Consider the following 72,089-nt stretch of genomic DNA (forward strand, 5'->3'; position numbering starts at 1 on the left):
GCGCCCGGAGCGCTCCCTGGTGCGCGCACCGGTGCGCTGCTATAGATATATATATTTTTTGTAACCTAAATTACTCAAAATCCACTGCAGCACATATCTTGAGACATAGCAAAGGCACATCAGGCTACCAATCCCTACAATTTTGCCAAATTTGGTGGAAATCCATTCAGCCGTTCGGGTTAAAAGTGAAATCGACCGCCCTATGGAAATTAACATGGGGAAAACGCGTTTTGGGACCCCCTTTTATCTCGGCCCCCGCTTGACGTATCCCCCCCAAACTTTCAAGGAAGGACCGGAGCTCGACGAGGCCATTTTCAGGAAATTTTCAGGCAGATTCGTCAACCGGTGCCAAAGTTATTCCAAATAGAATTTTGAGATTTAACATTGAAAAAAATCCTAACTATAACTACCTACTGGCGACCGCCAGTAGGTAATATATATATATATATATATATATATATAGATAGCAGTAGGTAATTATAGTTACGACCTAGTTTCCATACGAAAAGCCTTTTTTCATTATCCAATATCTTTGGCGCCGTTGGACAATTCTTCGCAAAATTTTCAAAACTAATGGGGAGCTCTGGTCAGTCCCTATCTTGATAGTTTCCTGGTGATTCAGTAAGAGGAGACTGAGAAGAAAGGAGGGTCCCAAAACGCCTTTTCTCCATGTTATTTTCCATAGAAAACTATAGACAAAGCTACAGCCTGAACTGCTGAATGGAATTACACCAAATTTTGCAAAAAAGTCAAACCTGGCCCAGAAAGCATTCTTTTTTTTGTCAATGGTGTAGGTCAGTCCAGTAGTTTCTGAGAAATACATACATAAAAAAATTCCAAAATAGCGATATCTGATGACCGCGGTAAATCCGCGATTCCTCCGGAGCACAAACTTGATTCTGAATGGCTGTCAACACTTCAAACCACAAACTGTTGGCAGCCATCTTGTGACTTGGTTGAACCGAGTCACAAGAAAAAACGTGCAAAATAAGATAAGGGGGCAGGGTAGAAACCCCCTGACCCCCTAGGCCTGCCACAGGGACTCCCAGGGAGAAAACAATATTTATTTAAAATCAATTCTGCGGGATTCACATAGGGTCTGCGCATCCAGCAGAAAAGTAAAAAAAAATAATGAAGGCCGCTTCAGTTGTTTTAAGCGCCTGGGTGGGGCAGGTCCCGGGGTCAAATCCATAATTGTTTAGCGGGGGACCACGGGGGCACCCACAGTCCCAGGGACCGCCACCTCCCTGGGGCTTCTTGAAAAAATGCATAGGGGGCTCCTCCCGCCCATGATGCCCCGGGGACCACACCTACTCAGGGCTTTTATATTTAAATGCGGGGGTCCTCATGCCCCCCAGCCCTGGGGACCACCACCTCCCTGGGGCTTTCCTTTACTTTGGGCAGGGGGGCTTCACGAGCCCCCCCCCCACACTGCCTCAGAGACCCAACCTCGCCAGGGCAGAAATTTTTCTAATATGGGGTCCGTAGCAGACCCTGGCCCCAGGGACCACTACCACCTCCCCAGAGCTACAGACTGCTTGGAGTGGGGCCACGAGGCCCCTCATGGATCTCTCCTTGGCCCTGGGGACCGCCAACACCCAGGGCCAGCTCCAGCAATTTCCTGGGGCGCCCTGCCATAGCAAACACTGCTTTGCTTCATGGAAGTGAGAGCAGGAAACTTGCTCTCACTTCCATGAAGCAAAGCAGAATTGCTTTTGGGCACGGGAGCTCCATGTTAGCAGCTCCTTCTGCCCAAAAAGCAATGCCGGCTCCTGCAGGAGGAGGAGAGCCTGCAGGGACCGCTGGAGCCTTGGGTCTTCCACCGTGGTCCCTACAAGGAGGCCAAGCCCCAGGAGATTGGATCTTCAGGGCCAAAAATGGCCCATGAAGAGTAATAAAAGATTGGCCATGCCCCGGGGGATAGAGTCCACAGGGCTAAAAGTGGTCCAGGGGAGGGGGGCCACGCAGACCCCCTCCTATATTATAAAAATATATATTTTTTAAAAGAGGCAAAGGCCTGGGTATTGGCTCGCTGGGGCCAAAGTGGCCCAGGGAAGGGGGGCCAGGTGACCCCCCCTCCAATAAAATAAAAAGAGGCAAAGCCCCAGGGGATGGGATCCCCTGGGGCAAAATTGGCCTCGGGGGCCCCCTTGCCATTTATTTTATTTTTATTTTTAAAAAATATGGCTCAGGTCCTGGGGGTTGGGTCTCCAGGGCCCAAAAAGTATTAAGGAAAGGAGGCCACACAGCGCCCTTCCAAAAAGAACGCAGAAAAGAGTAGCCCGCATCTCACCAGAGGCCCCTTTCCCTCCCTGCACCACTCTGCAAATGCGCCTCCTGGAGGATTCTAGGTTGAGGGATGAGGTCCCCTTGAATCCTAAGGCTCCTTAGGGGCCAACTAACCTACCAGGTACCTCCAGTAAGCCCCACACAGTGGGATGGCTAAGAAGTATTCAGAGGAACGCCCCTTTTTACACCACTCTGCAAACGCATCTCTTGGTGCACTGCTGGTAAGATGAGGAGGTCCTCTTGTGTCCTGAGGACCTCAGGACTAAAGTGGACTTCATCCCTCAAGCAGCAGTGCACCAGGAGGTGCGTTTGCAGAGTACTGTAAAAAGGGGGCCTGACCTCTAACCACTCTCAGCAATACAGCTGTGTGGGGCTTACTGGAGGTAACAGGAGGGCTGGTTGGCCCCTAGGGACCCTCAGGAGGCAAGGGGACTTCCTTCCCCAACCAAGAATGCACCAGGAGGCGCGTTTGCATAGTGGTGGAGAAAGGGGGCATGGCCTGTGTGCACCTCTCAGCAATCCCACTATCTGGGGCTTACTGAAGTTATCAGGCAGGCTAGTTGGCCCCTAAGGATCCCCAGCAGCGAAGGGTGCTTTAATCCCAATCCAAGAACGTGCCAGGGAGCGCGTTTGTAGAGTGGTGGGCAAAGAGGGTGTGGCCTGCTATGAGAACTTACTAATCCTGCTGTGTGGGATGTACTGGAGGTAATAGAAGAGTTAGTTGGCCCACAAGGTTTTCCTTGTGGGTCAACTACCTCTCCTGTTACCTCTAGTAAGTCCCACATAGTGAGATTACTAAGCGGTCTTGAGAGGCCACACACCCTTTCTCCATCACTCAGCAGACGCATGCCCTGGCAAACTACTGGCTGGGCGATGAAATCCACTTTACTCCTGAGGGACTTTGGTGGCCTAGAAGCGCTCCTGGTACCTCCTGTAAACCTATGCAGTGGAATTCCTGAGCGCTGCTCGGAGGCCCAGCACCCTTTCTCCACCACTCTGCAAATGCGGTTACTAGTTAAAGAAGCATTTGCAAGGTAATAGGTCTTGCATTTGCTAGAGTTAGAGCTATTGGTGTTGTAAATGTAAAGGATTTTTACTAATGTTTTTTAGAGTGGAATGGATGAATGTTGTGTGTAGTGGAATTATGTGGTATGTTGTGCAGTGAAATGTGGATAGGGAGTATTTAGTATTTAGTGTATAGGAATTAAAGAGAGTGGGGTTATGTGTTATGGTAGTCTGTGTTGTGGAGTGGTAACCTAAGGTTTAGTCTTCCTCGTTTTCATTGAAGCTAAACTATAAACTAAATGAGGCAACAAATTGAAAAAAACACTGAGGAGCACTTCTGGACCTAGTCAGAGCTATAAGCATGGCCAATGGAATTATGCGACTGTTTGCTTGCACCGATTTTTGCATAACTAGACATTTTCCACATTTGCCACATAATCCATCATCTGCTGCATAATCTTCAGATTTGAACCAAAAAAACTTGTTTCTAGCTGAAACAGCTCAAACATTACCAGAAATGCAGCAACAAGTGTTCTAGCATGGTGGAAGGCACTTTGCAAAGCTGGATTGGCCACCTGTTAATTATTGCTAAATGTGGGTTTTAAATCGGTACTAATGGTGTGCACACCAATCTTGCTTCTTTCTGTGCCTCTCTGGCCTCTTTCTGCATTTCTCTTGCCTCTTTCTACAAATCTCTTCTGTTTTCTGCACCCCCCCTTCTTCCTACACATCTCGTGCGTCTTTCTTCTGCATCTCTCTTACCTCTTTCTGCACCTCTGTTGGTTCTTTCTGCACTGCTCATGCTTCTTACTGCCCCCTCTTCCAAATTTCTGCACCCTCCTGTCTCTTTCTACACCCCTCTTCCCTCTTTCTGCACCTCTCTTGCCTCTGTCTGCACCCCTGTTCTCTCTTTCTGTACCTGTTTTTCCTGTTTCTGCATTTATTTTGCCTCTTTCTACACTTCTGTTGTTTCTTTCTATACTACTGTTGCCTCTTTCTGCACCCCTCTTGCCTCTTTCTGCAGTTCTCTTTCCACCTTCTGCACCTCTGTTGCTTCTTTCTGTACTTCTCTTGCCTGTTTCTGCACCCCTCTAGCCTGTTTCTGTACCTCACGTGCCTCTTTCTGGACCTCTCTTGCCTCTTTCTGCATCCCTTTTGCCTCTTTCTGCACCTCACATGCCTGTTTCTGCACCTCACTTGCCTCTTTCTGCACTACTCTTGTACCTTTCTGTACCTCACTTGCCTCTTCCTGCACTTTTTCTGCACCTCACTTGCCTCTTCCTGCACTTTTCTTGCTTTTTTCTGCACCTCTCTTGTTTCTTTCAGCAACTCTGTTATCTGTTTCATCACTTCTCTTGTTTCTTTCTACACCTCTGTTACTTCTTTCAGCACTTCTCTTGCCTCTTTCTACACTTCTCTTGCCTGCTTCTGCACCTGTCTTGCCTCTTTCTGTACCACTTCTGCCTCTTTCTGCACCTCACTTGCTTTTTTCGACACCCCTCTTGTCTCTTTCTGCACCCATCTTCCCTCTTTCTGTACCTCTCTTGCCTCTTTCTGCACCCCTGTTAATTCTGTCTGCACTTCTCTTGCATCTTTCTGCACTCCTCTTGCCTGTTCCTGCACCTCACATGCCTGTTTCTGCACCTCTCTTGCCTCTTTATGAACTTCTTTAGTCTCTTTCTGTACCCTGCTTGCCTCGTTCTGCAACTCTCTTGCCTGTTTTGGCACTTCTCTTGACTCTTTCTGAACCTGAACCTCACTTGCCTCTTTCAGCACTTTTTTGCTTTTTTCTGCACCTCTCTTGTTTCTTTCTGCAACTAGTTTGTCTCTTTTATCACTTCTCTTGCTTCTTTCTACACCTCTGTTGCTCCTTTGAGCACTTCTCTTTCCTCTTTCTGCACTTCTCATGCCTCCTTTTGTACCTCACTGGCTTCTTTCTGCATCCCTCTTTTCTCTTTCTGCACCCTCTTACCTCTTTCTGTACCTCACTTGCCTCTTTGTGCACCACTGTCAGGGCCGGCCCTAGGCATGTACAAAGTGTGCACCTGCACAGGGCCGCCAAACCCCAGGGGCCGCCACGATGAGGATCGGATCAGGATCACTGGTACTGGCGGCCCCATGGCACACTCATTTCAAGAGACATCGAAAACCGGGAATCTAAAATGGGCAAAATTGAAAATATACCTAGAAGGCCTCTTGGGAAGAAAAGCTGTAGCCTGGTTGGTTGCACTATAATGAGACAATGGTTAACATGTGCACAAAAACGGTTCAAACGAAATCGCTGCAAAAACCAGCAGGTGGAAACAGTTCCCAACAAAGATGGACGCCTTGGAATCCTACGCAGTGCTTTGTGCGATATATACTGAAAGATATCCCGCCTCCCAAAAATATCTTCATTTATTTCCGTCTCTCTTAAATAGTTACGCAGGAGCCCCCGAGCTATAAACGGACACTCTGTGAACACCCATCATGCGTTTGCCTAAGAGAAATGTAACCAAAAGCCATATTTTCTCTGTGGGCCTCTGCGCAGACCAAGGCGCCTAGAAGCCTGCCACAGAGCCGATCACTGCGCTATAAAGGTGTATTCACAGGTTAGTTCAAAAGCCTTGCGCAAGTTTACAAGGGCAGAGAGGCCGGGCAGTTTTCGTAGGGGCGTTGGGAGGAAAGCCACCAAGAGGAGGGCGGACGGGCTGTATACCTCTGCAAAGCCGGCAGGGCTGGGCCGAGTCAGTGACGTGTTCGATCTGTCACCTGACACAGGACAGGCACGGCCAGCAAGGAGAGTGATTGGCAGGATATGGCGGCCTCCGCTCCGGCTCCGACCCCGGTCCGCAAATTTCTGCAAGGGATAGGTCACACACCACTCAGCCAGGTTGAATTCCCGAAGCCGGCGGCCCGACCCAGTTATTATGCATACCCACCAAGCAATGGGACTGCAGCGACGCGTTGTTGTTTTAATTTCAGTTTCACTTACTTGCCCAGCCTGGCAGCCAGCCAGCAGTTTGGGTCCCAGGGCTGTCAATCTTAGCCCTACTACCAATGACATGTCGTGACTGTCCTGGGACAGTCAGCCTCCGCGCGCTGTGCGCAGTGCGCAACTCTGACGAGTCACGTGGTCACGCTCCAGTATGTGTTTAAAGTACTTACACATATGCTGCCATATTTATCACGTCTGAATTGGAACACATTTTTTGCTAAGCTAGGAAAGGCGGCCGGTTCGGTTGCTTCCAGGTAAGGCGAAACCCGTACAGAAAGAGGGGTGCCTGGTGGTTACTGAAAGACCCACCCCTCTGAGCATCAGGTTTGGAACGTGTAATGTTTGCACAGTTTTATATAATCCGAACTACCCGAAGGATTTGGGGTGCTTTACATGAGAACGTTAAATTACACAACTTCACTTCCGGGGCCCCCACCTACGCTCCCTGCACAGGGCCACCATGAGCCTAGAGCCGGCCCTGAGAGGGGTGCCGGGTGGTTACTGAAAGACCCACCCCTCTGAGCATCAGGTTTGGAACGTGTAATGTTTGCACAGTTTTATATAATCCGAACTACCCGAAGGATTTGGGGTGCTTTACATGAGAACGTTAAATTACACAAGTTCACTTCCGGGGCCCGCACCTACGCTCCCTGCACAAGGCCACCATGAGCCTAGAGCCGGCCTTGCCACTGTTCCCTCTTTCTGTACCTCTCCTGCCTATTTATGCATATCTATTGCCTGTTTCTGTACTTCTCTTGCCTTTTTATGTACCACTGTTAATTCTGTCTGCACTTCTCTGTACAGCTCTTCCTTCTTTCTGCACCTCTGTTGCTTCTTTCAGCTCTTCTATTGCATCTTTCTGCACCTCTCTTGCTTCTTTCTGAACCAGTATTGCCTCTTTATGTACCCTCCTTCCCTCTTTGTGCACCTCTCTTGCCTCTTTCGCCACCTCTCTTTCCTCTTTCTGCTGTTCTCCTGCCTCTTTCCGCACCTCTTTTGCTTCTTTCTGCTGCCCTCTTGCCCCTTTCTGCCCCCTGTTACTTTATTCTGCACTTCTCTTGCTTCTTTTTGCACCTCTCTTGCTTCTGTCCGTATCCTCTTGCCCATTTCTGAACCCTTCTTCCCTCTCTGTGCACATCTCTTGCATCTTAATATACCCCTCTTGCCTCTTTCTGTACCTCTTTTGCTTTTTCTGCTCTTCTCTAGCATCTTTCTTCACCCTTCTCGCCTCTTTCTGCATCTCTTGCTTCTTTATGCGCCCCTATTGTCTCTGTCTGCACCCCTATTGCTTCATTCAACACTTCTCTTGTGTCTCAATGCCAGTATGCAGTCGGGTGAGGATCGAATAGGTAATACCGAGCGGGTTTACCAATAGGAACAATGTTTTCACGAGGTGATCCTGCCCTCGCCTGAGACCATGAAGTGCAAATTAGCACCTTTACATATGCAACAATAAGATACAAAATCGTATGTATGCAATACGCATGTTTATTAATTAGCAGCGTAAAGATATTATATTGAGACAAATTCATTTATTTATTTAAATATAGGAGTGGAATATACAGGGCTGGACCCTGTATGGTCCTGATGAAAAGCTTGGGGGAGCTTGAAACATGTCGACCACTGAACACTGATCTAGCCCTAACTTAAGGCCAGATAACAGTGTCACCCTTTTTTAATATACCAAACTAGGAGCAGAATAAATTATTGAGGCCCACTAGCACGGTATTTTTAATCACACACCCACTCCACCATCACCACACTTTGCACCACACATAGCCCGTCACTATAACAGTGCTCCTGCGTAGTCCGCCTAGTCGCAGCACGCCCCTTTTCGTAGAGAACTGGGAAGCCCCAATGATGAAGCATGTCACCGTGGGGAAACCCCGGTGAGTGAGGGGACTATAGAAAGAAATTTTTCTTTCTCATTTTTGGCAAACACTGTTAAAATTTAGCAGTTACCATACACATAAACTAGGTCTCTGAACCCCTTACAGGAGTTCCTTTTTTTCTGACCTAACCCACTTGCACATGACAAAGCCTCTGCCTGAACACATTCAGAAAGGGTTATACACAACCCTTTTGTGACACCTGACAAATGAAATGAAATAAATTTGTACTTGTAAAGCGCAATTATACCCAAGTCGGGATTTCCTGGCGCTGTACGCATACCGCTGTGGAGCCCTTCCTGGCTTTCCCCTGTGAAATGTCCACTCCTGGGCACCCCCAAGGTGAAGCCAGGCATCCCAGCGCTGTTGGGGCCGTTGTGGAGATTAAGCAAGCTATTGCCCAGAGTTGCAGAGTGGGACCCATGATTAGAATAGGCACCGAGGCGAGAACTATCAGGTCAGAGGAAATTGAGCCGGGACCCACCGAGGCGGGAATTGACCCTGGTCCCGGGCCAAACCTCTGCATTAGGGTCTGCCGCTCTAACCATTGAGCTACACTTCTCCACAAGACAAGCTGAGACCAGGGCAGGACGGAGGAAATTCTAAGTCCTTTAAGGGTGGAAACCACCAGAACCTTCTACTACTTCAAAGTGGGCACCAGCTATAAATAATGGAACTTAGTTTAAAACACTATGGAGGTTACTCTTCCTGTATTCATCCACATGATTGTTGCATGGCTTAATGTATATCTTATCAAATTGCAACATCTACACCAAAGTAAATCAGTATCTGTACAGCTTTTAGGACCTCACCCACAGGTTCCACCCATGACTTCCTTCATCATTGGACCCACGTCCTACTCACCTAATGCGGGTGGGTGGGATCGAAGCGTTTGTAAGAGAAGAACTTGATCTATTGTGTTGGGATTATGTTTAAGATTAAAATTGCTGGATCCAGGATTACGGGAAGCCAACGAGGTGAGGACGCGGACGCAGTCCTTTGACGAAAGTGTGACTTCAAGGACGGTCCCACCTGATCTTTTTATGAAGCCTCACTGATATGTAGGCCATTTTAGACCATAACAAAGGAAATAGTCCAAATCAATGGTCTCTATAAGTTGTGATCATGATTTCTACTACTTAATTTACGAAAGCGTGCCTTTATGGCTGCAAAAGCAACCATAAGATTAGGGATAAGAGCAAATAACGGTCCAGAGAAATCCGAATGATGCATATGGGCATTTGAAATGGCTGAAACATGTCGACCACAGATGTATGGGGTTATTACACCCGTGCGACTCTGCACTGCCAAAGGACCAACCGATAGATCAAGCACCCCACTTGAAAATGTTTTGAGCAAGCCTACCCACACTATGACTAGGACGTGAGTCCGATGAAAAAGCAAGCAATGGGTGGTACCTGTGGGTGAGAACCCAACAAATATATCCTAAAAGCTGAATATACACAAAGCTAACAGCGGCCGACCATGGGTTTTGCACCTCAATCCCGTCAAGTTGAATTTAATTTTCTGTGCATCCTCTTCCGGCACTTGCCACCGTTTGGTGCCACTGGAGGCCTGAAAACAGGATACACTACAAATGGAAGGTGCACCGTAAAATACATTCAATGTGGCAAATTTCAGTCCATCATCTTCTTTTTTTTTTTTAATTGTTGCACATGAATTAAAATCAGCCAACGCGTTTTGTTCCTGTCACACTAGGAACTTTATCAGGGCTTAATGTAAATAATGGTGTGTTCACAACGCTTTCCAGTGTTAACAGCTGTATCATCACGAGCTAGTCACTAGATATATGGGTTTAAATTCATCCCGTCCATGGAGTGTATATCGGGATCATATCAAGCCCCAGTTTGAGATCCGAATCCTTCGCAATTGCGGCGTGTGTAGCCTGCGGTCTGGTTGACAGACAAGACAAAAAGTAAGGGGGTGAATTATACTGTGCTATACAAATTTGAATTGTTTGATTTGTGTAGCAACTAGAAACTCTCTGCAGTCTTCCGGCACATACTATGGCCGTGCTTCTTAATTCTTTGCACACTCCACAAAAGAGGTAGTCTATAGCGAGAACACCCACCAGTAAGTCCTGTGTATCCTAGAGTGTGTCCGTAGGGTTATCTTTTGTAAGATTTCAGAAATGCAGACTCTTCCAGATTGTGGTGTAGACACGTTTCCACTCCTTTAAGATTCAGAGCCTCTTTAGGACAGTGGAAGAACAAACAGCATAGGAAGGATAATGCATCTTTACACATATGATACGGTGCGATGTACATTAAGATTCCCCCATCAAGACAGGGTAAAAGAAACACACATGGGTCCGATTTATATCAGGTTTCAAAGTAGAATATGCAGAGCCTTAAAACGATATATACATTAATGAAACAAACTAAGAAAATTAAGAAAAACATTGAAAATGTAGACATCTGTCCGTCAAAATGCACCATCTAGTTAACAGTTCCATGCTTCCTGTCGAATACCATAAAACCGCATTATAGAGTTGGTGCCAGTGTCGGTGGTTGGCATATTATTAGTGTGGCATTCTTGAAGGTGCCTTGTGCATGCCGCGGAAGGGAAAGAGATATAGAGGCATCGTGAGTGTCCCATGTGCTGAAGAAACATGCATGAATAGCGCAAAAGCAATTGCAAAGTGCAAAGAAGTTGCTAATGAATGTGCATATACCAGAAAGGGTCTGGAAAGGCACGCAGCTTCAGGAAAGGGTGCCCCTAATGCCCAATGGAACGCTGAACTAGAATTTTAGTGTACTTTGCAAAGTAAAAAATAAAGGCAACAGTATAATGCTGGTGCTTTCACTTATAACATGGCATGATATATATTCACTGTATATGAAACTGCAAATATTTTTTACAAATCAGACTTATTGTAGAAGACTACACAATATCTCTCCTCTCCACCTCCCCACAGCACCAGGTAAGAGAAAATGGATCGATTAAGACATTTTGAGACCTGATCGCTCAATAAGAGGTATTATGGAGAACGCTCTCACATTTAAAAACTGCTTGTTACCCTTTCTCCACAGAGAAAAAGAAGTAGTGATGTAACACGAAATGATTGGACCCTTTGCAGAAAGTGATGAGGGGCTCCTGAGTGTCACATATCTCACAGACATTCATTGGCCTTCGGCGGAATGGGGGCCCCCTCAAGAAGGGAAGCGGCCCTCCTGAACTGCCTTATACCCCTGAACAAACGTGTTCACCTGTTTATTTTTTAATCAAGTGCATGAAGGGTTCCAGGTGCACAATAATTGCTATCATTTATTTCGTCTGAGTTTCTGAACTACATAAGTAGTCTCTCAGAGAGCCAGGATTAATAAACTCATTCCTGTCCGTTTTCATTATCTTCCGTTTTGGCCTTTTTTCAGTTTAACATTTGCTACGTGCCTCATGTTTAATAGATAAAACATTGCAAAACCAGTGTTATAAAGATAAACATAATGTTATTGATTTACATTATACTTAAGAGAATTTATCCTATTTCTAAGCACTCTTAATGGTGGCAAATACGGGAACTGAGGTCCGGGATGATTCAATGAATGGGATGTCAAAACATCGGAGGAAGTAGAACAAAATCTTGAAATGTCTCATTGTATAATTAGCTTCAGTGATGCAGGAATGGCAGGGGCCCTCTCCCCCTTATCAGACCTCAAGAAATGTCAAAGCAAAAGGAGGCGTGGCTCACTGATGCCCATTTTTTTTGCGTACCCCCACGGCCCCCACAATGCGTTAAGGATGCCTGGCCTGGCCTGGCCTCCACCTTGGGGGTGCCCAGGAGTGAACGCCTCACAGGGAAAGCCAGGATGGGTTCCACAGCGGTATTCGTACAAGCGCCTTGAGACCCTTGCGGGTGAGTAGTGCGCTATACTAGTATCAATTTACATTTACCATATCTGAATTTGTTTACTGTTCAGCAGAGGGTCGGCCCATCATAAATACCATAGAAGGCACTGCAGATAAAATAATATTAGCAATAAAACGTTAGTAGAGATGGAGTAAGAAGTCGGAAAACCTTAATCGGTCATTGATAACTTAGTCCCAGGGCCACACATTAAGGGGCCGATTAGGATGGAGGATTTTCCGCCTCCTCCGGGCCGGCGGAAGCCACCTCCGGCCCGGAGGAGGCGGAAAATCCTCTGCGGAGTCACCAAAGACCCACCGCCAAATTAGGATGGCTGGTGGGTCTGGAATTCCGTCCGCCGCTTTTCCGCCGCGGTCGGCTTCCGACCGCGGCGGAAAAGCTATAACATGGCAGGCGGTGTCTATGAGACACCGTCCGCCATATTATGATGTATGTGTAAAACTGCTTTTCCAAGGCGGCTTTTCCGCCATGGAAAAGCATACGGACATTCACTTTGGGGGCCCGTTGCGGGCCCCCTGGGTGAATGGGGGGTGGGGGGTGCACATGGGGGGTACCTATGGTACCCCCCTGCATTTGCGTGCACAAAGCGGCAGGCACCGTGCGGTCCCTGCCGCTTTGTGCATGTAAATGTAACACATGCTTTTTTAACATTGCGGCGGGTGCAGCTTGAAGCTGCACCCGCCGCAATGTTAAATATGGAGGATGTGACCGCCACCCTGGCGGTCACATCCTCATCAGGACGGAGGGAACGCCGCAGCCCCTGCGGACGTTCCCTCCTCCTCAAGGGTTGCGGACGGACGCAAGTCCGTCCGCCATCCTAATCGGCCCCATAATACGGAATTTGCTTGGAAACGGGAATAGGGCAACAAAATTGAAAGATCAAGAATCAAACCACTGGGTGCTCACACCCGCAATACCATGGCTCCCTCTGATGGCAAAAAAGTGCACATGCATGTTTTTTCAAAAGCAGATGATACAGTTTAACCCGATTTCACATATTTTAATTAAAAACAACAAGCATTGGCATAGCCAATAGGTTTTGCCTTTGGAACCTTATAAGTGTTTAGCAATACAGCATATTATCCTGGGTGCTACAACATCTGCTGTTACTTCACGTGCAACTCGTAAATGGCCACACACTCAAGGTCAGGCTTTCGTGCTATTTAATGATAACTGAAAATGCAATTCATGCCCTCATAGGGCAAATCTGCAACCTAAAAGAATTTAACACCTTCGGTGCTCATGACGAGCTGAGCTCGTCATGAGGCACAGTGGCGCTGTGCTCATGACGATCTGAGCTCGTCATGACCGCCGCGGCGCTCCCACGTGGGGATAATTCCCCTGCTGAGCGTTCTAAGAAACGGGTGTGGTCATGACAAGCTCAGCTCGTCATGAGCACAGCGCCACCATTCTGCGTGACGAGCCAAGCTCGTCATGAGCACCACACCGCCACGCGCAGCCCCACTCCCCCGTGCACCGCGGGGAATTAGCCCCGCGGCGAAGGGGTTAAACAACAAATAAAAACAATGTTATTCAAATAATGCCTTCACTAACTGCACAAGTCAGTGATGCAATTAAAACAAACCTATATTGATTAATGGCAGGAGTGACATGATGCATTTAATTATTTTTGCATCTTCTTTCTGAAATGTGCAAGTAAATACGGATTTGTCTTATTCTTTGTAGTTTCAACAAGCTTACTGTAATTTTGTAGTGTGTTGATTAGTCATTATTAACCAGGTTTTACCTTGTGCAGTGTCCAGACTGAGCCTAAAGGCGCCTTTTCAATGCAGGAGTGTAATGGGAGAGTACTTAATGAAATAATTAGACTACCTGATGTGTCACAAAACCTAAAGCAATTAAATGAAAACGGTCTGATAATAATCAACTACCTTCCGGAAAAAAGCCTGGAGCACGTAAAAACAGCATCTGACATTTGATCTCGGTCTTAGAAAAGCAACCCGGATAGGTTTGAACTCTCTTTCGTGACACTGCCCATGGCCTGTTTCACAAGTAAATTATGTGTTAAAAATGTAGCACAACATAAAACCACAATAAATGCGCGTGACAATCTACATAAATAATGGATGTGTGGGCAATGTCGCGGGGCTTAAATATAGCAAGCATGTAAATTAAGTGGATACATGAACTCATTTTCTACTGAACTTTGGGGAAAGTAGAAAGAAATATAGTTAACTAAGATGTTACTGCATGCAAAATAACATTTAAGGACCTTTTCTGCATTATTGTCTGTGGGTTGTAAGTTGATCTGCGACAAGTTGACAAGTTGGGATATGTGTTCCGCAGATAAGGGTTTCCAAGTGCAGCCCGTGCCAAATACTGGACGTGTACATATCTGTCGCCTCCAGCATACTAAAGCTATGCGGATAGCGTGTTCCCTAAATATGATTCGTGGTGTACATGATCCGCTACAATCTATTCCAAACAATTAAATTAGAGAATATATGCGAGGAATAAAATAACAACAACAATACACTTGCCAACCTTGGTTACAATGATATAAAATGCACCCATAACATGTATTGCTTGCACTCAACTGTTCCTTTTTTAAAGCAGGGACTTTGAATGTCAAATAGAACTGGGCAACAATGTTGCAAGAGGGTTGCCACTTGACATAGCAATTTAAATTATGTACAAACCTAAGAGCATCAAAGACTATAACACGCCTCTGTGTCGTATCATGTAATCGAGTCCAGGTGTCAACATCAATGAACGGATAGAGCCTCCACGGCAGATGACAGGGCTCAGAGCCCACAGCATTGTTCGTAGATAAGCAGAAACAAGCCAGCCTAGACCAGAGCAGATCAGGAAAACCCCGTTGTGGCTTGCCTGACTGTACAGTGGCAACTACAGGTGACCTGGCAGCAGATTGTGCATGCATTTAGCTGGTGAAAGGTGGGGCGGCATGAGGCTGGAGCGGCGAGTAAATGGGGGGCATGTTGTACTAAGTGAGCCTGCTAGAGGAAAGAAGGCTATGTGATGAGATGAGAACATGAATTACAGCCCTGTTTTCAGAAACAGATCTCGAAGCGCCCGCTCCTGTTAAGTGCTGTTACAAGAAGAAAAAGTAGCCCGGAGAACTGTTTCTATAATGGGACAAGTGTAAGGCTACAAGTAATTGGGCGGTGCTCCATTGGAGAAAACAAAGCATGAAAAGGATGGACAAATAGGAAAGATTAACCACTAGTAAGCAATCCTTTTCAAAGGACAATCACAGTAACAAATGTAAAGGCAATGGGTGGGCTGTCAGCCCACAAAGTGTATATAACATGTCTCGAAGAGACAGTTCAAGCACTTCCTAGCCTCGACCTAAAAATGGCAACCCCTAACTATGTTAGGAATATTATGGTGAGGGTGCACATATGATTTTTAAAATACCTATTTGTATACTAGATATCTATCTTCAGTTCCATATAGTTGGTATCTGCTTGGTCATCTGAAATTAATACAAGAAATATTTGGACCTTTGTCTTTTGTTGATAGAATGTTTTACAGTTTCTGAAAGTGTTAGCAGGCTCACTTACCTTCCAGAAGTAATAGTCGCTGGAGGTCTTTTGTTACAATCAAAATCCAGTAAATCTGAAATACATCTTCTCACAGTCCTCATGCGAAAGGACTACAAACAGAACATTTTCTGTGTCAGGCATAGAGGTAAGGATCAGCTCCATGTTGAAACAGCTTGCCTGAGACTGTTATTTGAGGACAGCTCCCTTAACATAACATGTGTATTTATAAAGTACACATTTGCAGCAATGGTTTTCTTGGTGCTGAATAATAGATCTTTTAATGTTACCCAACAGGACTCATTTTATCGACTTCAGAAGGCTGGAAGGCTGATTGGACCCACCAGGATTTCAACCTGTGGCCATGAGGTTGAACACCCACACCTACAGTGGACGCATCAGTCCACTAAGCCACCAGACCTGCCTTAGCATCAAGTATGTGATTGAAATAATCCACCTCTCACAATGGAAGAATGTGTTGCTGGAAACAGCTAGAAGAGAGTCCTTTGTAGGAATAAGAAATACTTTTAACACCATACTATATTTTTTCATAATATTTACATTTTTCAAATGTTCTATTTCCACAGTAAGTGTGATAATTGCTACTATTAGTTTGTGTCTGTTCTGTACTAGTTTGGACAATGAACGCCTCTATAAGCTTCAGTCCAGATGTCTTGTGCGAGTGCCCCAAAAATGTGACCTGTTGTCTCTGGCAGGTTGTCTGCTCCTAACATGGATCCTTTATAGGTAAGCTATAGGATAGGTTCAAGGGACACCTGCCACTTTTCCCCACTTATAATGGTACGTTAATATTTCTGCACTGCCTGGGGCTAAGGGAAATGTATCTGGTCTGACCAAATTTGCTTGGAAACATGACAACTTAGTGGCACAGAGGTTTCTAGCCTTTATTTTTTGTCCTGGTTGAGAGTGGTGTACAGGAGACCGCAACTGATCAACACCTGGGCCCTTATTTATGAGGCCTTGCATCAGTTTTGCTCCGCCGGTGCGTCACTTTTTGTGACGCACCAGCGGCGTACAAAATGCGCCTTGTTGCGCCATATTTAAAAAGTGACGCATCTAGTTAGATGCGTCACTTTTTAAACCCCTGCGCCACATTATACCTGCGTCAGGTATAATGTATGGAGAGGGGGCGTTCCCCCACAAAAAGCCTCGTAATAGTGACGCAGTGAAATCTATGAGATTTCACTGCGTCACTTTTAGGAAGCTGTTGCGTCAAAATCTTGCGCCTGCCTCACAGCAGGCGTAAGACTGACGCAAGCCCTTTCACATGGGGCTTTCCCCATGTGAAAGGACGCATTGCTGGAGTTGCGTCACTTTTGTGACACACTCCAGCAATGCGTCACTTTTGCGCTTACAGATACGTCAGAAATACTGACGTATCTGTAGACATACATTAAATATGACGCATCATTGGTGTCGCAAGGAGTGCGCAGTGAAAAGTGACGCATCGCTGTTTTCACGCAGCGATGCGTCACTTTTCATAAATGAGGCCCCTGAATCGGGAGGTGTTCATAAATAGTTGCCTTTTTCCTAACCATTAAATGTCCAGACCTTATCAGAAATCACTTCTGCTATTCTTCAATTCTATATTTTCCTGTAACATTCTTGCTTTATAAGGGATGATTTTCACTATATTCCTTCCAGAAAAAAGTGGCATTTTCTTCTTAGTTGCATGCTGCTGTGAACTGCCTTTTTCCACTTAATAGAGTTGTACTTCTCCGTTACAAGTAAGTAGGGTGTGCAATATATGCCATGGCACATGTTCTGCTTTGTAAAATAAATGATGTGAGATCCAGTATGGGCAAAGGGCAACAGCTACCCATACTATCGTCACACCCTCTTTCTCCCTCTTTGCCATGCTCGCCATCAATTTGGCAAAATAAATGTTTGCCTACAGCACTCTTCTCTACTGCTCACGCCTTGTTCAATCTCTCAAAGAGCTGTACAAAAGCTGAGTTTCTTCTCTCATGGGAAAGAGAGGAGAAACACGCAAAGTCTTCCACTTCCAGCTGCTGATCATGCTATCCCATCTTCTAGTCATGAAGAAAATATTCAAATATCAGAGTTGTGTCTTAAATCCCTAGAGGCAGGTGAATTTGCAGGCTTGGCAGGTGAAGGGTCCGTGGGTGCGTTTCGGGGGGCTCGGCAGCAGGCGGGGGTTGGGCCGGCGTTGAGTGCATTGAGGGTGGCGGCATCGTAGGTCCGTCGTGTTGTCTGGCGTCGGCGGGGGCCAGGGGTCCTGGCGCTGGGCACGGTCCAGGCGTGGACGGGCGCAGACGGGCTTGCCATTGGCGTGCCTACGGCGCACAATCGGCGCACCCGCTGCGCGTGACCGCTGTGCGCCCGTGCGGTCGCCATTTAAGGCTAAGTGGAAGGGAGGAGCAGCTGGGAGGCGGGAGGGGGTCGGGGAAGGACACGGAAAAAAGAAGGCGTGGCCGCGTGAACGGCGTGGGAAGCGGGGAGTGGGGCGGGCAGGCAGAAGGGGAAAAACACAAAATACAACCACTTTTAACAATTTAAGCACAAAATACAACAACTTGAAACAAATTTACGGCGAAACAGCTGGGGAAAGGTACAGTGAGGCAGGCAGCTAGGGAGGCAGGCAGACGGCAGAATGCGGCTGCCAGCAGCAGCAAGGGGCACACACACAGCTGGGGGCCGTGCGGCGCGGGGGTGTCCTGAGAACAGGTCACACTCACCTGCGCCGCCCGGTCGCCATTTCAGGACAAGTGGGAGGGAGGAGCAGCAGGGAGGCGGGAGCGGGGAGGACACAGAAAAAAGGGGGCATGGCCGCGTGAACGGCGGTGGGAAGTGGGGAGCGGGGCGGCCAGGCAGAAGGGGAAAAACACAAAATACAACCACTTTTAACAATTTAAGCACAAAATACAACAACTTGAAACAAATTTACGGCGAAACAGCAGGGGAAAGGTACAGTGAGGCAGGCAGCTAGGGAGGCCGGCAGATGGCAGAACGAGGCTGTGAGCAGCAGCGAGGGGCACACGAGGGGCACACACACAGCTGGGGGCCGTGCGGCGCGGGGGTGTCCTGAGAACATCTCTTTTGCCTGTTTCTGTAACTCTCTTGTCTCTTTCTGCAGGTCTCTTGCCTCTTTCTGCACCTCTGTTACTTCTTTCTGCACTTCTCTAGCCTCTTTCTGCACCCCTCTTGCCTCTTTCAGCACCTCTGTTGTGTCTATTTCTTGTTTTTTTTCTGCACATTTCTTCCTCTTTATGCACCTCTCTTCACTCTTTCTTCACTTCGCTTGCTTCTTCCTGTACCTTTCTTCCTCTTTCAGTACATGTTCTACCTATGTATGCATAGTGGTGTGCCCAATGAAGGGATGCGTCTGAGTTTCTGAACTATATAAGTAGTCTCTCAGAGAGCCAGGATTAGTAAACTCATTCCAGGCCGTTTTTATTATCTTCCGTTTTGGACTTTTTTCAGTTTAACATTTGCTATGTGCCTCATGCCTAATAGATAAACATTGCAAAACCAGTGTTATAAAGATAAACATAATGTTATTGATTTACATTATACTTAAAAAAATTCACCCAATTTCTAAGCACTCTTAATGGTGACAAATACGGGAACTGAGGTCCGGGATGATTCAATCAATGGGATGTCAAAACATGGGAGAAAGTAGAATAAAATCTTGGAATGTCTCATTGTATAATTAGCTTCAGTGATGCAAGAATGGCAGGTGCTCTCTCCCGCTTATTAGACCTCAAGAAATGTCAAAGCAAAAGGAGGCGTGGCTCACTACTGTCCATTTTTATTGCGTAACATGGGGCAGATTTACAAGCCCCTTGCGCCTCTTTTACGCCGCCGTTTCGTCACTTTTGTGACGCAGCGGCGGCGCAAAAGATGCGCCATGGTGCGGGGTATTTACAGTGTGACTTTGTAAAGCCCTGCGCCATAAGGAGGCGTTCCGGCGCAGGGGAGGGCGTTCCTGCGCAGGAACGCCTCCTAAAAGTGGCTGAGTGAATTCTACATGATTTCACTGAGTCACTTTTAGGCCAATGCTGCGTCAAAACCCTCCACCTGCTTGAAGCAGGTGTAAGGCTTGACGCAGCATTGGACAGATAGGGCCCCCCAGAGCATTGCTGGAGCTGCGTCGCGCTTGCGACGCAACTTCAGCAATGCACCACCTTTACGGCACAGATGCGTCATGCATCTGTGCCGTTTATGCCACATGGTGCGCCGCATTGTAAATGCGGCCCACAATAACTGGCAAATCCCTGGGGATGCTTTTTTTTTTTTAAAAAGGAGCAGTAGTGAAATACAATGAACCAGATGCCAAAACCTAGGGGATTCAACTAGATATCTATTTACTGTGACATGTAAACGTTAGTAACAAAGACAAACATAATTTATATACCAAAGTACTATTTTTAATTTATTTATCTTTTTTCTTCATTTTTTATGTTTCCAGGTTAAAATTACATATAGCCATTTCGATGAAAAAGTTAATGAAAAACATACAGTTTATAACACACAAATATATAACAAAAAAGGGGGAACCCAAATGACTTAGTTGTAGTTATGGGCTGATGAAGTTAGCAAAGCGGTGGATGGAAACTCTACACGCGTTTCGGCTATTGCCTTCTTCAGGAGTCCGTCATTTGCAACAGGACAAAATAAATAACACTAAAAAACACATAAAAAACAATGTCACAATTCATGTTATGTTATTTTACAGAGTATACATAATTATCCTAAAACCCTAGGTCATATTAATAAAGAACTTAGTATCCAAATAATACACATTGATAAACATGAAGCAGCTGTATTTGCCCATGATTGGCCGGTTTATACATTTAGATATAATTTTATAACATGTCATTTTTAAATTCATTTTCAAATACATTTTATTTTTATACACTTTTTTTAAACTGATTATCTGTTCACAAAGAGTTTCTTTTGTCATGTATCAAGTGGACACTCAGATCAAAATTCTTGCTTATACTTTTTCTAGGATTCACCTTCCATTAAACAAACATTATTTGCAGTCAAACAAAGAACCATTTACACGTATAGATAAGTAAAGAAAGAAAACATAACATAAGATGAGCAGGTAATAAAGCATAGCAGCAATATTTGTTTGTAAAAAAAAAAAAAAGGTTGGGACAATCGTTTGATCTATTTTTCTGAGATTTGTTCTTTTCATTTCAGCAGAGGTTCAATATATATCTGTTTCGAAGACATAGTAAGGGAATCTCATCTAGGGTTTGCTCAGGAAGTTATATAGCATATAGAGTGATAACTGCGAGGAGGCTACTCACATAATGGTTGACCGTCAGATCTTTGCATTTAAAAAGGTATTTCGAAGCTTCCTCATCTGAAGCAGTACAGTAGAGATTATTGTCTGAAATAGATGACGGTTTAGATAAGAATGCTAGTTACCTAGGAGTCGTTCTGCCTAACTCTTAACCTACTAGTCTTGATATGTTATATTGTTTAGTTACCGGTTTGCTTACGGTCGCTGTGTGCGGCTAGAAGGATGATTCCGACCTCAAGGGCAAACCGCAAACATTGTCACAGAGGCTGGATAATTTATGATAGTCCTATGTAGTAACTGCCAAAAAATTTATATACAGAGGGCCCCAGTGAATAGGTTGTATGAAGGTAAAAGGTATTATAGCTCAGGATAGCTCAAACATAAAAATACGCAACTATGTAACTTCAACAGTACGGTTGTGATGTAGTCAAATTTTAAGTCTCAGTGTGATCCTTATAAAGTGTGGTTGCTTGCAGTTAGTCGATAAAAACCCACTACGTCGGGGATTTGTATGACTCGTCTCTATTTCTATAAAAGAGATGTACATAATATTAATAATCTAAACTTAGTTCCAAGGGGATACTTATCCCTGCTCTATTTAAAGAAGTAAAGCGATTAATAGATGTTTAGTACCTTTGAAAATGTGGCAGGATACATCCTTAACAATCCACGCCTTGAAAACTGATAACGGCGTATCAGAGGTTATAACTCTAAAATTTAATAGAGAAGAGGAGATAATCAGAAGGAGGTTAAATTGGTTTAACAATAAAAGCCTCCAGTTTTGCCGAATCTTACCTCTTAGATCTATTCGCCGAGTCCGTAGCTGGGGGTCTGATGAACGAAAACCACTGACCGCAACCGGCTAGAACTGTAGAGTGACTACACCAAGAGATCTGTTTAAATGCTTAGTGGCCGCTTTAATTGGACATAGGTGTGGAGCTTGCTTTGCTACACATTTTATAGAACACAAACATTCACCTGAAGACTTACGTTGGTTTATTCTACAGAATATACTACCCAAGCCAGGACTATGCCCAGAAAAGATCCGAAAAAAGAGGGAAGTCTATTGGATTTTTTCACTCAATACAGCCACCATTGGCCTGAATTTAGAGATCCCATGGGAGCAAGCAATAATATAATGATAAGGATATATCTGTACTCCATGTTTGCTTCTAGACAGTACTGTCTTACTGTTTTACATTTTAGACTTCCACCGTGCATGAAACACACTTCGCAGTGAATAGGTGGTATTAATACAAAATCATAACCTAAAGATACATATTTTTTAAATCCATCATAGCAACACAGAGAAAATTATTTGGTGATTTTACGGCGCAAGTAATAGTGATATGTGGCACCTACACCTAAGATGGCGTCTAGACTGATTCCCAAACATCTGGTCCTATCTCTATGTTGTTAAAATGTATTATACAACATTCGTCATGTTTTGATCTTCATTCTTTTGACGTTTTTATTTGTATTTTAACAAAAAACAGCCTCCATTCAATAATTGTTTAAGGTTTGTGTTGAATAAATAGAATCTAGCAACAATACTACAATGATCGTATAGACGAATACATCACTATTTGGCGACGTTTTGTAGTTCGTAACATGCACTCCACATCCTGGACTCATTAGTATTAAGCCCAGAGCTGTGGGGTTTTTACTATACGTCATCACTGAGCGTCGCGTTGTAGTTCCCAAAGTGAGCTCCACACCTATGTCCAATTAAGGCGGCCACCAAGCATATAAACAGATCTCTTGGCGTAGTCACTCTACAGTTCTACCCGGTTGCGGTCAGTGGTTTTCATTCATCAGACCCCCAGCTATGGACTCGGCGAATAGATCTAAGAGGTAAGATTCGGCAAAACTGGAGGCTTTTATCGTTAAACCAATTTAACCTCCTTGTGATTATCTCCTCTCCTCTATTAAATTCTAGAGTTATACCCTATGATATGGCCGTTATCAGTTTTCAAGGCGTGGGTTGTTAAGGATGTATCCTGCCACATTTTCAAAGGTACTAAACATCTATTAATCGGTTTACCTCTTTAAATAGAGCAGGGATAAGTATCCCCTTGGAACTAAGTTTAGATTATTAATATTATGTACATCTCTTTTATAGAAATAGAGAAGAGTCATACAAATTCCCGTCGTAGTGGGTTTTTATCGACTAACTGCAAGCAACCAACCTTTATAAGGATCACACTGAGACTTAAAATTTGACTACATCACAACCGTACTATTGAAGCTACATAGTTACATATTTTTATGTTTGAGCTATCCTGAGCTATAATACCTTTTACCTTGATACAACCTATTCACTGGGGCCCTCCTTATATACATTTTTTGGCAGTTACTACAGAGGACTATCAGAAATTATCCAGCCTCTGTGACAACGTTTGCGGTTTGCCCTTGAGGTTGGAATCATCCTTCTAGCCGCACACAGCGACCGTAAGCAAACCGGTAACTAAACAATGTAACCTATCAAGACTAGTAGGTTAAGAGTTAGGCAGAAAGACTCCTAGGTAACTAGCATTCTTATCTAAACCGTCATCTATTTCAGACAATAATCTCTACTGTACTGCTTCAGACAAGGAAGCTTCGAAATACCTTTTTAAATGTAAAGATCTGACGGCCAACCATTATGTGAGTAGCCTCCTCGCAGTTATCACTCTATATGCTATATAAATTCCTGTGCAAACCCTAGATGAGATTCCCTTACTATGTCTTCGAAACAGATATATATTGAACCTCTGCTGAAATGAAAAGAACAAATCTTAGATAAATAGATCAAACGATTGTCCCAACCTTTTTTTTTTTATAAACAAATATTGCTGCTATGCTTTATTACCTGCTCATCTTATGTTATGTTTTCTTTCTACTTTCTTTCTTTACTTATCTATACATGTAAATGGTTCTTTGTTTGACAGCAAATAATGTTTGTTTTATGGAAGGTGAATCCTAGAAAAAGTATAAGCAAGAATTTTGATCTGAGTGTCCACTTGATACATGACAAAAGAAACTCTTTGTGAACAGATAATCAGTTTTAAAAAAGTGTATATAAATGAAATGTATTTGAAAATGAATTTAAAAATGACATGTTATAAAATTATATCTAAATGTATAAACCGGCCAAACATGGGCAAATACAGCTGCTTCATATTTATCAATGTATATTATTTTGATACTAAGTTCTTTCTTAATATGACCTACACCTAGGGTTTTAGGATAATTATGTATACTCTGCAAAATAACATAACAGTATGAATTGTGACATTGTTTTTTTACGTGGTTTTCAGTGTTATTAATTTTGTCCTGTTGCAAATGACGGACTCCTGAAGAAGGCAATAGCCGAAACGCGCGTGGAGTTTCCATCCACCGCTTTGCTAACTTCATCAGCCCATAACTACAACTAAGTCATTTGGGTTCCCACTTTTTTGTTATATATTTGTGTGTTATAAACTGTATGTTTTTCATTGACTTTTTCATCGAAATGGCTATATGTAATTTTCACCTGGAAACATAATTAATGAAGAAAAAAAGATAAATAAATTAAAAACAATATTTTGGTATATACATTTTGTTTGGTCTTTGTTACTAATGTTTACATGTCACAGTAAATAGATATCTAGTTGAATCCCCTAGGTTTTGGAATCTGGTTCATTGTATTTCACTACTGCTCCTTTTCAAAAAAAAAATTCTGTCAGTCCCTACTGGTAGTGAATATATCTTGAGTAGGGGTCCCCTTATTTTTCAAAGCATCCCTGGGGATGCGCCAGTTATTGTAAATCTGCCCCCTAATCTGAATTTGTCTACTGTTCAGCAGAGGGTCGGACCATCATAAATAACATAGAAGGCACTGCAGATAAAATAATATTAGCAATAATACTTTAGAAGAGATGGAGTAAGAAGTCGGAACACCTTAATCGATCATTGATAACTTAGTCCCAGGGCCACACATATAATATGGAATTTGCTTGGAAACGGGAATAGGGCAACAAAATAGAAGAATCAAGAATCAAACCACTGGGTGCTCACACCCGCAATACCATGGCTCCATCTGCTAGCAAAGAAGTGCACATGCATGTATTTTCAAAAGCAGATGATACAGTTCAACCCGATTTCACATATTTTAATTAAAAACAACAAGCATTGGCATAGCCAATAGGTTTTGCCTTTAGAACCTTATAAGTGTTAAACCATACAGCATATTATCCTGGGTGCTACAACATCTGCTGTTACTTCACGTGTCACTGGTAAATGGCCACACACTCAAGGTCAGGCTTTCGTGCTATTTAATGATAACTGAAAATGCAATTCATGCCCTGATAGGGCAAATCTGCAACCTAAAAGAATGTAATACCTTCATTGTTCATGACGAGCTGAGCTCGTCATGGGGCACAGTGGCGCTGTGCTCATGACAAGCTGAGATCGTCATGACCGCCGCGGAGCTCCTACGTGGGGATAATTCCCCTGCTGAGCGTTCTAAGAAACGGGCGTGGTCATGACAAGCTCAGCTCGTCATGAGCACAGCGCCACCATTCTGGGTGACGAGGCAAGCTCGTCACGAGCACCACGGTGCCACGCGCAATCCCCCTCCCCCCTGCACCACGGGGGAATTAGCCCTGCGGCAAAGGGGTTAAACAACAAATAAAAACAATGTTATTCAAATAATGCCTTCACTAACTGCACAAGTCGGTGATGCAATGAAAACAAACCTATATTGATTAAAGGCAGGAGTGACATGATGCATTTAATTATTTTTGCATCTTCGTTCTGAAATGTGCAAGTAAATACGGATTTGTCTTATTCTTTGTAGTTTCGACAAGCTTACTGTAATTTTGTAGTGTGTTGAATAGTCATTATTAACCAGGTTTTACCTTGTGCAGTGCCTAGACTGAGCCTAAAGGCGCCTTTTCAAGGCAGGAGTGTAATGGAAGAGTACTTAATGAAATAATTAGACTACCTGATATGTCACAAAACCTAAAGTAATTAAATGAAAACGGTCTGATAATAATCAACTACCTTCCAGAGAAAGCCTGGAGCAGATAATGAGTTCGTGGCACACTCAAAAACAGCATCTGACATTTGATCTCGGTCTTAGAAAAGCAACCCGGATAGGTTTGAACTCTCTTTCGTGACACTGCCCAAGGCCTGTTTCACAAGTGAATTATCTGTTAAAAATGTGGCACAACATAAAACCACATGAAATGCGCGTGACAATCTACGTAAATAGTGGATGTGTGGGCAATGTCGCGGGGCTTAAATATAGCAAGCATGTAAATTAAGTGGATACATGAACTCATTTTCTACTGAACTTTGGGAAAAGTAGAAAGAAACCTAGTTAAGTAAGATGTTACTGCAAGGAAAATAACATTTAAGAACCTTTTCTGCATTATTGTCTGTGGTTTGTAAGTTGATCTGCGCCGTCAGTTAACAAGTTGGGATATGTGTTCCGCAGATAAGGGTTTCCAAGTGCAGCCCGTGCCAAATATTGGACGTGTACATATCTGTCGCATCCAGCATACTAAAGCTATGCGGATAGCGTGTTCCCTAAATATGATTCGTGGTGTACATGATCCGCTACAATCTATTCCAAACAATTAAATTAGAGAATATATGCGAGGAATAAAATAACAACAACAATACACTTGCCAACCTTGGTTACAATGATATAAAATGCACCCATAACATGTATTGCTTGCACTCAACTGTTCCTTTTTAAAGCAGGGACTTTGAATGTCAAATAGAACTGGGCAACAATGTTGCAAGAGGGTTGCCACTTGACATAGCAATTTAAATTATGTACAAACCTAAGAGCATCAAAGACTATAACACGCCTCTGTGTCGTATCATGTAATCGAGTCCAGGTGTCAACATCAATGAACGGATAGAGCCTCCACGGCAGATGACAGGGCTCAGAGCCCACAGCATTGTTCGTAGATAAGCAGAAACAAGCCAGCCTAGACCAGAGCAGATCAGGAAAACCCCATTGTGGCTTGCCTGACTGTACAGTGGCAACTACGGGTGACCTGGCAGCAGATTGCGCATGCGTTTAGCTGGTGAAAGGTGGGGCGGTGTGAGGCTGGAGCGGCGAGTAAATGGGGGGCATTTTGTACTAAGTGAGCCTGCTAGAGGAAAGAAGGCTATGTGATGAGATGAGAACATGAATTACAGCCCTGTTTTCAGAAACAGATCTCGAAGCGCCCGCTCCTGTTAAGTGCTGTTACAAGAAGAAAAAGAAGCCCGTAGAACTGTTTCTATAATGGGACAAGTGTAAGGCTACAAGTAATTGGGCAGTGCTCCATTGGAGAAAACAAAGCATGACAAGGATGGACAAATAGGAAAGATTAACCACTAGTAAGCAATCCTTTTCAAAGGACAATCACAGTAACAAATGTAAAGGCAATGGGTGGGCTGTCAGCCCACAAAGTGTATATAACATGTCTCGAAGAGACAGTTCAAGCACTTCCTAGCCTCGACCTAAAAATGGCAACCCCTAACTATGTTAGGAATATTATGGTGAAAGTGCACATGTGATTTTTAAAATACCTATTGTATACTAGATATCTATCTTCAGTTCCATATAGTTGGTATCTCCTTGCTCATCTGAAATTAATACAAGAAATATTTGGACCTTTCACTTTTGTTGATAGAATGTTTTACAGTTTCTGAAAGTGTAAGCAGGCTCACTTACCTTCCAGAAGTAATAGTCGCTGGAGGTCTTTTGTTACAATCAAAATCCAGTAAATCTGAAATACATCTTCTCACAGTCCTCATGCGAAAGGACTACAAACAGAACATTTTCTGTGTCAGGCATAGAGGTAAGGATCAGCTCCATGTTGATATAGCTTGCCTGAGACTGTTAGTTGAGGACAGCTCCCTTAACGTAACATGTGTATTTATAAAGTACACATTTGCTGCAATGGTTATCTTGGTGCTTTATAATAGATCTTTTATTGTTACCCAACAGGACTCATTTTATCGACTTCAGAAGGCTGGAAGGTTGATTGGACCCACCAGGATTTCAACCTGTGGCCATGAGGTTGAACACCCACACCTACAGTGGACGCATTAGTCCACTAAGCCACCAGACCTGCCTTAGCATCAAGTATGTGATTGAAATAATCCACCTCTCACAATGGAATAATTTGTTGCTGGAAACAGCTAGAAGAGAGTCATTTGTAGGAATAAGAAATACTTTTAACACCATACTATATTTTTTCATAATATTTACATTTTTCAAATGTTCTATTGCCACAGTAAGTGTGATAATTCCTACTATTAGTTTGTGTCTGTTCTGTACTAGTTTGGACAATGAACGCCTCTATTAGCTTCAGTCCAGATGTCTTGTGCGAGTGCCCGAAAAATGTGACCTGTTGTCTCTGGCAGGTTGTCTGCTCCTAACATGGATCCTTTATAGGTAAGCTATAGGAGAGGTTCAAGGGGCACCTGCCACTTTTCCCCACTTATAATGGTAAGTTAATATTTTTGCACTGCCTGGGGCTATGGGAATTGTCTGACCCAATTTGCTTGGAAACATGACAACTTAGTGGCACAGAGGTTTCTAGCCTTTATTTTTTGTCCTGGTTGAGAGTGGTGTACAGGAGACCACAACTGATCAACACCTGAATCGGGAGGTGTTTATAAATAGTTGCCTTTTTCCTAACCATTAAATGTCCAGACTTTATCAGAAATCACTTCTGCTATTCTTCAATTCTATATTTTCCTGTAACATTCTTGCTTTATAAGGGATGATTTTCACTAAATTCCTTCAAGAAAGAAGTGGCATTTTCTTTTTAGTTGCATGCTGATGTGAACTGCCTTTTTCCACTTAATAGAGTTGTGCTTCTCCGTTACAAGTAAGTAGGGTGTGCAATATATGCCATGGCACATTTTCAACTTTGTAAAATAAATGATGTGAGATCCAGTATGGGCAAAGGGCAACAGCTACCCATACTATCGTCACACCCTCTTTCTCCCTCTTTGCCATGCTCGCCATCAATTTGGCAAAATAAATGTTTGCCTATAGCACTCTTCTCTACTGCTCATGCCTTGTTCAATCTCTCAAAGAGCTGTACAAAAGCTGAGTTTCTTCTCTCATGGGAAAGAGAGGAGAAACACGCAAAGTCTTCCACTTCCAGCTGCTGATCCTGCTATCCCATCTTCTAGTCATGAAGAAAATATTCAAATATCAGAGTTGTGTCTTAAATCCCTAGATGCTTTGACCCATCGTATCGAATATGTATGAAATATGTTTTTTTTGCTTCAGGCCTGACACACACGTACACATACACCCACACACGTACACATGCAAACTCCCACGCGCGCGCGCGCACACACACACTGCACTTCAGCTCCCTTTTCCCAGGTGCTGTCTTTTAAAAATTAACAGAACTCCTAACAACCACATCTATGGGCCACACACCCTACCACTCCTTCCTCACATTGCCTTTTCCATTCTCAATAGTACAATGAAATAATTACCTAGCGTCAGCTTTTTCCTTATCTGTGCCACAGCAGTTTAGATAAAAGAGCGTTGTTTACACACGTGCTCATCCTCAAAAAGACTTGTCCACAAGTGACTGCTCCTGGTGCACAATATATACGTGAAGAGTTACAGCATCTATGACATATTAAAGTGCATCCCTTTTGCATATGGAGGTGGGGTGGAAACTACACCTGGCTCACCTCAAATTTACCTATGGTGGTCTTTATATAATGCAGGTTTGAGGCAGGGAAAGTGTGCAGCAAAAGGATAGAAATACCTTCTCCCTCTGTGCAGATCTACTAGTGAATTGCAAATGTACATTACCACTTCTAACTTAGGGGTGGAAAGGCACAGGCCTTGAAGGACTGTAGTTCTCTGACTCTCCCTTGTATGACATAGATGAAGGGTCGGGCTCCTGCTGACATGCGAAGGCTTCCACTGCAGCACACACATACTTCATGAAGCCTGCACCTAACAAAGCAGCAGGCATGTGGCAGCTTTTTTATTATCCACGCATGCCAGGTGGAAGCTTCAAGTGCAACGTCAGTGCTGGTTGCCAGCTGGTCCTATCATGAATCGGGACCTGTAGGATTGGAAGCAGTAGGCCCGATTTACAAAGCTGCACTCATGGACTGACATCGTTGTGTGGCGACAGATTTACTATTTTTTGGTATTCTTCTATATTCCCCGAGCAAACCGGGGAAGCTGTCCGAGGTGCAGGTTTACATGCAACTACTGGGAATGCGAAATGAGCGTTTCCTCTGGATTGTATTCCCACCAAAGTGGAGACGTCTGCACAGGGGGGGATGAGTCTCCTCTACAAACGCACATTTTTTTCCTCAGTTTCCATTCTCATTCTGGAAATTAATTTACTTTAGTCCTTTGCTGGAGTAAATATTTGGCTATTTGCTGGTTGGGAAAGGTGAGAGAGGAGCTTAGGAATGTCTGCGTGTGTACATGTTTGCAGGTGTTCCTAAACATCCAAGGCAAACCACGCCTCTGCCCATGTTCAGGCGGAGATGCCTGCTCAAAAAAAATACTTGATGACTACCAGGAATCTCTTTGTGGACTCCTGTCAGGCATAAACAAGCATTGCATAGCCAATAAGTCTCACATATCAGCCATGCAACAGTTGGTGTTGTTGCACCAAGGATATTCTGCTGCATAACTAAATATTTATAGGGTCCAAAAATGCAAGACCTATTGGCTATGCCAATGCTTGTTTGTATTTTGTTGCTGTTTTGTTTAAGTTGCCAGATCTACAATAGCTAGACATGGTTTTTGTTAACAATTTTTTGCATCTAATGAACTTGTTTTCATTGCTCTGAATGTTGTTTCCATTCTGGTTGTAGGAAGCAGTCATTCCCGGGGGTGTGGGGGAAGATAGCTGTGCGCATGTGCCAAACTTTGCAAATGAGAAAAAGCCTGGTGCAGGCGCAATTAACAAGTGTGGAGTGAGTGAGCCCCAGGCAGCATCACTCACCTACACAGGACTTCATGCACTGCACCTGCATACTCAGCATGGGTTAAGGAAACTCGACCCACTCCCTCCCAGGCATCGTACACATATTTACCAAGAAACTCTGAGTAGAGTCTGCCTGCTGCACTGATGGCTGGTGGTGTGTGTGCCTGGTGAAAGTGTGCACTGACGGCTGGTGGTGTGTGTGCCTGGTGGAAGCGTGCACTGAGGGCTGATGGTGTGTGTTCCTGGTGAAAGCGGGCACTGACAGCTGTTGGTGTGTTCCTGGTGAAAGCGTGCACCGACAACTGGTGGTGTGTGTGCCTGGTGAAAGAGTGCACTGACGGGTGGTGGTGTGTGCCTGGTGGAAGCATGCACCGATGACTGGTAGTGTGTGATGGCTGGTAGTGTGTGTGCCTGGTGGAAGCGTGCACTGACGGCTGGTGCTGTGTGTGCCTGGTGAAAGCGTGCACTGACGGCTGGTGGTGAGTGTGCCCAGTGAAAGCATGCGCCAATGGCTGGTGGTGTGTGTGTGCGTGGTGAAAGCGTGCACTAACGGGTGGTGGTGTGTGCCTGGTGGAAGCATGTACCGACGGCTGGTTGTGTGTGACAGCTGGTTATGTGTGTGCCTGGTGAAAGTGTGCACTGATGGCTAGTGGTGTGTGTGCCTGGTGGAAGCATGCACTGATGGCTGGTGGTGTGAGTGCCTGGTGGAAGCATGCACTGACGGCTGGTGGTGAGTGTACCTGGTGAAATTGTGCACTGGCGGCTAGCGGTGTGTGTGCCAGGTTAAAGCATGCACTGACAGCTGGTGGTGTGGGTGCCTGGTGGAAGCGTGCACCGAAGGCTGGTGGTGTGTGTGCCTGGTGAAAGCATGCACTGACGGCTGGTGGTGTGTGTGCCAGGTGAAAGTGTGCACTGGCAGCTGGTGGTGTGTGTGCCCAGTGGAAGCATGCACTGATGGCTGGTGGTGTGTGTGCCTGGTGAAAGCGTGCACTGACGGCTGGTGGTGTGTGTGCAAGGTGAAAGCGCGCACTGGCGGCTGGTGGTGCGTGTGCTTGGTGAAAGCATGCACCGACGGCTGATGGTGCGTGTGCCTGGTGAAAGCATGCACTGATTGCAGGTGGTGTGGCCTGGTGGAAGCATGCACCCGACAGCTGGTAGTGTTTGATGGCTGGTGGAAGCGCGCACTGATGGCTGGTAGTGTGTGTGCCTGGTGCAAGCGTGCACTGATGGCTGGTGGTGTGTGTGCCTAGTAAGCGTGCACTGACGGCTGGTGCTGTGTGTGCCTGGTGAAAGCGTGCACCGATGGCTGGTGGTGTGTGTGCCCAGTAAAAGCGTGCACCAACGGCTGGTGGTGTGTGTGTGTGCCCGGTAAAAGCGTGCACTGATGGCTGGTGGTGTGTGCCTGGTGGAAGCATGTACCGACGGCTGGTAGTGTGTGACGGCTGGTGGTGTGTGTGCCTGGTGGAAGCATGCCCTGATGGCTGGTGGTGTGTGTGCCTGGTGAAAGCATGCACTGACGGCTGGTGGTGTGGGTGCCTGGTGGAAGCGTGCACTGATGGTTGGTGGTGGGTGTGCCTGATGCAAGAGTGCATTGAAGGCTGGTGGTGCGTATGCCTGGTGAAAGAATGCACCGACGACAGGTGGTGTGTGTCCCAGGTGAAAGCGTGCACCAAAGGCTGGTGGTGTGTGTGCCCGGTGAAAGCATGCACTGATGGCGGGTTGTGTGTGCCTGGTGGAAGCATGTACCGACGGCTGGTAGTGTGTGAAGGCTGGTAGTGTGTGTGCCTGGTGAAAGTATGCACTGACGGCTGATGGTGTGTATGCCTAGTGAAAGTGTGCACTGACGGCTGGTGTTGTGTGTGCCTGTTGGAAGCCTGCACTGATGGCTGGTAGTGTGTGTGCCTGGTGGAAGCGTGCACTGATGGCTGGTGGTGTGTGTGCCTGGTAAGCGTGCACTGACGGCTGGTGGTGTGTGTGCCTGGTGGAAGGGTGCACTGACGGCTGATGGTGTGTGTGCCTGGTGGAAATGTGCCCTGACGGGTGGTAGTGCATCAGCCTGGTGGAAGTATGCACTGATGGCTGATGGTGTGTGTGCCTGGTGGAAGTGCGCACTGATGGCTGTTGGTGTGTGTGCCTGGTGGAAGCATACAGTGATGGCTGGTGGTGTGAGTGCCTGGTGGAAGTATGCACTGACGGTTGGTGGTGTGTGTACCTGGTGAAATTGTGCACTGGCGGCTAGAGGTGTGTGTGCCCGGTTAAAGCATGCACTGACAGCTGGTGGTGTGGGTGCCTGGTGGAAGCGTGCACCGAAGGCTGGTGGTGTGTGTGCCTGGTGAAAGCGTGCACTGACGGCTGGTGGTGTGTGTGCCAGGTGAAAGTGTGCACTGGCGGCTGGTGGTATGTGTGCCCAGTGGAAGCATGCACTGATGGCTGGTGGTGTGTGTGCCTGGTGAAAGCGTGCACTGACGGCTGGTGGTGTGTGTGCCAGGTGAAAGCGTGCACTGGCGGCTGGTGGTGCGTGTGCTTGGTGAAAGCATGCACCGACGGCTGGTGGTGCGTGTGCCTGATGAAAGCGTGCACTGATGGCAGGTGGTGTGTGCCTGGTGGAAGCATGCACCTGACAGCTGGTAGTGTTTGACGGCTGGTGGAAGCGCGCACTGATGGCTGGTAGTGTGTGTGCCTGGTGCAAGCGTGCACTGATGGCTGGTGGTGTGTGTGCCTGGTAAGCGTGCACTGACGGCTGGTGCGGTGTGTGCCTGGTGAAAGCGTGCAGCGATGGCTGGTGGTGTGTGTGCCCAGTAAAAGCGTGCACCAACGGCTGGTGGTGTGTGTGTGTGCCCGGTGAAAGCGTGCACTGACGGCTGGTGGAGTGTGCCTGGTGGAAGCATGTACCGACGGCTGGTAGTGTGTGACGGCTGGTGGTGTGTGTGCCTGGTGGAAGCATGCACTGATGGCTGGTGGTGTGTGTGCCTGGTGAAAGAATGCACTGACGGCTGGTGGTGTGGGGGCCTGGTGGAACCGTGCACTGATGGTTGGTGGTGTGCATGCACGGTGAAAGCGTGCACTGACGGCTGGTGGTGCATGTGCCCGGTGAAAGTGTGCACAGATGGCTGGTGGTGGGTGTGCCTGATGCAAGCGTGCATTGATGGCTGGTGGTGCGTATGCCTGGTGAAATAATGCACCAACGGCAGGTGGTGTGTGTCCCCGGTGAAAGCGTGCACCAAAGGCTGGTGGTGTGTGTGCCCGGTGAAAGCATGCACTGATGGCGGGTTGTGTGTGCCTGGTGGAAGCATGCACCGACGGCTGGTCGTGTGTGAAGGCTGGTAATGTGTGTGCCTGGTGAAAGTATGCACTGACGGCTGATGGTGTGTATGCCTAGTGAAAGTGTGCACTGACGGCTGGTGTTGTGTGTGCCTGTTGGAAGCCTGCACTGATGGCTGGTAGTGTGTGTGCCTGGTGGAAGCGTGCACTGATGGCTGGTGGTGTGTGTGCCTGGTAAGCGTGCACTGACGGCTGGTGGTGTGTGTGCCTGGTGGAAGGGTGCACTGACGGCTGATGGTGTGTGTGCCTGGTGGAAATGTGCCCTGACGGGTGGTAGTGCATGTGCCTGGTGGAAGTGTGCACTGATGGCTGGTGGTGTGTGTGCCTGGTGGAAGTGCGCACTGATGGCTGTTGGTGTGTGTGCCTGGTGGAAGCATACACTGATGGCTGGTGGTGTGAGTGCCTGGTGGAAGCATGCACTGACGGCTGGTGGTGTGTGTACCTGGTGAAATTGTGCACTGGCGGCTAGAGGTGTGTGTGCCCGGTTAAAGCGTGCACTGACGGCTGGTGGTCTGGGTGCCTGGTGGAAGCGTGCACCGAAGGCTGGTGGTGTGTGTGCCTGGTGAACGCGTGCACTGACAGCTGGTGGTGTGTGTGCCAGGTGAAAGTGTGCACTGGCGGCTGGTGGTGTGTGTGCCCAGTGGAAGCATGCACTGACGGCTTGTGGTGTGTATGCCTGGTGAAAGCGTGCACTGACAGCTGGTGGTGTGTGTGCCAGGTGAAAGCGTGCACTGGCAGCTAGTGGTGGGTGTGCTTGGTGAAAGCATGCACCGACGGCTGGTGGTGTGTGTGCCTGGTGAAAGCGTGCACTGATGGCAGGTGGTGTGTGCCTGGTGGAAGCATGCACCGACAGCTGGTAGTGTTTGACGGCTGGTGGAAGCGCGCACTGATGGCTGGTAGTGTGTGTGCCTGGTGCAACCGTGCACTGATGGCTGGTGGTGTGTGTGCCTGGTAAGCGTGCACTGACGGCTGGTGCTGTGTGTTCCTGGTGAAAGCGTGCACCGATGGCTGGTGGTGTGTGTGCCCAGTAAAAGCATGCACCAACGGCTGGTGGTGTGTGTGTGCCTGGTGAAAACGTGCACTGACGGCTGGTGGTGTGTGCCTGGTGGAAGCATGTACCGACGGCTGGTAGTGTGTGACAGCTGGTGGTGTGTGTGCCTGGTGGAAGCATGCACTGATGGCTGGTGGTGTGTGTGCCTGGTGAAAGCATGCACTGACGGCTGGTGGTGTGGGTGCCTGGTGGAAGTGTGCACTGATGGTTTGTGGTGTGCGTGCCCGGTGAAAGCATGCACTGATGGCTGGTGGTGTGTGTGCCTGGTGAAAGCATGGACTGACGGCTGGTGGTGTGGGTGCCTGGTGGAAGCGTGCACTGATGGTTGGTGGTGTGCGTGCACTGACGGCTGGTGGTGTGTGTGCCCGGTGAAAGTGTGCACAGATGGCTGGTGGTGTGTGTGCCTGATGGAAGCGTGCATTGATGGCTGGTGGTGCGTATGCCTGGTGAAAGAATGCACCGACGGCTGGTGGTGTGTCCCCCCGGTGAAAGCGTGCACCAAAGGCTGGTGGTGTGTGTGCCCGGTGAAAGCATGCACTGATGGTGGGTTGTGTGTGCCTGGTGGAAGCATGCACCGACAGCTGGTAATGTGTGATGGCTGGTAGTGTGTGTGCCTGGTGAAAGTGTGCACTGACGGCTGATGATGTGTATGCCTAGTGAAAGTGTGCACTGACGGCTGGTGGTGTGTGTGCCTGCTGGAAGCCTGCACTGATGGCTGGTAGTGTGTGTGCCTGGTGGAAGCGTGTACTGATGGCTGGTGGTGTGTGTGCCTGGTAAGCGTGCACTGACGGCTGGTGGTGTGTGTGCCTGGTGGAAGGGTGCACTGATGGCTGGTGGTGTTTTTGCCTGGTGGAAATGTGCACTGACGGGTGGTGGTGCATGTGCCTGGTGGAAGTGTGCACTGATGGCTGGTGGTGTGTGTACCTGGTGGAAGTGCGCACTGATGGCTGTTGGTGTGAGTGCCTGGTGGAAGCATGCACTTATGGCTGGTGGTGTGTGTGCCTGGTGGAAGGTTGCACCTTCTGGAAGTGTGCACTGACGGCTGGTGGTATGTGTGCCTGGTGGAAGCATGCACTGATGGCTGGTGGTGTGTGTGCCTGGTGGAAGCGTGCACTGATGAAAGGTGGTGTGTGTGCCTGGTGGAAGCATGCACTGATGGCTGATGGTATGTGTGCCTGATAGAAGTGTGCACTGATGGCTGGTGGAGTGTGTGCCATGTGAAAGCGTGCACTGATGGCTGGTGGTGTGTGTGCCTGGTGGAAGGTTGCACCTTCTGGAAGCGTGCACTGACGGCTGGTGGTGTGTGTGCCTGGTGGAAGCATGCACTGATGGCTGGTGGTGTGTGTGCCTGGTGGAAGCGTGCACTGATGAAAGGTGGTGTGTGTGCCTGGTGGAAGGGTGCACTGACTGCTGGTAGTGTTTGTGCCTGGTGGAAGCGTGCACTGACGGCTGTTGGTGTGTGTCCCTGGAGGAAGCGTGCACTGACAGCTGGTGGTCTGTGTGCCTGGTGGAAGCATGCACTGCCGGCTGGAAGTGTGAATGCCTGGTGGAAGCGTGCACTGACAGCTGGTGGTGTGTATCCCTAGTGAAAGCGTGCAGTGACGATTGATCGTGTATGTGTCTGGTGGAAGCAGGAGCATTCACGGTGATAGAAGACACAAATGAAACTGAAAAAGAGCGAGGGGGAGAAGGGAGGGGGGAGTGTGAGCAGAGGAGCATTCACAGGATAAAAGACACAAATGAAACTGACAAAGAAGGAGGGGATGAAGGGAGGGGGGAGTGAGAGCAGAGGAGCATGATTCACAGCTAGAAGTCACAAATGAAGCTGTCCAGGAGAGAGGGGGGAAAGGCAGGGGGTAGTGCAATAAGATAAGCCTGATTACAGCAATAAAAACACAAATGGCAGCTGTGCATGTGCACAAGCTCGTGAACGCAAGCTGTAGGCCAGCAAAAGCCTCTGGTGGCACTTTTAAATGCCACTTACTAAATGTCTGAAAGATCCAGCGCGTGCGCAGTATCAGGCGAGACCTAAAAGTTAATTCAGTGGTGAACTCTCTAACATCTTGGAATTTGGCTCTGAGATTCGGGTCAGAGTCAGCACATTTTCGGGGGGCATTTTGGCACTACAAATATGTCGACCCAGCTTGATGAATGGATCTCTTATTTACCTGTGTTAGTATAAAAGTGAGATGGATGCATAGAACAAAGAAATGCTTCCAACATATTTCACTCAACATGGTGATACACACTAAACAATAAGATGTGGAAATAAATAGGGATTATTTGACTGTCCATTAAACTACACTGCCGGCTTGTGGTTTTTGTGCCTGGTGGAAGCGTGCACTGACGGCTGGTGGTGAGTGTACCCAGTGAAAGCGTGCACCTACGGCTGGTGGTGTGTGTGTGTGCCTGGTGAAAGTGTGCACTGACGGCTAGTGGTATGTGCCTGGTGGAAGCGTGAACCGACGATTGGTAGTGTGTGCGCCTGGTGAAAGTGTGCACTGATGGCTGGTGGTGTGTGCGCCTGGTGGAAGCGTGCACTGACGGCTGGTGGTGTGTGTGCCTGGTGGAATTGTGCACTGACTGCTGGTGGTGTGTGTGCCTGGTGGAAGTGTGCACTGATGGCTGGTGGTGTGTGTGCCTGGTGGAAGTGTGCACTGGCTGCAGGTGGTGTGTGTGTCTGGTGGAAGTGTGCACCTGGTGGAAGTGTGCACTGATGGCTGGTGGTATGTGTGCCTGGTGGAAGAATGCACTGATGGCTAGTGGTGTGTGTGCCTGGTGGAAGCTTGCACTGAGGGCTGGTGGTGCCTGTGCCAGGTGGAAGCATGCACTGAAGGCTGGTGGTGTGTGTGCCTGGTGGAAACGTGTACTGACGGATGGTGGTGTGTGTGCCTGGTGAAAGTGTGCACTGACGGCTTGTGGTGGGTGTGCCTGGTGGAAGTGTGCACTGACGGCTGGTGGTGTGCGTGCCTGGTGGGAGCATGCACTGAAGGCTGGTGGTGTGTGTGCCTGTTGGAAATGTGTACTGACGGCTGGTGGTGTGTGTGCCTGGTGGAAGCATGCACTGAAGGCTGGTGGTGTGTGTGCCTGGTGGAAACGTGTACTGACGGCTGGTGGTGTGTGTGCCTGGTGAAAGCGTGCACTGACGGCTTGTGGTGTGTGTGCCTGGTGGAAGTGTGCACTGACGGCTGGTGTTGTGCGTGCCTGGTGGGAGCATGCACTGACGGCTGGTGGTGTGTGTGCCTGGTGCAACCGTGCACTGATGGCTGGTGGTGTGTGTGCCTGGTAAGCGTGCACTGACGGCTGGTGCTGTGTGTTCCTGGTGAAAGCGTGCACCGATGGCTGGTGGTGTGTGTGCCCAGTAAAAGCATGCACCAACGGCTGGTGGTGTGTGTGTGCCTGGTGAAAACGTGCACTGACGGCTGGTGGTGTGTGCCTGGTGGAAGCATGTACCGACGGCTGGTAGTGTGTGACAGCTGGTGGTGTGTGTGCCTGGTGGAAGCATGCACTGATGGCTGGTGGTGTGTGTGCCTGGTGAAAGCATGCACTGACGGCTGGTGGTGTGGGTGCCTGGTGGAAGTGTGCACTGATGGTTTGTGGTGTGCGTGCCCGGTGAAAGCATGCACTGATGGCTGGTGGTGTGTGTGCCTGGTGAAAGCATGGACTGACGGCTGGTGGTGTGGGTGCCTGGTGGAAGCGTGCACTGATGGTTGGTGGTGTGCGTGCACTGACGGCTGGTGGTGTGTGTGCCCGGTGAAAGTGTGCACAGATGGCTGGTGGTGTGTGTGCCTGATGGAAGCGTGCATTGATGGCTGGTGGTGCGTATGCCTGGTGAAAGAATGCACCGACGGCTGGTGGTGTGTCCCCCCGGTGAAAGCGTGCACCAAAGGCTGGTGGTGTGTGTGCCCGGTGAAAGCATGCACTGATGGTGGGTTGTGTGTGCCTGGTGGAAGCATGCACCGACAGCTGGTAATGTGTGATGGCTGGTAGTGTGTGTGCCTGGTGAAAGTGTGCACTGACGGCTGATGATGTGTATGCCTAGTGAAAGTGTGCACTGACGGCTGGTGGTGTGTGTGCCTGCTGGAAGCCTGCACTGATGGCTGGTAGTGTGTGTGCCTGGTGGAAGCGTGTACTGATGGCTGGTGGTGTGTGTGCCTGGTAAGCGTGCACTGACGGCTGGTGGTGTGTGTGCCTGGTGGAAGGGTGCACTGATGGCTGGTGGTGTTTTTGCCTGGTGGAAATGTGCACTGACGGGTGGTGGTGCATGTGCCTGGTGGAAGTGTGCACTGATGGCTGGTGGTGTGTGTACCTGGTGGAAGTGCGCACTGATGGCTGTTGGTGTGAGTGCCTGGTGGAAGCATGCACTTATGGCTGGTGGTGTGTGTGCCTGGTGGAAGGTTGCACCTTCTGGAAGTGTGCACTGACGGCTGGTGGTATGTGTGCCTGGTGGAAGCATGCACTGATGGCTGGTGGTGTGTGTGCCTGGTGGAAGCGTGCACTGATGAAAGGTGGTGTGTGTGCCTGGTGGAAGCATGCACTGATGGCTGATGATATGTGTGCCTGATAGAAGTGTGCACTGATGGCTGGTGGAGTGTGTGCCATGTGAAAGCGTGCACTGATGGCTGGTGGTGTGTGTGCCTGGTGGAAGCGTGCACTGATGAAAGGTGGTGTGTGTGCCTGGTGGAAGGGTGCACTGACTGCTGGTAGTGTTTGTGCCTGGTGGAAGCGTGCACTGACGGCTGTTGGTGTGTGTCCCTGGAGGAAGCGTGCACTGACAGCTGGTGGTCTGTGTGCCTGGTGGAAGCATGCACTGCCGGCTGGAAGTGTGAATGCCTGGTGGAAGCGTGCACTGACAGCTGGTGGTGTGTATCCCTAGTGAAAGCGTGCAGTGACGATTGATCGTGTATGTGTCTGGTGGAAGCAGGAGCATTCACGGTGATAGAAGACACAAATGAAACTGAAAAAGAGCGAGGGGGAGAAGGGAGGGGGGAGTGTGAGCAGAGGAGCATTCACAGGATAAAAGACACAAATGAAACTGACAAAGAAGGAGGGGATGAAGGGAGGGGGGAGTGAGAGCAGAGGAGCATGATTCACAGCTAGAAGTCACAAATGAAGCTGTCCAGGAGAGAGGGGGGAAAGGCAGGGGGTAGTGCAATAAGATAAGCCTGATTACAGCAATAAAAACACAAATGGCAGCTGTGCATGTGCACAAGCTCGTGAACGCAAGCTGTAGGCCAGCAAAAGCCTCTGGTGGCACTTTTAAATGCCACTTACTAAATGTCTGAAAGATCCAGCGCGTGCGCAGTATCAGGCGAGACCTAAAAGTTAATTCAGTGGTGAACTCTCTAACATCTTGGAATTTGGCTCTGAGATTCGGGTCAGAGTCAGCACATTTTCGGGGGGCATTTTGGCACTACAAATATGTCGACCCAGCTTGATGAATGGATCTCTTATTTACCTGTGTTAGTATAAAAGTGAGATGGATGCATAGAACAAAGAAATGCTTCCAACATATTTCACTCAACATGGTGATACACACTAAACAATAAGATGTGGAAATAAATAGGGATTATTTGACTGTCCATTAAACTACACTGCCGGCTTGTGGTTTTTGTGCCTGGTGGAAGCGTGCACTGACGGCTGGTGGTGAGTGTACCCAGTGAAAGCGTGCACCTACGGCTGGTGGTGTGTGTGTGTGCCTGGTGAAAGTGTGCACTGACGGCTAGTGGTATGTGCCTGGTGGAAGCGTGAACCGACGATTGGTAGTGTGTGCGCCTGGTGAAAGTGTGCACTGATGGCTGGTGGTGTGTGCGCCTGGTGGAAGCGTGCACTGACGGCTGGTGGTGTGTGTGCCTGGTGCAATTGTGCACTGACTGCTGGTGGTGTGTGTGCCTGGTGGAAGTGTGCACTGATGGCTGGTGGTGTGTGTGCCTGGTGGAAGTGTGCACTGGCTGCAGGTGGTGTGTGTGTCTGGTGGAAGTGTGCACCTGGTGGAAGTGTGCACTGATGGCTGGTGGTATGTGTGCCTGGTGGAAGAATGCACTGATGGCTAGTGGTGTGTGTGCCTGGTGGAAGCTTGCACTGAGGGCTGGTGGTGCCTGTGCCAGGTGGAAGCATGCACTGAAGGCTGGTGGTGTGTGTGCCTGGTGGAAACGTGTACTGACGGATGGTGGTGTGTGTGCCTGGTGAAAGTGTGCACTGACGGCTTGTGGTGGGTGTGCCTGGTGGAAGTGTGCACTGACGGCTGGTGGTGTGCGTGCCTGGTGGGAGCATGCACTGAAGGCTGGTGGTGTGTGTGCCTGTTGGAAATGTGTACTGACGGCTAGTGGTGTGTGTGCCTGGTGGAAGCATGCACTGAAGGCTGGTGGTGTGTGTGCCTGGTGGAAACGTGTACTGACGGCTGGTGGTGTGTGTGCCTGGTGAAAGCGTGCACTGACGGCTTGTGGTGTGTGTGCCTGGTGGAAGTGTGCACTGACGGCTGGTGTTGTGCGTGCCTGGTGGGAGCATGCACTGACGGCTGGTGGTGTGTGTGCCTGGTGGAAGCGTGCACTGACGTCTGGTGGTGTGTGTGCCTGGTGAAAGCGTGCACTGATGACTTGAGATGTGTGTGCCTGGTGGAAGTGTGCACTGACGGCTGATGGTGTGTGTGCCTGGTGAAGGGGTGCACCAAAGGCTGGTGGTGGGAGTGCCCAGTGAAAGCGTGAACTGATGGCTGGTGGTGTTTGCCTGGTGGAAGCATGCACCGACGGCTGGTAGTGTGTGTGCCTGGTGAAAGTGTGCACTGATGGCTGATGGTGTGTATGCCTAGTGAAAGCGTGCACTGACGGCTGGTGGTGTGTGTGACTGGTGGAAGCGTGCACTGATGGCTGGTAGTGTGTGTGCCTGGTGGAAGCGTGCACTGATGGCTGGTGGTGTGTGTGCCTGGTAAGTGTGCACTGATGGCAGGTGGTGTGTGTGCCTGGTGGAAGCATGCACTGACGGCTGGTGGTGTGTGTACCTGGTTGAAATGTGCACTGACGGGTGGTGGTGTTAGTGCCTGGTGGAAGTGTGCACTGATGGCTGGTGGTGTGTGTGCCTGGAGGAAGCATGCACTGATGGCTGGTGGTGTGTGTGCCTGGTGGAAGAGTGCACCTTGTGGAAGCGTGCACTGAACATTAAGGAAGGGTTGCAAGAGGTGGGAACGGATCTGGAGGAAGGACTTGGGCGAAGTCAGCCGGAGAGAATATCGGGTGGCTCTTAATATCTATAAATCAACCATTCGGGTAGTGAAATCTAAGTTCTTTGAGGAGAGAATAGGTCTCTCTTCCAACTCCTCGAAAGAGTCGTTTAAGGTGATCAGAGAATTTTTGAAAACTCCCGAACCTCCGGTCACTCACGACAACCCGCGTGAGAAATGCTCAGAACTAGCCTCTTTCTTCAAATCCAAGATAGAAAACATCTTGACATCCCTCCCTCGGTCAGCTCAGGTGCCATCCTCTGTTTGCAACCTAGGGTCTCAGCCCGGGGTGAGGACAGCAGAGCTGGACTCCTTTGGACCAGTCACTGTGGACGAAACTCTCGGGGTCTTGGCGACTTTGAAGAGTGGGTCTCCGAGAGACCCGGTACCGATGAAATATCGGAAGCAGGTAGCCTCTACCATCGGCGGCCCAGTGACGGACCTTATAAATCTATCCTTCACCCAAGGAGTGGTGCCCCCCAGTTGGAAGGGAGCGGTAGTTAAGGCCCTCCTGAAGAAGCCCAGCCTGGACCCCGCCGACCTTGCTAACTTTAGGCCTATTTCCCTGCTCCCCGGCCTTAGCAAGGTGGTGGAGAAACTTGTGAATAGGCGCCTTTCGGGTTTTCTGGAATCCAACTCCCTCCTGGGTGAATCCCAAACGGGCTTTCGCCCTGGCCAGGGGATGGACACTGCCCTGCTGGCAGTCGTGGAGAATGCCAGGAGCATTTTGGATTCGGGGGGATCGGTGACAGTGATCCTCCTGGACCTTAGTGCGGCATTTGACACCGTGGACCATCAGGTGTTACTCCAGCGTCTGTCGGGGGTGGGGGTCTCCGGGATGGCCCTGAAATGGCTCGCGTCTTTCTTAGAAGACCGGACGTTCGGGGTCTGGGAAGGCCACGAGAAGTCAACATCGGTCACTCTCCAGTGTGGTGTGCCACAGGGCTCATCGTTGAGCCCCACATTGCTCAACATTTATATGGCCCCACTGGAGAGTGTGGTACTGCCACTGGGTATTAAGATCATCAGCTATGCTGATGATACTCAGTTGGTGGTAGGGCTCCCCCAGTCGGTGAACAAACCCGATGTGCTGCACACATGCTTTGCTAAGATCTTCACCTGGATGTGCAACTCAGCACTTAAATTCAATGGTTCAAGAACTGAACTGATGATGCTGGGGAACTCCCCTCCCTCCCTGTCCCCTAGTAGCTGGCCTAGCTGTCTGGGAGCGCCACCCACCCCAAAACAGGAGATTAAGAGCTTGGGGGTGTGGCTGGAGCAGGACCTCTCCTTCAAGTCACACGCTAAAAAGACCGCAGGCGTGTGTTTCGGCCTGCTCCGGTCAGCCCGGAAGATCCTACCCCTCCTCCCGATGGCCACTAGGAGATTACTTATCCAGGGGCTCATCATCTCACGGCTGGACTACAGCAATGTGCTGTTTCTGGGGGCTCCAGAATCAACCTTAAACAAATTGCAGCAAGTGCAGAACGCTGCTGCCAGGCTTCTGACAGACCTCCCCAGGCGGCAATCAGCCCGTCCCGCGCTAAAGGCGCTCCACTGGCTCCCTGTTAGAAAGAGGGTGAAGTTTAAGGCACTCTGCATGGCCCATAAAATCTTGCAGGGGAAAGGGCCACCTATCCTGCGGGGCATGGTTCAACCTTACAAGGCCCCTCGTGCCCTTCGCTCAGACCACCAACATCTTTTGCAAGTCGCGAGAGTAAGAAAGGCCAGGACTGGCGGCAGAAGATTTTCCGTCAATGTGGCAACATTATGGAATTCCCTTCCACTTGCCCTGCGCTCTGAATCTGGCACCTTGCGATTTCGCAAACTTCTAAAGACCCATCTGTTCCCTGCTTAAAGCTTTCTCTGCTATGGTGTGTACTCTGGATGAGCGCTGGGATGCCCAAGGGTAACCGCACGCTATATAAAACTCAATAATAATAACAATAATAACTGACGGCTGGTGGTGTGTGTGCCTGGTGGAAGCATGCACTGATGGCTGGTGGCGTGGGTGCCTGGTGGAAGCGTACACTGATGGAAGGTGGTGTGCGTGCCTGGTGGAAGCGTGCACTGATGGCTGATGGTGTGTGTGCCTGGTGGAAATGTGCACTGACGGCTGGTGGAGTGTGTGCCTGGTGGAAGCATGCACTTATGGCTGGTGGTGTGTGTATGCCTGGTGAAAGCGTGCACTGATGGAAGGTGGTGTGTGTGCCTGTTGGAAGCGTGCACTGATGGCTGATAGTGTGTGTGCCTGGTGGAAGTGTGCACTGACGGCTGGTGGAGTGTGTGCCTGGTGAAAGCATGCATTGAAAGCTGATGGTGTGTGTGCCTGGTGGAAGCGTGCATTGACTGCTGGTGGTGTTTGTGCCTGGTGGAAGTGTGCACTGACAGCTAGTGGTGTGTGTGCCTGGTGAAAGCGTGCATTGATGGCTGGTGGTGTGTGTGCCCGGTGGAAGCGTGCACTGATGGCTGATGGTGTGTGTGCCTGGTGGAATCGTGCATGGACGGCTTGTGGTGCGTGTGCCTGGTGAAAGCGTGAACTGATGACTGGTGATGTGTGCCTGGTGAAAGCATGCAATGACGACTGGTGATGTGTATGCCTTGTGAAAATGTGCGCTGATGGCTGATTTTTTGTGTGCCTGATGAAAGCGTGCACTGATGGCTGGTGGTTTATGCCTCGTGGAAGCAAGCACTGATGACTGGTGGTGTGTGTGCCTGGTGGAAGCGTGCACTGATGGCTGGTGGTGTGTGTGCCTGGTGGAAGCTTGCACTGACGATTGATGGTGTATGTGCCTGGTGGAAGCAGGAGCATTCACGGTGATAGAAGACACAAATGAAACTGACAACGAGGGAGGGGGAGAAGGGAGGGGGGAGTGTGAGCAGAGGAGCATTCACAGGATAAAAGGCACAAATGAAACTGACAAAGAAGGAGGGGATGAAGGGAGGGGGGAGTGCGAGCAGAGGAGCATGATTCACAGCTAGAAGCCACAAATGAAGCTGACCAGGAGAGAGGGGGAAAAGCGAGGGGGTAGTGCAATAAGATAAGCCTGATTACAGCAATAAAACCACAAATGGCAGCTGTGCGCATGCACAAGCTCGTGAACGCAAGCTGTAGGCCAGCAAAAGCCTCTGGTGGCACTTTTTAAAGCCACTTACTAAATGTCTGAAAGAGACAGCACATGCGTTGTCTCAGGCGAGACCTAAAAAGTTAATTCGGTGGTGAACTCTCGAACATCATGGAATTTAGCTCTGAGATTCGTGTCAGAGTCAGCACATTTTCAGGGTGCATTTTGGCACTACAAATATGTGGACCCAGCTTGATGAATGGATCTCTTATTTACCTGTTTTAGTATAAAAGTGAGAGGGATGCAAAGAACAAAGAAATGCTTCCAACATATTTCACTCAACACAGCGATACACACGAAACAATAAGATGTGGAAATAAATAGTGATTAATTGACTGTCCATTAAACTACAGAGGCTACTATGTATAGTAGGGGCATTTTATAGAGCGTTCATACCCCATCATTCTTTGAAAGGCTAAGTCAAGTAATACACAAACTATTTGTGTAATACACATTTTGCGTTCTTCCTTTGGGGAATAATATTCTTTGCAAATTCTGTCTGGAAAAAAGTAAGCAAGTACGCTTTTACTCTAAAGAATTGGAAATGCTTACTGCTTTTAGAAATCTCCGCTGGTGTGCAGTACTATCTATCTATCTATCTATCTATCTATCTATCTATCTATCTATCTATCTATCTATCTATCTATCTATCTATCTATCTATCTATCTATCTATCTATCTATCTATCTATCTATCTATCTATCTATCTATCTATCTATCTATCTATCTATCTATCTATCTATCTATCTATCTATCTATCTATCTTTTCTACCACTTCTGCCAGAGAGCTGAAGTTAAAATCTGACTGTCATTCGCCGTCCTCCCATCACCATGAGAGTCGATGACAGCTGGCATTTGTCTGCGTTCAGAAAGCCCTTTTACAGCACACAGCACCAGGCTTCGACACGCGATTGAAGTAATTAGCTGCCAAGCGGCTGAATGTACCCCGCAGAGCACTGGCGTATTGTCTGACACATCTGGGCACAGAAAGTAATTGAAACAGCTGTTTTTACCCATATGGCAGTGAAATCTGGTGCTGGCATTACAGCCGCCTGGGCCATACCAACCTCGGGCAAATTAGCCATCATTAATCCCGGAATCTGACCAGCATACGTTGTGCCACTAATCAAAACATCTGGGGGCGGCAGGAAATGAAGCTTTCCATTTTTTCACATACTTAAATGGCAACGGAGTTAAAATACCGTGCCAGGTGTGCTTGAACTTCAACCCCTTTCTTTGCCCCATCAGAAAAGCGTTTACATTTGAAGGCGTTGTTGAGACTCCTCGTTAAAAAAAATGACAAGAAATCGCAGCAGGGCTTTTATAGCGTCATACGGTGGCAGGTGGTCCAGGAAGCCTGTTAATACACGTAAACCATTGCTCAATGCAGTTCTTCTTTGTATGAGGCATGTTTAAAGATCTAATTGTAAGGGGGTGCACTTCTCATTCTGTTATAAAAGATTACAGAACTGTTTTCTTGTCTTTTCCAGGTAATTTCAAAATGGACTGCGTTGGCAAACATGGACGCCAGACAGAGGTGAAGACAAGCTGGGCCATTTGGCAATTGATCTCTTGCTATCACAGCTGCTCATCATTGGCTGGACTGAAGGGACTGTCTGTGAGCGTGCAGAAGGGGTTCTACAATAGTGGTATCGTCCGTGTGTCGCACTAAATAACATAGACACTCTAGGAAGTTATAGAATTTTAGAGAGGAAAGCCTGACTAGAACAGGAGGCTACTGCAGTAGAAGACCTAATCCAATCCGAAATAATGCCGCAAGGGTCGATCTGGGACAAAAAATAGGCCGGGGCACCAAAATAAAAGTGTCTCTCTTTAGTAAAGCATATAGCTGAAAAAAAAGTGGTAATATCAGGAAAATCAACCTTAAAAACTGGCCCAACCAGGCCATAAAGCCGGTCCCAACAGCTAAAAAACTGCCCCACACACTCATATGTCACACCTGCCCATTGCCACTGCCTCATTGCCTTATAAGCTGGTGGCGTAACACAACTTGAGAGGGCCCCCTTACACAGTTCACGGATGGGGCCCCTCACGCTCCGGACTCCATCAGGAGCTTTGGGTCCAGGGGCCCCACTGCCCGTGCACAGTGCTGGAGGGGGGCCCTGCAGTTTGGGGGCGCCGTGCACCACGGGGCTGCAGGGGCTATTGTTGCATCACTGTTATAAGCCATGTCAACCTTGAGTGCTGTGCTACCCTACTTTTAGGGACTGGAAAGACAGCAGAAAGAAAAAATGCCAGCTCTTGAATATTGAAATGGCTACTCTGCCGAGAGATGGTAGAGACCGTAGCCGGTCAAGAAATCCGCACACAAAATATTGGAAGATGCTGTCAGAGTGTTGTGCACACTATATAATTATATATAGGCCTCAAAAGTAATATTGGCTGCAACAGTTTTATAGATCCATTAGTCCTATTTAGAAATAGGGTGAATATCAGATGTTTCTGTCTACTTAGGTCGGAGATGTTGCTACCTACCTATTTGTTACTTTTAGGAGAAAGCATATTCTGGGGTAATTGAAGACATTGGGTAAAGCACCCTGAGAAGAACGCCCCATCCAGTGAAGCTGTATTACATGGGAATTGCGAGTTCCCACGAAGTTCACATTTCCAGGCACACTATGACAGAGCAAGTGAGTTTTCTTCTGTGGTGAAAAATGCTAAAACAGATTTTAGGTTCTCATTTGAAGCTTGACAGAGTGGGCGCCATGCTTAAAAACTGCAGCTCTCCCACTACACCAGAGCCTCTCTCGCCTGCCTCTTTTAGGGGTGCGGAAACTAACAGGTTTCAGCAGAGCATAATTAATTTCTGCATCAGAATATTTTACCAGCCACTGGCTGCTTGCTAATGATCATTAGAATGTTACACGACTTCCAATATTCATTGTCCACCATGTAAGGCTTGCAAGACCCAGGCAGGACAAACAAAAACAAATACCTACCTGTGACGGGAGAAAACCACTGTTATTTTAGGGACTTTAGTTTTTTGTTTCACAGAAAAAAAAACAGCTTTGAGGGTCATGTCTCCTTCAAACAAAACTAATGGGGAGTGGATGACTATGTGTCAGATACCACAATTACTGAACAGAGAGAGACTTACCTGTTAAGTGCGTTTTTTATAAAGTGTATAACCTAGGTGATAAATATTCCAGCGTTAGCGCAAAAATGGGCAACCATCGCTGGAAAACCAGCGATGTTCACCCAAAAACAGCTAAAGGAGCATGTGGTCGTACCACATAATCCACATCCCATGTAAAGGATGCCCTAGTCTGAATTTTAACAGACGTTGAAATCGAGAGCTAAGGGCGCGTTAGCGCGATTAAGAATATCGCTACACCAGATTTGTGGTCCTTGTAAATATCGCAAAGCTGGTTTAGCGACATTTTCAGGTGAGTATTGTCAGGCAAGCCTCCTTTGCATCTCATTAACGATGCAATGCGAGGCATGCTGACAATGGGCGCTAAGACAAGGAAACAAGCGTTTGCGTGTCCTTGTAAATAAAGCAATAATATTATCGCCACTTTTCGCCCAAAAATGTACGCAAAAGTGGCGATAATATTATCGCCAGCCCTTGCTGATATGCCCCTAAGTTGTAAACAGCACTCATTTTGGAATAGCACCAAGGGCAATAAGGGAATGGGACAAAATAAGAAAATTGTAATATTATGAAAAGAATACCCCCAGGGAGGCATGTTCACTTCAGGTATCACAAAAATATCCAACTGCAGACTGTATGATAGCTGCCTTGTATCACCCTTCAGGCTCCTCTTTCATCTAAACAAATATTAGTTAATTTTGATTTACTTTTTCATTCATTTACATTTTCGCTCTCAATCTTGGCTCAATATACCTTTTAATTCATATGAGAATCCTTTAAAAAACGAGTTTTAGTTCTAGTAAGCAGTACGAAAAATCTACCAAAACTGCGGATTACACACATTTCATGTGAGACAGGCGCGTGCACAAACCAGCCACGTGACACACCACCATTTGTCTGTGCCTCACATCCGACTTCAAAGGCTGCTGCTCCCCCGCCCGCCGCATCAAACTTCAAAGGAATGCGCTCCCGCTATATTTCTCTTCCTTCCTCTGCCGTCTTTTCTATAATCTTGCCTCGCTTCTCTCCCTATACAGTGTCTTTCCCTGTTCTCGCGTTTGTCTGGCCGTGTCTCGCGTCTCCAGCCCCCTCCTCCCACATCGTGTCTGGCCCGTGGACGTCAATAAACTGTGTAATTGCTGACTTCAATGGAATGCGCTCCTCCGCCCGCCACAGCAATGACGAGAGCTTGTTATTTTATTTACCCATCCCCATGTTTTTCTTCCGTTCCATTACGTCTTTTCCCATTTCATTGCACGTAGCTTCCTCTTTATTCAATTATCACCTTACATTTTCTTCATTTTATGTACCCATTTCTTCTCCTGTTTCTAACACTCCTCATCCTCTCACCCTGTCTCTTCCTATCACTCTTCCTCTCGATTCGTGCTGTCCTTTTATCCTCTTTCTTTCTCTTTGTCATAAGCTGCACTTTTCCTTTTCCAAAGCCCTGTTTTCGCCTCCCACTCATATCTACCACCACCGTATCTACCTCCACCGATCCTTTCCTTCTTATATTTTGTATGCAAAAAAAAAACACTTTCTCCACAAACAGCACTTTTATCCAGTCTCGCCTCTGGCTGTCTTTACAGGCTTACATCCCTCTCCAACAGACCACTCACACTGCCCCCCTTTCACACAGACCACACACACTGGCTCCCTCGCACACAGACCACACCACACACTCCTGCACACCACACACTGCTGCACGCCTCACACAGCTTCACGCCACACACTGCTGCACGCCACACACTGCTGCATGCCTCACACTGCTGCATGCCACACACTGCTGCTCGCCTCACACTGCTGCATGCCACACACAGCTGCACGCCACACAATGCTGGGTGTGTTGGTGTTCAAGAGAATCTGGCTGAACAGGTGCGGGTGGGGTTCGACTGTATGGCAGCCAAACTAGATGCCATACGTGGGTGTCTAAGTCCCATCAAGGACTACTCACAGTCCCTAACGGACACCCAGAGTCCGCTCCATGCTCTCCAACCGACCATGACTGACATCGCTGGAGTCCTGACTCAGAGACAAGAACAACTGTCCAGTCAGAGTGGCTCTGGTGATGTCACACAAGAGCTGGGACACATGTGGAGGTAAATGGAGACCATAGAGTGCACACAGGTGGAAAGAGCGGCTGTCATGGCTGCACACCAGTGAAGGGTACCTGGATTCCTCAATGACCTCAAGACCATCCTCATGGCATTGCTGCCACAAGGCCTGGCACTGATGTATGCTGCTGCTACCACTCCATCCACATCTCCACCCCCTGAAGTGTCAGTGCTACATAGTGCTGGAGACAGAATACCACCACCCACATGTGAGGCACATGAAACAGCAGTGGACAAAAATGCATATGAACCTGCCTTCATGGTAAGAAGGACGCAGTAGCATTCATCTCCGCCATAGGGCCAGTTTCTGCTTGGTTCTGCCCTCTGCATCATCACCTTCCACTGTCCCCCGATACACTCTGCAATACTCACCTTGCACCTCGCAATGGACTGCCATATTCTGTTTGATCGCCAATGACACAACAATCAGACTAAGGACTGAACTCTTCCTCTTCCTTTGGACTTGTCATTCCCTGAAGGACTCTGGCTGGCCCTCCACGGGCCAACATTGTAAAGTGGGATTTGCATGGCCTTGTACTGCTCCAGCTGGAACACTCCACTGAATGTGCATTAAACATTCATAATCAAGCAGAGGTGTCATGTCTATGATCTTTCAAGTGTGGAAGTATGGATGAATGTAGGGTAATGGATTCCCCCTTACGTCCATGTTGCTCATGTAGTTGGACTTGGGTCACAGAGTGACACATTGCCAATTGCGGTCCAGGTGGCGCTGACACAACAGGGACACACGCATTAGTTACTTCCTTGTCCAGTGCCTGTGCTCACTCCTGTTATCAAGGTAAAACTGACTTACACCCAATTGGTATATTTAATTTACTGGTAAGTCCCTAGTTAAGTGGTATCCCATATACCCAGGACTGGTAAACTAAATGCTACTGTTTGTGTCAGCCCACCACATATAACTCAAAGACGCCTTTTGTGTCTTTATTCAGCGCATAAAGTAATGCTGCTTACTTCTTCAGACATCTTCTATAACTGAACTGAAAAGTGCGAATTTAAAGGTTTCCTTGAAGAGGAATTTATACGCCCAGATTTGGCAGACTGGGAACGCTGAGTTGAGGATTGCGACATCTTAAAATGGCGGCAAGCTCTACGGACCGAGTGTGAGCGCCGTAAGTTTAGAGGAGAAGAAGCAGAGCTCGACGCAGGGAATTTGGCGGTCGGTAGAAAGTTGGCAGCCATTGGTGGAAAGGGGAGTGGAGTGGAAGCCCTGAGTTGCCAATACTGGGGCTTCAGCCATCAAGGTGAGGAGCGGGAGATGCAGAGACAGAGGACAGACGACAGGGAGGCAAACAGGGGGAGGAGAGCAGAGACAGAGATAGACCAGAAAGATAGAGTGAGAATTTTGCAGAAAGAGAACAATTTCAACGTAACGGGATGCTTTAGCACAGAGAAATATTTATGCATTTTTTCAATCTTTAGAGTTAACATCATTCTATATACCGATATATTTAGTATATGAAAAGCAGAATAGATTCTGGTGTAGTCACTGACATGGTCTGCATAATTAATCCAGAGCTGAAGGGAAATAGAAGACTATACGAAGGAAGGGCGCAATGGCACTATAAGTGTGATTATGTCAGCTATGCCAGCAACATTAGCACATTTCTCAAAGTTGTGAAAAAGTGGCAGTCTCGATTCGTTCTGTTTAGGGCTCTGGGAAACGTTCGCTGTAATCTTGAAGGATGTGTATGGAATCCGTGAAAGAACGAGACACGGCCTGGCGGACGTAAAAGTGAAAGTACGGCCGGCCGGCCATGAATAATTAGGGGAGGAGAAATGCCTGAGGCAGAGCGCACGATCGCAACAGGCTGGGAGCGGCGATCATCGGAGGGAGCGGAAGGAGTGAGATCGGGCCACACTCTGCGTCCTGCCGAGCGCAGTTGGGGAAGTGGAAAGAGAAAGGTCAGAGCTGGAGCAGTCCAGAGAGACAGCAACGTGATGGAGGAGGCACCGAGATATCGAGGGCTCTTGGTCCACGCAGTAAGTGGCTGGGAAGGGCGGGAGGAGCGCAGCGACTCCTCCAAGGGGGAGAAGGTCTGATGGAGCAGCAAGAAGAAATAGTGGCTCCCAGGGACAGCACAGCAATTACTGGTTCTGAAGGCAGTTGTCACCAGTAGTGCGGCCATTGACCTTTAAAGGAAAGAGTGGGAGAACTGAGAGACCCGTTTGGAGACGCGTAACACAGGGGGATGCAGAGACACTAAGCAGAGAGGTTTGGGGCCAAAGAGCAGTGAAGGGACATACAAAGGACCAAGGAGGCTCCCTTTGTGGAAGACCAGAGCTGCTTAATAAGAGCACATGCCCCTGGCAGAGGCTTTCCTAAAGTGCCACGTGAGAGCAGATTAAATATGAATATACCGAGGCACAGAGAGTCATACCAGTCATACTCCACAAGAGAAGTGGAGAGGCAACAAGTGAGCTCTTACAGCATTCAAAAGGGACCACAGTGCATGGGAGTGTGCTAAAGACGGGCATAAGAAAATAAAGGAACAAGAGTGCAGACCCAGAACAATCATGTCGACAGCTTGGGGGAAAAAGGACAGAAGCAGGAAAGAAATGTTCTCGAAGATCATTGAAGCGAGTGGTGGAGATGGACCTATCTCGCCGCCCGTACATGGGGGACATGACACTGAGCAAGCAGAAGAGCCAGTCACGTGGTTCTTTCTGGAGCAACTGTTTTGACACACTTAGAGAGGACTTGCAGTCCTTCAGGAGAGACTTTTCAAATGAGATAAAAGAAGTCAGAAAGGAGATAGATGCAGTGGGGGGGAGAGGGGGCAGCATTGCGGACTAAGAATTAGCTAGCGATGAGGAAGGAGAACAACTCCAACAGGAGGTCATACGCCTCTGATCCTAACAGATTGATATCCAGGCCCATGCTGAGGACCTGGAAAACTGGACGCACAGGAACAAGATTCGGGTGAAGGCGGTCACCTTCCAAGAAGAAGGTCCAGACATAATGAAATACCTGCAAGGCTTTTTAAGACATATATTACAAGTGCCACAAGACTTTGAAATCAAAATAGATAGGGCACACAGATTGGGCCTGCAACGAAGGCCACATTCCCCCCCACCAAACATACTGGCGACCTACTGGACTTTCAGTTGAAGGAACTAATTTTACGCAAGGCTCGTGACAGACAACCACTAACGTATAAACATAGCTTTATATCAAGACCTGGCTTCAATAACATTGCAGAAGAGACGCAAGTTTCGACCGGTCACAATGTACTTATGAAAATTGGGAATCTCCTATTCCTGATGCCACCCTTTCAGAATACTTTTCAGGTGGGAGGGCAAACTCCACCAACTTAGATCACTACAAGACACCTGTAGGATAGTTGGACTGGAGAACCCCCAACAGGAAGAATCAGAGATGGGAGACACCACAACACAGAGAGAGCAACAGAGAAGGATCTGAGGAGGCAAACCATCGAATAGAGCAACGAAATCCGATCCAGAGACGATTGCACAAGAGAGATTGGCTGTGTTGGAAATGCTGTCCATTGAGTCCCACTTACAAGACAGCACTTGGGATGCCTGGGGCCAGACAAATGAACTTAAGATGTGCCGGGCGTGGGGCAGGCAGGGATCATCGGAGTGGGGAGGGAGCTTGATGGTCACACAATGCACCCTACAACTTGTTTCACCGAGGACGCGTGAATCTGAATCGCGGGTCCTGGACTATGCTGTGAATTGTTTAATGTTATTTCAGTTGGGGTTAGGGAGGGAAGGGGGACACACCGGTATATGGAGATTGAAGATCTCAGAGGGATGCAGGGTAATTCCTTGGGATAGACTGTAGAGGGGGAGGGTCAGGAGAGAGAAGTACAAAAGGGTGCCGAGAGGTTCAGCTGGGATGTAGTCTGAGTTAAGGCTGAGTTAATTGGCATGCCAAAAGATAGTTTGAAGGTCATTACACTTAATGTGAAGGGGCTTAACAACCCCTTTAAAGGAAGAGCTATTCTCTCCTACTTAGAGTAAATGGAAGCAGATATCTGCTTGCTCCAGGAGACGCACCTTTTGTCCACAGATTGGCCCGCCAAAGTCAAGAGCTTTCCCTCAACAGTTTTTTCGTCTACCACAGACAAGAAAGTGGGGGTTGCCATTCTGATTGCTAAGCATTGTAGAGGGCGGTGAGAGACAAAGTTGCAGAAATCAAAGGGAGACTATTAAAAATTGAGATCCAGTTTGCGGGGCAGACACTGGTGGTCGGTTCAATATATGCACCGAACACAGGGCAGAAAGGATTTCTAAAAGCAGCCCTAGAGGAGAGTATGGTAACACAAACATGCATGACATTGTAGGGTGGGGACATAAATGTAGTCTTGGAAGGGGCCATGGATCAATCGAGTAGTCATTTTAACCAGAAGGGAGAGCTATCGCAGGAGGGAAAAGACTAGTTACAAGGGTTGGGCTTAGTAGACCTGTGGTGGGAGGCACATCCCCAAACAGTACAATATTAATTCTTCTCACACCCACATAGGTCCTATGCACAACTTGACTACTTCCTGGGTACATCTGAAATCAGTAAGATAATGAAGGAGGTAGATATTGAGACTGCTGCACTTTTCGACCATAACACAGTGACCCTTGTCTTACAACTGCAGCCACAACAGCAGAGAGGGGATGTCTGGAGATTGAGAAAAAACATGCTTTCTAAACAGGCAGTGATGCAGCAACTCACCTCACTTTTAGGAAGGGCCTTAAAACTTGGCTGTTCACTCAGTAGCCTGTCTTTTGTAAATTTTCTGGCTGATTCTTCTTCTTTTTTATCTGGTGTTATGTTAGTATGTCGCAGTTTCCTCTCCTTCTCCTATAAAGCGCCGGGACACTCTTTTTGAGTAGCCGAGCGCTATAGAAAAGATTAAATAACATAACATAACATAACATAACATAACATAACAAGTGTATCCAAGATAATCTTGACATTAATGACTCCCCCGAGGCCTCCATATCCATAGTGTGGGAGGTGCTGAAAGCAGTGGTGAGGGATGAATTAATAGCTATCACAGCAACTGAGATTAAAGAGCGTACGGAGAAGAGGGAGCAAATATCCTCACAGGTTAAAGAATTAGAGAGAGTACATAGTCGGACATGGGAACTTAGGGAGTAGAGGCAGCTAAAGGCCACAAGAGCACAATTAGTAGGGATAGACCTCGATAAAGCAGCTCAAAGTCAACAAACAAACATACAATCCGTTAGGGGGCAGACGGGGGAGGAAATTACAGTGGACGAGGACATAGCACGTTCTTTCCGCGACTTCCATGCAGAATTGTACAAAAAAGAAACCCCAGCCGAGAACATTATACCATCTTGTTACAAACTGTTCACACATCCAAGATTACCCCGGATACAGCAGAATCTCTGGATGCCCCTATAAGGATTGAGGAGGTAGTCACAGCGATTTTGAGGCTGAATCTCTTGAAGGCTCCGGGGCAGGATGGTTTTTCAGCAGTGTTTTACAAAAGATTTTGGTACACTCTCGCCCTGGTGTGGACGAGAGTGTTTAACTCCTTTAGCAAACCGCGGACGATTCCTTCGAATATGTTAGCGGCGGCTAGAGTGGTGCTTCCAAAACCAGAGGACAAGCATATAGACCTGTGTCCCTGCTTAACATGGACTTGAAATTGTTAATGAGCATATTAGCTACGAGATTAGGTCCCTTTATGCCCAACATAATAGAGCCAGACCAAGCAGGGTTCATCCAAACTAGGCAGAGTGGGGACAATACTAAAAGGATACTACATCTAATTGACAAGTATAGCATTCATACGAATATGGATGCACTTCTGCTAACGGTCGGTGCAGAGAAGGCATTCGACCGGGTGGATTGAAGCTTCTTAGAACATACATTGTCCCACTTTGGGATGGGGGACAGATTTTGGGCATGGGTCGGAAGCTGGTATAGCTCTCCAACAGCTACAGTTAGAGTAAATGGCATCTCCTCAAACTCTTTCTTCATACAGCAGAGCATGAGACAGGGGTGCCTTATGTTGCCCTACTATTTACTCTTTATATCGAACCATTGGCTCAAAAGATCAGAGAGAACCTAGAGATTTACGGGATACAGTTTGGGGGGAATCACACCCCATTCGTTTATACGCAGACAACATATTGGCAACACTGGAGAACCCTAAGAGATCACTCCTGGCGTGAGTTGGAACTTTTTGGGCTGGCCTCAGGGTACCGAGCAAATATCAGCATCCTCAGCTTGAACCGTACAACTGAGGACCCAGATATGGAAAGGGCCACCGCTCCTGGGATTTGGGTGGTGGAATCGATTATTTACTTGGGGTTGGAGTTGGCAGCCACTATTCAACAAACAGTGGCGATTAACTATGCTGAATTGTCTAAGCAGACCTAGACTCTTGGGGTAGCCAACGCTTAACGTTGCTGGGCTGCATTGCAGCAATCAAAAGGTCCATACTGCCTAAAGCACTATATTTATATCATCCACTTCCAGTCTCCCCAGCAGAGGGCATCACAGTCTTGCTGCAGGCAGATATTTTGCACTTCGTGTGGGCAGGGGCTAGACCGCGTATGCGACGGGAGTTGGGGTACTTGAGAGCAGAGAATGAGGAATTGTGGATCCCAAACGTAATGGATTACTTTAAAGTGGCCCAGTTGAGATTCCTAGTTGAGTGGAACAGGGTGGGATCAGAGAAGAGATGGCTTTTCCGAGACAGGACGGTAGCAGGGCTCTCACTGTGTAAAATCCCTGTATTAAAGAAACCAGGTAGGCCGAAGAGTCTCCAGAGGTCACCAATCACAAACACTGTGATGAAGATTTGGGATGCTGTGGCAGTTAAAAGGAATCTTACAACGTTCCCTTCTCCTATGACACCACTTCTGGAAAATTGCAAATTCACGCCAGGAATGAAGAGTAGGGCTTTCAGGGCTTGGCAGGAAGCACAATGCTGATCCGCGGGACACCTGTTTGACACAGAGGGCATTATTCCCTTTCCACAGTTAAGACACGAATATGAGCTGCTGGAATCAGAAAGACTATGATATTCGCAAATCTGGAATTGGTTGCTTAATCCAATCATGAGGCCACAGGTCAACCGTAAACTAACAGCATATGAAAAATGGCTGATTACAACAGGGGCAACTACAGTACATATGGGTCAATGCATTAGAGAGAGGGGACTCCTAGGGAAGGTGGGAATTAGAAATGGAATATAATGAAAAGTCCCTCGAAATGTGGTTATGTACTTATAGTAATTGTGAAGATATTGAATTTTAATGTGCATTAACAAACTAATAAAAAAGATTTAAACTTAAATGTGGGCCTGAAAATCTTTCTCACACAATCGCTGTATTAGGCACTCACATGTCAACACAAATTTTGATCTCTTCCGTATTCATTTTTAGAACTACTACAATACCCATGGTGTTGAGTCGGTGGCTGGTTCAATGATGAGTTCTTGAATTACTGAATGTATCTCCTTTTCTAATTTTGCTTGCATTTGTATCAGCACTCTTCTGGGTGTTTGAGCCATTGGTTGCTCCCCACTGAAAACACTGACATTTGACGAGGATGTTGTTGCTTCATTTTTTGATATTCAGTGATATACATAGGAGCCAATTACGATATTGGGCAGAAAGCCTCCTCCCGACAGTCGGAATCTCCTCAACCGTGTCGGAGGCCTTCCAACCGACTTAGTGGGTTTACAATCCACCAACCGATTACGATGTTCTCGGTTGAAGGGTAAACTGCACAGTCATTCTGAATAAGTTCCGACTGGCTCTCAGAGTATTCAAGTCGGTCGGAACCGCATCATACGACCAGCGTTTCAGTTCTCGGGATTACAATGTCGGTTTCCAACAGCCTTTCTGCGTCAGCCTGTCGGACATGAAAAGGCTATCAGAAAAGGACTTTGGGGGCACTAGCAGGGCCCCCCTCATACTGTGGCCTCCAGTAGGGAGCCAAGGGGGTACCTAAGGGACCCCCATGTAAAACGCGGCACTGTGTGGCAGGCCTCATGGGGTGCCTACGAGAGGGTGCAGGATTTTACACACACACCCCATTTCCCCATGGGAGCGTGTGTTGCAGGGCAGAACACAAGCTCCTATAGGAAACAACGGGAATCCGACAAACAGTGTTCTGTTGCATCGTAATTTGGAGGGAGGAACTGCAAGTCAGTCAGTCCTGATCTATAATTGGCTCCATAATGTTGCATGATGCTCCACTGTCAAGAACAAATAGAACTTTGTGAGAGCCTACCATTATATTCACAGATGTTGTTTTTCTTATATTTTCTCTTCCTTCTTATCATGTTAATTTGTTTGACATCATTTTCTTCCCACGCCATACACAGTCTTTCTGATTGTTTAGCCTCTTCCTCTGTCATGTTCAATTCCATCCATTTGACTGAGATATTTAATGCTTCCTAATTTCTCTTTAACATCTGATACACTTTGTTTGTTTCAATTTTCCTTTTTATATCTCTTGCACTTACATACATATGCAAAGCGATTAGACTTCCTATATTCTCTACATTGTTGTCCTAAAACTGGACATATTCCTAAATATAGAAATTGTAATCCACATCTGTAACAAACTTTATTTTCTTTATATTTAGGCTCAATTGTTTCTACATTGTTGCCTTTCTTTGACATTTGTCTAACTTGCTCTGTAGTTTTCATTATACCTTCTTCAATGTTTGTGGCATCTTTTTGTGCTTGCATTTTTGTTCTAGCCATGCATAGAATTTCTTGCAAATCATATGTTTTTTTCCAACTGTTTTTCTGCACTTTACTCATTTGCATCCTTGCTTTATCCTCAATCTTATTGCTTCTTCATTATTACATTTTGCTAATTCACAGAAAGTCACACATTAGCTTAGCCTCGTTACATATTTATCCACTGTTTCATTGTCTCTTTGAAAAGCTGTATTGAAATTGTATCTTTCAAAACCAAGATTTCCCTGAGAATCAAAATTTTTATTCAGACATTTGTATGGATTTTGCTCCTGTTCAGGAAATGTTATTATCAAGACTTCCACATCATCTCCCACAAGATTAAGTAGTAAATATTTGTGCCTGTCCATCAGAATATTTTTTACATGTGACTTAACTATTTTTTAAATCTTCTTCTCCATTTTCCCCATATTTGCACAATATTTTGTTTTTCTGATATGTCAAATGGTAATGGTCTTTGAAAAAATATACTTGAGACGCCCTTTTTTTCATCATTTTATATTTCTCTATCCATATTTAATGTTACTTAACTGCTTGTTACCTCACTTGACATTACTTTTCTTTTCCTTTTTTATGTTAATGTTAGAATTTGTCACAGAAAAGTAGCTTTTTAATGAAGTAAAAATATTATGCCTGATTTAAAAATGGTGTCCCACTGTTTCTCAACGAAGCCACATAGACTATGCCTGACTTTAACATGGCCGCTCAGATTTGACTAAAATCTCACGTTATTTCGGTATCCTTACAGCTTGAGCATTATTTCTTGTTACTTTTACACAATTATCATGTTTGCCGCGCTATAGAATCATTACTTTTGCACAACACTGTCAGGCAATCTGTCACCGGTGTTCACTCTGTACAATACTGTCAAGCAAACTGCTCCTGGCGCTCTGCGTGTGTAGAATCCCAAAATGGCAGTCAGAATGTTAACATTTAAACAACGCACATTTGTGCATTGTGCAACAACTTTTTAAAAAAGTGGCGCTATGATTTAGACATTGTGGCTGTCTCCAAAATCAAATGAAGCCCAGAGTGCAATAATCTTCTCCAAAATGCTTCGCTCTCACTGGTGAGTGATACTAGAAATTTGTCTTTAAGGATTCTACATATTGCATGGAGCTCTTTTGTTTGTCTCCATTGTGACAACCCACCACATATGACTCAAACTCAAAGCTTTTATTCAGCACAGAAAGTAAAGCTGTTAACATATCTTCTGTAGCTGAACTCTGTATATTCAAAAAACCTTTTATTCCACACTAGAATCTCCCTTCACATTTCAATTCACCTTATATCATATATTCCATCTTATATCACATTACTACACTAGTAGGCCTGCAGCACTAATTGTGCTTCTCACTCAAGTAGCCATTTAAAACCTGTCTCAAGCCTGCCATTGTAGCTTGTGTGTACAATTTTAAAATGTCATTTTGACTTGGTAAATTAAACCTTTTGCCAGGCTGAAACCTTGCTTTTTAATAGATATAAGTCAGCAAGAGTGTAGGTCCTAAACAAGCCATGTGACAGGGTGTGCTGTATTTAAAAAGTTGAACATGTACTTAAAGTTTTACAAGTCCTAATAGTTGTTTTTCCTTATCTCAAGATCTACCTCTTTCATTGAATAACATTGTGTTACCTTATTACATTTAATAAGTGATAACATTTGGTTGGGAGCAGGTAGGAAAATCATTTTTGGTGTCTGAGGTATTGCAATTTAAAATCCTCTTTAATGGTAAAATTGGATTGTAAGTCACAAGTCTGAAAATGCCACTTTTACAAAATGCGAGAGCAACAAAGTGATGGATAGAATACTTGAATTAAGTCTTACTGCACTAGAAAAAAGGATTGAAAAAGAATTCAATGAATCTGCAAATTATTACTTTATACCAAGTCTCTACACTCTCACAGGAAATAAAGCCTTGTTTCTATAAGCATCAATTACACAGACATTTGTTAATTCAAAGATTTGCTTTGGCCTTCAACCTAAAATCAACATCTATGAGAAAATGTAAAGCTAGTGATTGTGAAGTTCATCAACCTTTATTTTTAACTTTGTTAATGAGTGGAACTGAGACATCCTTAATGTTTAGGGAAACAACAAGTTACTCATGGATTTAAATCAGACCCTGAAATGCATTATTGGGACACATAACACCTCCTATGATTTTGTTGAACCAAACCTGTGATGTTGCTGAACAAACGTCTAGGCAACAACAATATGAACTAATGTCAATCTAAAATGCAGTCCTGGCAAGTGCCACTATAGCTTCCCTTCTGCCTCCCACAACTATGTGATTAAATCTCTTTTTTCTGTGCACTTACCTATCATGCATGATCTCTTTGCTATGTAAAAATCAAATAGGACTAGCTATGTTTACAGGGAGGAAAGGGGACTCAAAGAAGTACGCAAGCTGGCAAACCAGTTGGTTTGTTCATGAAGCCCTCACCCACCAACCTGGTTGGTGGCATGCTTCATCATCGGGCCCACCACAGTGACACCTAATGTGTCCCGGGTGTGCTTCGACGCCAGATTACTGCAGAGCTGGTATATTCGCTGAGTGTGCAGTGTAGTGAGTGAGAAAGTGAAGTTAAAAGCTATACAGTGGGTCCCAGTACCCGAGGGAAAATAAATAAGATTTAATAACTGGGCCCCTGTTAGCAATAAAAAGGCAGTTAGACGTGTTGGAGTGCGGGTTAAGACCTCCTGCGTCCTGTGTGGTCTACATGTTTCAGCCAGACCTTTTTTAATTTAAAACTGGCTTTCCTCAGGACCAAGTGAGTGAATAAGGTGCAAGTTAAATAAAAAACTAAATTAGAGTGATTGTGTTATTGGTTTATGTGTCGCACTCTCTAAGGTGCGATTATATGTAAGAGGGGGATTCCCTCTAGCTTTACTACATATAACATAGACAAGGACAGAGACAAACCTACAGGGAAGAGTCATTTTAGTATGGCATGTTAAAAATCACATTTTGTAGCCGACTTGTAAGGTGAGTGATCGACCTATATGCGGCTAGGGTGTGGTCTTGTTTGACCTACGTGGGTTTTAAATTAGAACCGATTGTTGTGGTGAGCTAAAACAGCGGATCTTAGCATTTGTGAGGTACAGGTAAGTAAAGTTTGATATCCTCACACAGGCTATTTGCTGTAAAGAGCTTCCTTGGGTCATCTGGCAGAGAAAGAGACCCTGAAAAGAGGTAGTGAAAGTAATGGTTTACATCCAACCTGTAGGGAGAGAAAGGTAGCTTACCCCTGTTGTAGCGGTAGTGTCGAATTACTCACGGAATTGTCGGTCTAGATCCTCCTTGGACCTATCGTCCTTCTGCAGTGCCCGGAACGAGTGAGTGAGGACCGTTTGGTCGGGTTTAAGTAACCCCGATTGTTGGTTCCACAAGAGAAAGGTGGAAATAGAGGGAGGGATGCGCTCGTGCTGACTGCACTGTCATTGTTGCTGCACGCATGCGCTCGGGAGCAGTGTTCAGCGTGCATGCGCGCGGTATGCTTGCACGTGTTTCCAAAGCGGCGCATGTGCACGGGAGTAGTGCATGTTCGATTACACGTTGTGGGCACGTAGGGTGGTTATGGGAATATTGCTCTGTATAAGCGCATGTATCCAAGAGCACTGTTGGTTCTCATGGGTACACTATAGCATTTTCCAGAGATGCCCTGTTATGGCTGGGAGTTTCAGAGAAAGCTCTGTTTTGACTGGGAGACATAGGACATAGGAGTTGGACCAATTGTTTGTTACAGGTTAATGGAGTTCCACGGGATGGAATCGTTCAGGCCCGTTGTGTGGGTAGACAGCCGATATATCCAGCGCTGTTCTTTCTGGAGGAGCAATTTTTCGTTATTTTCTGTAGGATCAAACTGTTCAATGACTGTCCATGTGAAGTCATTTGGGGTATGGTTGTGGGATAAGAAATGATCCGTCAGTTTACTGATATTTTTGCCACATTGGATGGTACTCCTGTGTTCCGTCATTCTTGTTCTGACTTTCCTGGAGGTCATCCCGATGTAACGGAGCCCACATCTACAGGTTATCAGGTATATTAGGTTTGAGGAGTTACAGTTGGTGAACTGTCGTTGTGTCCAAGTTTTCCCTGTTTCAAGATTGAGGGTTTTGGATGCTGATGTCAAATGGCATATGCTGCAGTTATTGCATGGCTGGTGGCCTGTGAGCTTGGGGAGGCCCCAGGCGTTGAGGATTGTGCTGTTGGGCGGAGCGGGGTTGGGTCTTGGTCTTGTGTGGACAAATTGATCTTTGAGGTTCTTCATTCTCTTGTAGGCGAAACAAGGTTTTTCCCAGTTTCTGTTGCCTGAATTAATGATCTTCCAGTTTCTGTTGATATTGTTGGAAACCTGGATCGATGCCGTGTTGTATGTTGTCACACAGGTGAGTCTGGGTTCCTCTGGGGCCCTGACGGTAGTTTCCAGCAGTGCCTCCCTATTTTGATTCCGAGCCCTCTTGCAGGTGGTTTTTATGATTCTGGCGGGGTATCCTCTGTCCTCCAATTTGTGGACTAGGGCTGTAGCTTGTTGTTTGTAGACCTGAATATGACTGCAGTTGCATCTGAGACGTAGAAATTGCCCATAGGGGAGGTTTTCCCTTAGGGGTCTGGGGTGGAAACTCTCAAATCTGAGGAGGGAGTTCCTTGCTGTTGGTTTGTAGAAAGTTGTGGTGGTTGTCCCCAGAGCTATCAGAGTTGTTTTTACTTGGGGCAGTGTAATCATCATCTGCATAGGGATACGTTTTTGCGTAGCTGAATTTTTTCAGGTCTTTTTCGAATTTCTTTATTTTGGTCTGGGTGAGGTATTCCTTAAATTCTGACATTTCTCGGTTCTGGTCATCTAGTTTCTTTTTGAAACGGGTCAGTGTAGTTTTAAAGTGGCTTTCTGTTGCTTGTATCTCTGGGAACAACAGTTCCATCTCTAGCAATTCCAGTACAGGATCTAACAAACCCAGAGGCAGGGGAAGGTGGGGACAACATTGGCAACAGCCTTGGCAGGGACCCCCACAAAACCACAACTTTGGACCGCCCCCCTTTGGACCAATACAACCTCCGTACTTCGGTTATCCTCCCATCTAGGCAACCAAAACCAGAGATACCCTTTTTTATCACAGGGCCGAAGACCACGCGGCAAGAGACGGAATACCGCACAAGTCCATTGGGAACCGGAAGAGGAAGCAGTGAGCTCCAACACAAGGAACAAGTCCCGAGAACAAGCAGGACCGAGCAAGTGACACCCTCCAGAACTCCCACGCCCTTGGTATTTAATATCTCAAGCACACAGCTGGCCGATGAGGAAACAGAAGTCCTGAATAAAGGCCTTTCCTTCGTCCCAACAACCAGGCTGGACACCTTCAAACTACACGTAGAACTTGCAGAGTTCTTTAGAAAATTGAAGCTGAAAGCCTTCTCTGAGAAGAAAGAAAAAACAACCAGTCCCAATGATGAGGTCCCTAATGAGACAGGCCTCAGACAAAAATCCAACTTTATCCCACCACCTGTCAGCATCCCTGTGGAAATTTCAACCTTCGAACAGGCAGTGTACACAGATGTGGAAAAACTGCAACATAAGAGCACATTCAATAACCTGTCTCATCAAGAGCGTGAGACGATCAAACGCCTACAGAATGACCAATCTCTCGTCATCAAGCCAGCAGACAATGGTGGAGGCATTGTCCTGATCGACAAAACGGACTACGATAAGGAATGCCGAAGACTCTTGAGCGACACCAGGAACTACAAGTGTCTTAAAAAAGACCCTACAGATGAGCTACGCAACACCATCAACACCCTAGTAAAAAATGTGAGCGATGCAGAGCACATCTCAAAGCAAGAGGCCGACTATCTTTGCACAAAAAATGCGAAAATCCCGTACTTTTATACAGTCCCAAAAGTTCACAAAGGAGTCACTCCCCCACCAGGAAGACCCATTGTGTCAGGGATTCAATCCCTCCTAGAGCCACTGTCACGATTCTGTGACTTCTTTCTCAACCCCTTGGTCCAAAAGACACCATCTTATATAAAAGATACCAAACACCTCCTCAACACCATCAAAGACACTAGCTTTAACCCAACTACCCAACTCCTGGTTGGACTCGATATTGAGAGTCTTTACACCAGCCTACCTCAAGACGCCACATTGCAAGTACTGCATGATGTCCTCATGGAAAACACCTGGGACTATCATACCCCAAGGAGCTTCATTATGGACTGTGCCACCCTTGCGCTAAAAGACAACTATTTTGAATATGATGGCAAATTCTATCTGCAAACCAATGGAACTTCCATGGGCAGTGTTTTCGCCCCAAGTGTGGCGGACTCTATGTCGCCCATTTTGAGAAAACCCACATAGAATCTCCAACCAACCCATTCTCAACAAACATAAAAACATGGCAACGCTTCATTGATGATATTTTCGTCATATGTGAGGGCAACCAGGAGGCTCTAAATAACTTCCTCCTCTGGATCAATAGTCGGGACAACTACCTACGCTTCACAAGCACCAGCAGCTCAACCGAACTGACCTTTCTAGACCTCAACATAAAAGCAAACCAAGACGGCCTAACCACCACAACTTTCTACAAACCAACAGCAAGGAACTCTCTCCTCAGATTTGAGAGTTTCCACCCCAGATCCCTAAGGGAAAACCTCCCCTATGGGCAATTTCTACGTCTCAGACGCAACTGCAGTCATATTCAGAACTAAGAACAACAAGCTACAGCCCTAGTCCACAAATTGGAGGACAGAGGATACCCTGCCAGAATCATAAAAGCCACCTGCAAGAGGGCTCGGAATCAAAATAGGGAGGCACTGCTGGAAACTACCGTCAGGGCCCCAGAGGAACCCAGACACACCTGCGTGACAACATACAACACAGCATCGAACCAGGTTTCCAACATTATCAACAGAAACTGGAAGATCATTAATTCAGGCACCAGAAACTGGGAAAAACTTCGTTTCACCTACAAGAGAGCGAAGAACCTCAAAGATCAACTTGTCCACACAAGACCAACACCCAACTCCGCTCCGCCCAACAGCACAATCCTCAACGCCTGGGGCCTCCCCAAGCTCGCAGGCAACCAGCCATGCAATAACTGCAGCGTATGCCATTTGACATCAGCAATCAAAACCCTCAAACTTGAAACAGGGAAAACTTGGACACAACAACAGTTCACCAACTGTAACTCCTCAAGCCTAATATACCTGATAACCTGTAGATGTGGGCTCCGTTACATCGGGATGACCTCCAGGAAAGTCAGAACAAGAATGACGGAACACAGGAGTACCATCCAATGTGGCAAAAATATCAGTAAACTGATGGATCATTTCTTATCCCACAACCATACCCCAAATGACTTCACATGGTCAGTCATTGAACAGTTTGATCCTACAGAAAATAACGAAAAATTCCTCCTCCAGAAAGAACAACCAACACTGGATGTATTGGCTGTCTACCCACACAACGGGCCTGAACGATTCCATCCCGTGGAACTCCATTAACCTGTGACAAACAATTGGTCCAACTCCTATGTCCTATGTCTCCCAGTCAAAACAGAGCTTTCTCTGAAACTCCCAGCCATAACAGGGCATCTCTGGTAAATGCTATAGTGTACCCATGAGAACCAACAGTGCTCTTGGATACATGCGCTTATACAGCGCAATATTCCCATAACCACCCCACGTGCCCACAACGTGTAATCGAACAAGCGCTACTCCCGCGCACATGCGCCGCTTTTGGAAACACGTGCAAGCCTACCGCGCGCATGCGCGCTGAACACTGCTCCCGAGCGCATGCGCGCAGCAACAATGACAGTGCAGTCAGCGTGAGCACATCCCTCCCTCTATTTCCACCTTTCCCAGGTGGAACCAACAATCGGGGTTACTTAAACCCGACCAAACGGTCCTCACTCACTCGTTCCGGGCACTGCAGAAGGACAATAGGTTCAAGGAGGATCTAGACCGGCAATTCCGTGAGTAATTCGACACTACCGCTACAACAGGGGTAAGCTACCTTTCTCTCCCTACAGGTTGGATGTAAACCATTACTTTCACTACCTCTTTTCAGGGTCTCTTTCTCTGCCAGGTGACCCAAGGAAGCTCTTTACAGCAAATAGCCTGTGTGAGAATACCAAACTTTACTTACCTGTACCTCACAAATGCTAATATCCGCTGTTTTAGCTCACCACAACAATCGGTTCTAATTTAAAACCGACGTAGGTCAAATATGACCACACCCTAGCCGCATATAGGTCGATCACTCACCTTACAAGTCGGCTACAAAATGTGATTTTTAACATGCCATACTAAAATGACTCTTCCCTGTACATTTGTCTCTGTCCTTGTTTATGTTATATGTAGTAAAGCTAGAGGGAATCCCCCTCTTACATATAATCGCACCTTAGAGAGTGCGACACATAAACCAATAACACAATCAATATAATTTAGTTTTTTATTTAACTTGCACCTTATTCACTCACTTGGTCCTGAGGAAAGTCAGTTTTAAATTAAAAAAGGCCTGGCTGAAACATGTAGACCACACAGGACGCAGGAGGTCTTAACTCGCACTCCAAAGCGTCAACCTGCCTTTTTATTGCTAACAGGGGGCCAGTTATTAAAACTTATTTATTTACCCTCGGGTACTGGGACCCACTGTATAGCTTTTAACTTCACTTTCTCACTAACTACACTGCACACTCAGCGAATATACCAGCTCCGCAGTAATTTGGCGTCGAAGCACACCCGGGACACATTCGGTGTCACCGTGGTGGGCCCGATGATGAAGCATGCCACCAACCAGGTTGGTGGGTGAGGGGCTTCATGAACAAACCAACTGGTTTGCCAGCTTGCGTACTTCTTTGAGTCCCCTTCCCCCCTGTAAACATAGCTAGTCCTATTTGATTTTTACATATAATCCTGGGGATCCGGACTAGCTTATCTAGTCCTCGCTCTCTACTTTGATTTGGTGATCTCTTTGCTATGCATTTTCTTTTATTGTTAAAAAAATTATCAGTGGGTTTTAGCAAACTGGTACATTAGTCTTTTAGTCACTGCATGTGAAACTATACACAAATGTCTGATCTTATGCTAAACTGGAAAGCTATTGAGATCACCACTTTAAACGGCGTACATGATCGGAATGTCCTTTTGTTTAAGTTTGTATTATTTAGACTGTGAATTTACAGTAAATTGTGTCTCACATTTTGGTTTCCCATGCATATATATATTTGTCCTTCACCAAATTATTAGAACCGAAATTATTACTATCAGAGACGGGACAAGCCTTTTGATCGGAGGAGGAGGAGCAACGAGAGAAACGAGAAATCGAAGCGAGCGGAGGAGCAGAGGGTGTACCAGGTCAGCGGTCAAGTAGCGGTGTGAAGCAAGAAGCCAAAAAAAGCTGTGCCACATTGTGCCATAACCGCAGCTGCAGCCGTGGTAAAGAGAAGGCGGTGGGCAGCGGCAAAGCGGAAAAGCCGCACAGCGGTAGGGCAAAGTAGTGGTGTGGAGCAAGAAGCCCGAAATGCCGTCCCGCGTCGTGCCATAGCCGCTGCTGCAGCCGTGGTAAGCAGAAGGCGGTGGTCAGCGGCATAGCAAAAAAAAGCAGCTCAGCGGCAAATTGGCAAGCATTGGGCTGCACACGGAAAACCCTCGAAATCCTCCATTGCGGCAATTGTTGATTGCCGTTTAGATGCGGCTGAAGCACTGAAGCACTGGGGGTAATTGACGCGGCAGGAGATGCTCATTGAATACCCTTTGTTGCTGAAAGCAGATTGCCGTTCAAACGCGGCTAAGGCGCTGGGGGTAATTGACGGTCATTGAAACCCCCACTAAATTTCTCCCTCGCTGTCACTGTTAGTTGTTTAAACACGGCGGAAGCCGCAGAGGGTTGTTGATGTGGCGGGAGCCGTTGTGGACAGTCGCCATTGCCACGAGTGGAGTCAGTTGCGGCCGGGTCATTGTGTGTGCTTTGGTTGGTGTGCAGAAGAGGCCGCGGTTGTCTCGGGTTACCTTCGCTTTCAACCCTCATGCCGCCCTAGCTAATTCCCTACCGCAAGAGGGCCCTTCATAACAACGTTAAGCTGAGCTGAGCTGTTCTGGTTAAACAGCGGGGCGATAGTTAGCCACAACAGCCGTAGTCGCAACACTCTCTTTGCGGGACCACTCAATAGCGGGGGAGAAAGCTTACTCATAGTGGCAGGAGGCGCTGAGAGTTTCCATTGTAGGAGATACGGCTAGACACCTCACCGACCAGAGGACCTGCAGGCAATAATTACACCCAAATTTACAAACAAATTTGCTGCCCCAGTCGGGATTCAGTTGAAGATGAGATCTGGCCGTCAACGTGGTGCCCTGCCGAAACTAAAACAACGCCAGAGGTCTGATGCATTAATTAAAGTGGGGTCACCTTCAAAGCCAGATGAAAATAAGGAGGGGGATGGTGGATCAAGCCGAGCAAGTAGAGGTGGAGCTTTATCAAGGGAACACTTGAATGAGTCAGTTGAGTTGAGTTCTTCCCCTTTATCTCCTATAACCCCCGGGAAGATTCAAAAGAACTCTAAGACCGACACTCAACCATTGATTAAGAGCTTCTTTTTTAAGAACCACCAAAGCCTTACTCAAAAACAAAAAAGAAACACATCTAAGAATATTTATTCTAGTGCTGATTGCAGAATATCTGTCTCATAATCTCCGTTACCGTTATCATGTTTAAATAGTGCTCAGCCTTGTGAAAAAACTGAGTTTAAAATCGACTCGCCAATTTTTTGGATCAGTCCAGAATAATATTGGAGAATAGTTTTTGTAATAATAAGTCAATTTTAATTCCAGGTGTGGCTAGTAGGCGTAATAACCTTAAGGTCAATACAAATGAGCAATGTAAATCTTTTAACTCGCTGATTTATCTTTGTTAACAAAATTTGATGGAAACTTTCAGGCAAAATCTGGTGCCTTGGAAAATAACGCTAGCAACCCTGAGTGCGGGGTATAGGATTGTATGCTAAATACTATTGATTGTATAACGAACGCCCTTAATTTTCACTCTGACAAGTTAGACATCCAGGTGGACATTTTAAATACTTTAGCAACACATGTTGTAGGAATTGACACAAAGCTTTTTCAACTGACTAAATTGATCTCTAACGTACAAGCTGATAAAGAGAATCAGTTAATATCTTGTACTTGTGCTCAATTGATTGATAAAATCTCGGATTTGCCGTCAATTGTTAGTTCTATTGTCCACGAAGTAAAATTGTTGTCTGGTAGGAAAGTCGAGGGGTTTGACAAACCAATGAACCCTGGAACTATAGTAAATAATCCTTTAGCTTTAAAACTTTCCCACCCGCTGATTACTAGTGACAAAAATAAGGCCTCCCGGATAGCAGCTGGAAACATTTGTGTACCTCCAGAGTCTCCTCAATCCCCTAATTCAAAGATAAAACAGGAGTTAAATAAAAGCTGCTCTAAAGCAAGAAAGGCCACAGAAGTAATTGTAGAGCCCGAAGTTTTATCAAAAAGGACGAGAAAAAGGTTAAGAAAAGCACACAATAAATCAGTTCAGGATAAAAAAATACATAGTGGAGTAGTAAATAATGGTGTGTTACCGTTACAACGGAACTTTTACAACGTAATGCTGTTACAACGCAGCTATTACATCGTAAATACCATTACAATGCATGCCATTACAACGCATGGCATTACATAGCAGATGGTATTACAACGCATACCATTACATCGTAAGTATTGGTAAGTATTTAATTTTTTTTTTTATTTTATTTAATATGTTATTATTGTTTTAATTATTATTAATTATAAAAAAAAAATTATTTCGTTTTTAAATATTATAAATTAAATATATTAATTTAAGTATTTTTTAAAATAAGTATGAGTATAGGAGTATATGTTTTGGGGTACTGATGTATATGTTTTGGGGTGTTTGGGTATTTTTAGGTTTTAGGGTAGGGTTTGGGTTTTGGGGTACAGGGGTGTTTTTAGGTTTTAGGGTAGGGTTTGGGTTTTGGGGTACAGGGGTGTTTTTAGGTTTTAGGGTAGGGTTTGGGTTTTGGGGTACAGGGGTGTTTTTAGGTTTTAGGGTAGGGTTTGGGTTTTGGGGTACAGGGGTGTTTTTAGGTTTTAGGGCAGGGTTTGGGTTTTGGGGTACAGGGGTGTTTTTAGGTTTTAGGGCAGGGTTTGGGTTTTGGGGTACAGGGTTGTTTTTAGGTTTTAGGGTAGGGTTTGGGTTTTGGGGTACAGGGGTGTTTTTAGGTTTTAGGGTAGGGTTTGGGTTTTGGGGTACAGGGGTGTTTTTAGGTTTTAGGGTAGGGTTTGGGTTTTGGGGTACAGGGGTGTTTTTAGGTTTTAGGGCAGGGTTTGGGTTTTGGGGTACAGGGGTGTTTTTAGGTTTTAGGGCAGGGTTTGGGTTTTGGGGTACAGGGGTGTTTTTAGGTTTTAGGGTAGGGTTTGGGTTTTGGGGTACAGGGGTGTTTTTAGGTTTTAGGGCAGGGTTTGGGTTTTGGGGTACAGGGGTGTTTTTAGGTTTTAGGGCAGGGTTTGGGTTTTGGGGTACAGGGGTGTTTTTAGGTTTTAGG

The sequence above is a fragment of the Lissotriton vulgaris genome, chromosome 2_1, assembly GCF_964263255.1.
Source record: "Lissotriton vulgaris chromosome 2_1, aLisVul1.2, whole genome shotgun sequence".
Taxonomy (NCBI): domain Eukaryota; kingdom Metazoa; phylum Chordata; class Amphibia; order Caudata; family Salamandridae; genus Lissotriton; species Lissotriton vulgaris.